The 66,857-nt window shown below is 46.8% G+C and overlaps 2 protein-coding genes across 2 annotated transcripts; one reads left to right on the plus strand and one right to left on the minus strand.

Annotated features, from left to right (window-relative positions):
* The first annotated feature begins 10,957 nt into the window (after nucleotides 1-10,957).
* On the plus strand, nucleotides 10,958-37,657 carry LOC149361886 (luciferin 4-monooxygenase-like). The gene is made up of 5 exons (XM_089568175.1): nucleotides 10,958-11,194; nucleotides 13,339-13,420; nucleotides 15,692-15,982; nucleotides 23,782-23,858; nucleotides 37,505-37,657. The coding sequence occupies exons 1-5, from the start codon at nucleotides 10,958-10,960 to the stop codon at nucleotides 37,655-37,657; spliced, it is 840 nt and encodes a 279-aa protein (XP_089424301.1).
* On the minus strand, nucleotides 37,418-54,404 carry LOC149361887 (uncharacterized). The gene is made up of 2 exons (XM_089569616.1): nucleotides 53,969-54,404; nucleotides 37,418-39,030 (listed from the first exon to the last, which is right to left on the minus strand). The coding sequence occupies exons 1-2, from the start codon at nucleotides 54,290-54,292 to the stop codon at nucleotides 38,854-38,856; spliced, it is 501 nt and encodes a 166-aa protein (XP_089425742.1). The 5' UTR covers nucleotides 54,293-54,404; the 3' UTR covers nucleotides 37,418-38,853.
* Between the last annotated feature and the right edge of the window lie 12,453 nt (nucleotides 54,405-66,857).

The raw sequence follows: 66,857 nt of genomic DNA on the forward strand, positions 1-66,857 counted from the left end.
CAACCAGTAAGGTTTGTAATGTACTGCTGATGACGCTTGATTTGAAAGCCGCGGTCTACCTACTAAAATAAATTGCTGCTTGCAGGTTGGAAAATTTCGTGAAACCGGATGATGTGATTTTCATGCTCACCCCGTCGTGCATGCTCTATTGGTTCACAAAAATCTCACTGGCAATCCACTGTGGAGCCACCGCTGTGATCGAAGACCACTACCAAGACTACACAGCAGCGATCGCTTGCCTCCAAACGCACAAGGTACGCCCTTCGAAGTACTCACTGCAATGCCGATTGTGCAACATTCGTTGTAAATACGCAGGAAACTTCGTCACTGGTTTGAAAACTGTCTAGGGCTGGCTGTCCGGCTATTAAGGTTTAGAATCAGAATCATGTTTATCTAACATCATGTCGATGTTGGGTGCGTCGACAAAAAGCCAGTGAAAGGCTTGACGAGGCCGACGCACCCCACAGAGACATTGCAGTGGTACACAAATTTCAGAGCACTTTCGAAGAACAAACGAGCATACAAACAAACAAAATAAATAACAGATTTGGCATTAGCTATGCATCAATTCGGACTCCTTGTTTAATTGATGCGGGAGGGTGTAGCTCAGCATTTGATAGCCGTAATTGGTTCTCATCCTAGGCACATACCATTTGGGTGTCGCTCGTGTAGAGTACTTTGGCTCTTTGCATTGTAGACCTGACAGCTTTACCATAGGGCAATTATTTTTAACACTGGATTTATAACGCCGTAGAAGTAAAGTTTCATACAGCTGTGGTAGGCGGGTGATTCGAAGTTAATCGAAAATCGGTTCAGTGTGTCCTAGCCGAGGAGCATTCATAACATTTCGTACAGCTTTCTTTTGAAGGCGATACAAACGGTTAATATTTGTATAAGACGTGGTACCCCACACTAAAAAGCAATAATTTAAAACAGAAGAAAACAGCGCGCTATACAACATCTCCTTAATACTCTTCGGCATGAAATACCTCAATCGGCACAAAATACCGACAACCTTTGACAACTTGTTCATCACCATGTCCACATGATCGTTCCAGCTCGGATTCTCATTAAAAATAACACCTAAACTTTTAACCGCTGGGACCATTTCGATAAGTGACTTACCGATCCTTAAACTGAGTGGTGGCACATTAGTCAGCTTGTTACGAGGCCTGAAAACCACAGCTTTCGTTTTTGCAGTGTTTATGTTTAATAAATTATTTTGAGACCATTCTTGGAGTTTTTCGAGATCTGGCAACTGTGCAGCTCTAAAGAATAAAGTTTTGTCGTTAGCGTAAATGACAGATGTTGGAAGATTACTAATACAAACGACGTCGTTAACATAAATAAGAAATAGTAATGGCCCCAAAATACTACATTGCGGAACTCCTGAAACTATGGGCTTAATATCAGATAAATCATTGTCTATTTTTACTTGTTGGGATCGAGAACTTAAATAAGACTGAATTATGTCAAGAAACTGTCCGCGGAAACCGTAGTGCTCGAGCTTAGTCAACATTATTTTGTGGTTTATGCGGTCAAACGCTTTTGAAAAATCGATGAATATACCAAGAGTAAGAAGTTTCTGCTCGAAGGACTCTAAAATTAGCTCTTTTTGTGTTAGCAGCGCGGTTTCTGTCGAACAGGTCTTCCTAAAACCATGCTGACTGGGCGTTATTATGTTATTTTTGTCACAAAAACTAGATATCTGTTTGAACAAAATCTTTTCAAAACACTTCGAAAAAACAGGTAGAATAGATATCGGACGATAATTTGACAAACTGTTCTTGTCTCCACCTTTGTGAATAACTGTGACTTTGGCAAACTGCATTCTATTAGGGAACACTGCGTGTTCGATACAGCTGTTGAAAATAAATTCTAACACTGGGCTAATTACATCAGTGACGTATTTTAATAGTGAAATTTTGAGGTCATCAATATCAGACGACTTGCTGTTTCGTAAAGCTAGGAGACAGTTTTTGATTTCATTAGCATCAGTTGGAGACAAAAAAGCACTGGAAACAACCCGCGAGTCAAGACACTTAATATTCGAAAAATTGTAACTTGTATCTGCCTGAGACACAAAATAATTATTGAAATCGTCCGCTAGTCGTTTCCCACTCAGTGTTTCATTGTTGACTAATATTTCAAGGGCACTAGTGGCAGTTTTACCTCTGTTTAAGATTCTATTAACAGATTTTCCATGTACTCTTTTTTTGCCTGGCGAAGGAAAGATGTAACTGTGTTCCGGTATGTTTTAAATTGTTTAAGGTCATCTAGAGGCATTCGGCGGTTATCCATGGTTTGCGGGCTTTGCGGGGTTTCTTGGAAGTTACGAGAGGAAAGCTTTGTTCATATATTGATTTAATTATGGCAATAAAAACATTGTAAGCATCTTCTGGGTCCTTTTCGTTTTGCACAGCACTCCAGTCAAAATTTGATAGAGCTGCCCTAAGTGATTCAGTGTGTCATCATTAATGCACCGGTGTGAAATGCTTGGGAATACACCATTTTTAGGGGAAGGGGCTCTTTCAACAATCAGGTATATTGGTAGATGGTCACTTATGTGGCCATTAATTGGTCCAGAAGTCAGATCATGGTGGGGAGTTAGTAAAAAAGACATCAATTGCTGTCTCTGCTTGTAATCGTGTAGGGACATTTATAACGTTAATAAATCCATTGCATTGCAATATCGACTCAACTTCTAATTTATTAGCTGAAGGTGAAAGAAATTCTATGTTTATGTCACCCCCTAAAACAAGGTTTAGGTTGTTCTCTGTGGTCCATTGTAGGGATTCATCAAGGAAGCTGGCAAAATTCGAAAAGTTACTTTTGGGTGGTCGGTAAAACACAGAAAATACATGTCTACCACTTTGTAAGGAGAGTATTTCATAGTCATCATGAGTTAGAGTAAACTCGGCAAGAAGGCTGCAATTAAATTTCTTTTCTATCGCTATCATCACGCCCCCACCTCATTTATCAATACGATTTTGAACGTACGTGTTATAGTTTGGCAACTGTAAGGCTTCACCGCTGTTTTGGTACCAAGTTTCAGTAACCATTATTATGTCAAAATGGAAGTTAAGTGCAGAAAGAAAACATTCGAACTCGTCACCTTTGTTGCGCAGGGACTGCGCGTTCACGTGAAAAAAGGACATGCTGCTCTTTTTCCGAGCAGGCGCAGTGTTTAGAGTAGATGGCAGGAAGAACTGAGACTTTGTTTGGCTTTAAAAGCGGAGGAGGCAGGTCCATTATGGGTGCGAAGGGGTGCACTTCCTAGCAAGGGCCTAACCCCTAGAGCATTGCCCCAAGTGTGCTTTCCTTTGAAATGACTATCGCTGGCATGCCATCAGATTTCCGCACCAGCACTTTCCCATTTGTGTGCCAGACATATTTGAAGTCGTGTTGCTTCGCCCATTCTTTCGTTTTCATCAGCAGTTCGCGTTTCTTTTTGGTCAGGTTCTCAAGCACGTGGACATTGCTGTCATCATTTGCTATCTTTTTCCTGTTTGCCCACCACAGGTCCCGAGTTTTTTGTCTTGTGAACTGGCAAATAATACCAGGAATCTTTCTGGTTTCGAGGGCAGTCGATGTATGGCATCCACGTCATCAGAGGACAGTTGCAGCAGCTGAACCTCAGCAGCGATTGCATTAATTTTTTCCAGTAAGTCTTCTTTCTCGGAAAACGGTATTCCATGAAACAGTAGGTTTGCTCGCCTATTCCGCCATTCGAGTTCGTCAAGCTGATTTACCAGGGATTCAGTGCATTCACTTCCTTCTAGTTTTACAACCCTCTTTCTGATTTCTGTTATTTCTTGCTCATTTTTTTGTACACGTTCGACTAAACCAGTCAACTGATCAGACATAAATTGCACAGCTGTTTCCATATAATCAACAGTACGTTTCAGGCCTTACTTGCCCCATTGAGCTAAAAACAGCCTCTCTCTCTCTCTCCCTCTCTCCCTCTCTCTGTCTCTGTCTCTGTCTCTGTCTGTCTGTCTGTCCGTCCGTCCGTCCGTCTGTCTGTCTGTCTGTCTGTCTGTCTGTCTGTCTGTCTGTCGGTCGGTCGGTCGGTCGGTCGGTCGGTCGGTCGGTCCGTCCGTCCGTCCGTCCGTCCGTCCGTCCGTCCGTCCGTCCGTCCGTCTGTCTGTCTGTCTGTCTGTCTGTCTGTCTGCGTGCGTGCGTGCGTGTGTGCGTGCGCGCGTGCGTGTGTGAGAGAGAGAGTGCGTGCGTGCGTGCGTGCGCGGGGGGCGGGTGTTCACACTCGACGGTACCCATAAAAGATGGCGTCCTCATGCAACCTGGCAGGTAGCGGGTTTATTGCTCGCGACAGGTTGCTCTGGAAAACCAGGATCCCACAGGTCCCACCGGCGGTAGCACCTGCATCCCAGGGCAGTGGTGAACCGCTTAACCGCTCTGCACCACTGCGCCAGCAGTGGTATGAGGGCTTCCAGGGAACTATGAATGTTAAGTAGAGAAAGAGGAATTTTGCATATGTGGTCATTAGCGCTATCGCAGCATACCCCTCAAGCGGAGCGCGGGCCACGGTACGGGGGCGACTGGCTTCACGAAGTAAGCGCGCTGATCAGAAGGGGTGCGGCGCAGTTGCGTCGGCGGCTACGTAGAGTCATGCACAGGTAGAATTACCAACTGCATTGCATCGGCTTACATCACGCTGCGCGGGGCGACTGCGTTCAAAAAGTGCGCCGGCGCTTACGCCTTATCGAACGTAAGCAAGTTTAACTCTATCTGCCGAATTTTGAATACTTTTGCACAACTACGAAATTACCTACAGGGAAAAACACTTTCCACTCTATTGAAACCATCGGAGCGCAAACAACCCATTAACCCTTATAAGCTATTTACCATATCGGTTCAAAACATGAGATATTCTGTGCGGGTGTCACATTCAGGCCTCCAGAAAGATGAATATTTTTTTTTATTAGGAGCAAATTTTAGCATGGAGGCCCGCAGAGGGCGGAGCCCTTAGTCCAGAGGCCCATTTGCCCTAGCTCTTTTGGTGGCGCACACGATCAGGTCACGCTAGTCGTCCAGGGCTGCGCTAGGACGGCTTTCCACGTGAACGGGCAGTGATGGGGTGTTAAACGCATTGAGGGAAGATTCGGGCAGTCCCGTGTGGAATGGTAGAGGGTTCGATTTGCGCCACAAAGAGGGGAAATCGCGGGGTAGCGAGTGGGATAAAATGTGTGCCTAAGCGCAAAATGTGGCAAAGTGTTAGTCTGGAGCCAGGAGGCCGCTTCCACTCGCCGAAGTTTTTTGCGAGATGGTATTACCTGCTGGAGAGAAGGTATAGTTGCAGTATGTGCGAATAGGAGAGTGGGATGTACTCCGCATCAACTGGGTACGAATGGCCTTACACAGGCACACGGAGGATGAGTTCTCTGGCTGTTACATAAAAGCGCTTATTGCCTGGGAGGGATGCATTCCTAGATATCCAGTCGATGCGGGTTCTCGGCATTTGGTGTCTGCGTGTAGGATGCTCTGCACGGCAGAGGAGATGCGTGTGCGCGTAGTGTCGGCAAGCAGTTTGCGAGTCATTGATGATAGGTACTGGCTTATATACGGTGGAATTGTTCGTGTCCCTCATGAAACACCACCTAGCCAGGAAAATTACCTTGTCTTGTTCGTATTTCCAGGGCTATGTCACATTCTTCCGCATCTGTGCTATTTCCACTGAGTACTGTGGCTGTGCTGACTGCGTCACCCTTCCACTCAGACTCCACCACAATCACGCCATAGGGTGTGCTGCGGCTTGCGTGCATAGAGCTTATTCATTTTTGCCATAAATATGGTGCAGGGCTTTTGCCTTGCCTTGCGTCTACACCAGTACTAGTCGGCCCGCAGATGTGCGTTTGAGACTTTGAAGCTAGTTTATTCTATTGGCTTCATTATTCTCGCCAATTTTACTGCGGATGTCGAATTGTAGCAGTCGGCTGGTTTCGGAGTAGACGGGTATGACGGTGTCTATTTTCAAGGCTGCAGGAATGAGAATATCCAGTTTTTTGGATTCAGTTTCGTCAGCCAATTATATGGGCGAGGTATGTAAGATGGCTTGTAATAAGGGCGTGGATACTTTCAAGGATATTTATTTCTGTAAGACCATGGCGCCGGTTAGTTATTCTTCTCATGAAGTGAATTATCTGGTTGGTCTGTCGTCTTAGAAGCGCAATGGTGTACGTCGCTGTCGCCTTCGCCTTCACATAGAGCCCGAGTAACCAGAGTCTGTTGACGTTATTAATAGGTTCCCTCTTGATATTGACCTCTACGTCTGGTGAAGGGTCGCTCCTATTCCTGCATTTTTTCAAGATAAGTAATTCAGATTTTCGGAAGACGCATGTTAGGCCTCCACTCTTGCCATACTTCTGCACAGTGTCCGCAGCTGTCTGCAGTAATGACAACTACATAATGTGATGTCAAATTCCCGGAATAGCATCTAAGAAAGGGGGCGAGGGTAGCTTTGCGGTGTTTAACAGCGTAGGGGAATGAAGGGACCCTTAGTGTTTTCAATTCCGTTCGAGGAAAATTGGATTGGATCTAACGTCTGCTATGCCGATGCTCGCTATTTTATTCTGAAGGAAGGCTCTAATATAAATGTAAGTTCTTTGACTGCATTTGGTGGTCACTTCGCTATGTAAAATAAGGTCACGATTTAGATTGTCAAAGGCCCCTTTGCGATCTCATCATCATCAGCAGCAGCCTGACTACGCCCACTGCAGGGCAAAGGCCTCTCCCATGTCTCTCCAATGAGCCCTGTCCTTTGCCAGTTGCGGCCACCGTATCCCTGCAAGCTTCTTAATCTCATCCGTCTACCTAACTTTCTGCCGTCCCCTGCTAAGTTAGTCTTCTCTTTAAATCCATTCCGTGACCCAAGAGGACCACCGGTTATCTGGCCTTCGCATTACATGCCCTGCCCAAGCCCAATTCTTCCCCTTGATTTCGACTAGGATGTCATTAACTTTAACCGCGTTTGTTCCCCCACCCACTCCGCCCACTTCCGATCTCTTGAAGTTCCACCAGTCATTTTTGTTCCATAGCTCGCGGCGTTGTCCTTAACTTAAGCTGAACCCTCTATGTTATACAGGGGCTGGTTATATGTTATACAGGGGCTGGTTATATGCTGCGCATTTCTCTATTACCTGATTGATAGCATGAATATGGTCTATTCTCGAGTATCCTTTACGAAAGCCTGCCTGATCATTTGGTTGATGAAGCCTAAGGTAGTCCGGACCCTATTAGCGATTACCTGGTAAATACCTTGTAGGCAACAGACAATAAGCTGATCTGCCTGTAATTTCTCAAGTCTTTCATGTCTCCCTTCTTACGAATTAAGACAATTTTAGCGTTTTTTCAAGCTCTAGGTACACTCGAGGCCACAAGGCGCTGCGTATACAAGGTGGCTAGTTTTTCGAGCACAATCTCTCCTCCATCCTTCAACAAATCTGCTGTTATCTGATCCTCGCCGGCTCCTTTTGCTCTTTGCGTTGCTCCTAATGCTTTCTTTACCCCTCCTTCGTTAATGGCGGGATGTCCCATTGCTGTGCTCTACTGCCTCTTTCAGTAACATTCTGATTACAATCGCTACTGTATAGATTTGTGTAAAACTCTTCCGCTACTTTAACTATCTTATCCATATTCCTAATGGACGTATGCCTAGTTTTCTCTTCACGGTTTTTACGCTACCTCCGCTCTTTAGAGCATGCTCGATTTTCTCCATGTTAAACTTCCTGATGTCGCCTACCTTGCGCTTATTTATTAACTTCGACAGCTCTACTAGTTCCATTGTGTCTATGGAATTCTAATGCTTTGGCGTTTCTTAGATCTTTAGTCTAATGAGATAGCTTCCGGTATCCTGTCGAACCATCCTACCGCCTACTTCTGCGGCGCACTCTAAAGCGAGAGTTTCCTTTCCCTGCTCCATGCTAAATTTGTCACTAAGTTCTTTGAATTGTAGAAGGACGTCCTGTATGGCCAGATCATGCCGGAATCCAAATATTGTGTGCAGGTACGCTCCCTGCTTTTCTAAGTTGGGTTGCAATCTGGCCAGGATGACATGCTCAAACAGTTTTGTTGCACATGATGTGAGTCATATGGGTCTCAACTGGGTTAACGCTGGTTGTTTGCCAAGAATAGGTATGAGAGTAATGTCCGCATGTCTCCATACATTGGGATTGTTCTCTGTAATTCGGGTCTCAAGAAAGCCATTTCTTCAGTTTTCTACTGGAAAACGCTACGTCTAATTTTATACACGCGTCAAGAAAGTTTCTTACAAACTCAAAATTGTTGAGAACTGTAATATTAAAATCCAGGCGTTCTGAAACAAACACCCTTGAGATCGTGCAGAGAATTTTTTTTCGAAGATGCACGGGACGCATCAAATCCAGCAGAAAAAAAATGCATGTTAATAGTGGTGCCACAATCGGTCGGTAAGAAAATGGCAGAAGACTTGGTAAGCTGAGCTCAACGTTTCCTGAAATATATTCTGCTACATTCCCGAGCTGTAGGAAAAAACGACTGTTCGGCAGATGGAGGATCCTAAATTCGCCTGAAACGAAGGAATAAGGTCTAGCTAAAACATATTTAAAGAAAAAGCGGCGAATTCGCAATGTCCGAAATTGCATGCAAATTGTCACAAAGGGTTAACCCGCAAGCACTGCCCAGAAACTGCCCGAAGCCAACCGCGAATAGGCCGACATAGCTATATGTCTACTCTATTCCGCTACTTGTTGCGCTGCCGCGCACTTTCACCACCGAACGGTTGTTGCTGCCAGTACAAGCAGCACCTTTGTTGCCCGACTATTACTACTGTGCACACTAGGACAAATGGATTTCAAACAGCGCAAACACAGCTCGTGCCTACAACTAACGTAGAGGACAAGGCTCCCCTTTTAAGATTAGGATTCACAATTAAGGAGAATATATGCTCAACATATTGAGCAACCCGGCAGGAACTACACCAATGCCTGCTTATTTAGGCATTTCTACTGGTTTCACAGTGCCTTATTGCCTGCAGTTAGCACGGAGAATTGCACACCGCACCGAGGCAGACTCATTTTCATCCAATGATCAATTTCACACGCAAGACAGAAGTCATAAGGATTGGCTATGGGGCCATGGTGATAGTATGTTGAAACGTTACTTGAATACTTGAAGCCATTTAGGCCCACAAAAGAAGCGATGGAAAAAGGGGCACATACTACTGGAAAAGCGCTTGTCTCGTATGTGGCTACGTGTTTCGCATAACAATTTTATTACAGAAGGTTACACAGACACCAGACATGGCGACACGAATGAGCATGCGTTTTGACTCTCCTTGACCAGACGCTTTTTTGAGTTCACATTCTCTAGGCTCAGCTATACATCAGACGCGTCTGACATCAATGACAAACTGCGCCCTTATTCCTGTGGTAGCAGAACTGAGATAGATATTGGTCTGTACTGAAATGTGGCTTAAAGAGACATTATTAATTGCATTGAGGGGCTGCTGGCAACTGTAGTCGAATGCACGTAGAGAAAAAATCGTGTTTTCCCCGTCACAGGTTCCAGCCAATGGCGTCGGCCGATTTTCATGAACTTGGTAGAATGACAACGCAGAAAAGAGTGTGACAATACTGAGAGACGACCATCTTCGGCAATGCAAAGAGGGGACTAAAGGACTAAATCTACCACTCCCTGCATTGTCAAGCTACCAGGGTCATGAAAATCAGCGGACGCTATTGGCATCAAGAGGGTCCTTTGATGGGAGAAAACACCTTTTTTCTTGACTTTTATTGGACTCTAGCGGACGCGAATCACCTTTAATTTATTTAGCAAGACGAGGCGCCATCAGCGAATTCGAAATAGTTTTTCCGCAAACACACTGTGAAGTGTGAGCTAGACTTCTGCACCTAGGGAAAATAAACTGATCCGTCTTAGCGAAAATAATTTCGCGAAACAATTTCTTGAGACGCCGCTAGTTCTTGCAAGAAGTGTCATGTGCTGTCGGAGGCAAAAGTGCCCATTACCTGCGATTGACATCAAAAACATATAACCTTGTTGTCAGTCGGTGGTCGCAGATCACACTTATGGAGATGAAACTAGGCTTTGGACTTTATAATATGTGCCTGCGAAATCAGCCCAACAATAGCGCGTTTCGCATTTATAAGCCAATGCCATCAGTTGCGCGCCCTGGGCAATTTTGTCCTCAACAGCACAACATTCCTTCTCTTGGCCCCTTGGAGAGGTGCTTCAGCTGCAAAATTAACTGTGACGTTTTTCTACTTCGTATTACTTCTCCAAAAGTGGGGTTGTTTAAAAGTTATTATGTGTAGAGCGGCAAACAGGGCGAGTTGATGAATGTTCCTCTAGAAAATGGTGTGGCTGCGCTAGAAAACGCGGACAACGGAAGCAGAAGTGATTCACAAGACGCGTGCAGTCTTCTTCACTTCTACTTTTGTCCATGTTTTCACCGCAGTAACCCCTTTGCAATACGGGCGTTAATTTTAAATTTCCTTAAATATATTGTTACGTGGCAGGAGGCGTTCACAGCCCGCAGAACACTGGTGCACTCACACTGAACAGAACACAAGCACAGGGCGCACCGGACGTCAAGACACAGGCCACTGCACAGGATTCAGAGCCCGAGCACGCGCCAAGCGCCCTCTCACTTCGTCTGCCTCATCGTCTCTGAGTCGACCCGTAGCAATATATATTAACATCTGCAAAGAGAACTTATAATCTCTCAGGTGTATTCAGACAATGACGGTGGGTTCGAGTACTAACGACCATCGCGGCCTTGATTGATGCGAGGAACTACGTGATCTTAAATTAAGGCGGCTCTGCGCCTGGCGTCTTCGTCATCAAGGATTCATTGGAAATATCTGGACGATACTAGCTATTGTGCCGTAACTCTTTTCAGGTGACCCGCCTATTCACAGTGCAGTCGTCTTTGGGTGCATTAATGCATCAGCTCGCGGTGGCGAAGTCCACATTGCCCTCGGTGCAAAGCATTACATCCGTGGGTGCAACTCCAAAGCAAGGCCTGGCAGAAGAACTCCCTACAGCCTGCCCCAACCTGGTAGAGTTCAGGAACGCGTACGGCTTGAGCGAAGCTGGTAACGCGATAGCCGTTCCACCTGATGGCTTCATTCATCCGCCCAACGCCATGGGCTTTCCAGTGCCTGGCACAAGAATAAAGGTAAGGTACACTTATGGCTTTCTTACGTTGCTTATCGTGAATACTCGACATAGGCGCATTGCAGCAACCACGGTCGCCCGTGCGATTGTTGCTGCAACATAAGCCCAGAAGCGCACCAAAACAAAATTTTCAGAATAGGCGTATTACAGAAACCATGGTCGCCCAAGCGATTGTCGCAGCAAAATATACCAAACACCCGCACGAAAAGAAAAATTTAACAAGAGGAGCATTTTAAGAACCACAGTGGGCCAAGTGATTGTTGCAGCAACAAATACCCTACATCCGCACCAGTACAAAAATTAAGCAATAGGCGCATTGCAGGAACCAGGGTGGTCTAAGCGATTCTTGCGGCAGCATAGCCCCACACCCGCACCGAAACCAAAAAATAAACAATATGCGCATTGCACGAACCACTGTTGCCCAAGCGATTGCCGCAGCAGAATACATCCAACACCCGCACGAAAAGAAAAATTTGACAATAGGAGCATTTCAAGAAGCACGGTGGGCCAAGTGATTGTTGCTGCATCGAATACCCCACATCCGTACGAGTATAAAAATTTAATTGGCGCATCGTAGAAACCAGGGTCGCCCAAGCGATTCTTGCAACTACAGATACCCCTGATAGCTCAAATGCTTCGACAGCATCGTGTTAATGGCGAAGGCTCCTCGAAGACTGCCGATGTATAGTCTATCCCAACATACTCGTATGCATATCGATCAAGACTGCAGACATGATCTTGAGAAACAAAAATTGCTATCCCTGATCAAACATAGCATGCGCTGCTGACGTGAAGAACATAAAAAAAACCCATTGGGTAGCAAAGTGAAACTCAGGGAATGCAAGCCATATAATTACGTACTGTAACAGTGGTTTATTTGGTGACACTGAGGACCACGGAAGCAGTGGAGAAACAGTGCTAGTCCGCCATCGGTCAACCTGAGCAGGGTCTCGCCCGGAGCGATGGCAATGCGGCTCGGCCCGTCTTCTTCTCTATAGTACTATAAAATACATGCAAAGGTGTAGAGACAGGCTCTCATAGCAAATGTTTGTGTCCAGTTATGTTTAGCGAGCTTACTCATTTTTTAGACCACGCAAGATTCCTTAAGCATAGACAAATGCTCATTCATTGGCCGTGGCGGTAGAGGCTTGCGCACTAGGCTGACTAATATGGGTTCCAAATTTGATTCCAGTCGTTGCAACCAATTTTGAGTGGCAGTTAAATGCAAAATAAAATGTGTACATTTGATGTTGGTGCTCAGTATAGACCATAACTGGCCCAAGTCCATTTTTCTACCGCTATGACACCTTTCAAAGAAACAGTTCACCTTTAGGATGGTAAGCTCCACTTGAAATGTCAAGTGCTTATTATACGCACTGGTTCCACATTCCATGCAAAAACCAAATAGTCTTAATTCTACCATGCTGGCTCAGAGTACTGTCACTGTTCAGGCATCATTTAGCACAATAATCACGGTACTCTATCCAAACTACGCAACAAAAGCTTCATCTCTGTCTCGCCAAATTATGCAGGTTATGATGACAGGCATACTGCCTCCTGCACGAAAAATTTGAATCATTTAGAGATGGCACCAGAAAGGAAGTGCTGCGTCCAAACAGAGCAGGCTTCATAAATAAGCTGTCGCAAATGCCTACCCTGGAAGCTTTCCGTGGCCAGCTGCAGCATAGTCTGGCACGGTTAGCGCTGTCGAACTAGTTTAACCTTGAGAACAATGATATTTGATTCCCAAGCTACAAAATGCGGTCACGAAGCTCCAGAAAACCTTTGTGTCCAGTTTTAAATTTAGACATACCGCATGACATTCCTAGGAAACGTTTTGATGTCGTTTTTATGCAGTTGCAGTTGCAAATATAGTTCATATTTTTTGCAGACTGTAAGCACACTGCTGACTCGCGCAGCCGTTCCCTGCTTTGAAACTGATTCATTCCGTGCTTGTTTCCTTCTGGTCGAGTAACAAGTAGTGACGATGTGCACAGTTCACAGAGCACATTGGTGTTCAACGTGGTGTCTAACGCTGCTCGTAGTGCAGAATGCTGTAATCCACCTCCAAAGTGCGTGCTTGTACAGCTGGCCCTACCAACAGCGCCTACTCGCTTGTGAGTGTGCTTCCTTTCTTCCTTCCAGGTACGCAGCATTGATACTGGTGATGTGCTGGGACCGATGGAGCTCGGAGAAATTCTGGTGCACTCGGAAATGTTCATGCTCGGTTATGCACACAAGCCGGCTAAAACTGCGGCGATTTCACCGATGACGGCTGGATGCGCACTGGCGAGTTTAAATTTCTATATTTTGTTTCCAGTTTCTTATAGTTACAGTGCACCGCCACTACCCTAACGTAGGTCAATATTTTCAAACTTTTTCCTACTCGACGTACGTTGTTCAAAGGAAGCTGAGGACGAGATTTCGGAATCGAGTACCACGTCAGCCTTGTTTTCAGGGGAAAAGAACGCCACTGTGCTCTCTGACCTCAGCTCTTGTTAAGGAATCACAGGTGGTTTAAAATAATCTCCAGCGCCCCCTTAACGGCGACTTCCGCCCTCATCCTCTTTGCACCCCCTCCATTTCTTCCGTGGTAAAAATTAATCTGAAGCCTTCCCCTACGGCGCCTATCACAGCCGATGTACTATCAGCGTCAAATGAAAGGCGAACAAAAGACCTGAAACGCGAGCACAAAAAATCAAGCATATTAGAGGCTGGAGATGAAATACAGGCGTGGGCTATTAACATTTCAGAAGAGCGGTCTTTTCGGCTTCGATGGGAAAATCAGCTGCTCATGTATTTTGCCTCCCTAGTATAATATCTGTGAGTTGTGCTGTTCGCGTTTCAATTGGCGTGTTCGGGTTTCAATTGACGCTGATAGTACAGGTTTGGGACGTTAAACCCTAGATATCATGTAATATCATACCACACCATACCGTACCATACCATACCAATTCTTCCATATTGACGTGTTTCAGGGTACCGCCATGAACGACCGGCTTATTGAGCCCTTGCTATAACTATCCGCTATCTCATTTTCGTCTGCTTTTTTCCTTGTGCTCATCACCCAGAAATAAATCAGGCCGGAACGAGAAACACCAGATGACATTTAGCAGCGCATGACAGCAGTTTTGGAGCGCAGGTTATATGGCCTTGCAACAAAGCGAGCTGGTGCATGCAGCCGACAACCACCTAATTTGCTGAAAGCAATGAGTAAGGATTTTAAGCAATGCTGTTAGCTTAGACATTATGGGGACGCACTCGCCACTCCGTGGTTCGCTTTCCCGCAATGTACCCCAGCTGTGCCCCCACAGCGCACTCTTCTCAGTTGTGTTTAAATAACAGGGGAGGGCGCTCGCGTCGCAGCGACACCAGCGCCACGGATGGCGTTTTGCTGCGCGCGCGCGGGGACAAAATCGGCTCTGTTCCCCCTGGGACCGGGATAGCGTGTGGACGTTCACGCGCAAAGCTCCGCTCTCGCCGCGGGTGACCTCGTGTGGAAACATGTTCCCCTCAGCTCGTCCCGTCCGGCCTCGGAGATATTCCCTCTGCCCTACCGTGGGCGAACATTCGCTCGTAACCGTGCTGGTGAGTCGGACATCCTCGATTCCTCAATGTATTTTGTTGCTAGCTGGCGTTATTGTTGTTGCAGCAATAAATGCCTTGCTTGTGTCAGCCAGTGTGTCGTTCCTTTGTTCCTGTAGAGCAAGGCCCGCCGTGGTCGCCGTGCGCTCGGTAGCGCTCGCGACCACGGGGTGGGGTCCGGGCGGTTTTGAACTATGTCAGCCGCGGTTAAAAGGGGAGAACGTGTTTATCTCCCCCAATGTCAACCCCATAACATCTGCATTGCAAACTCTTATAGACTCCACAATTCTCCTAGCACGAGCATATTCAGAGATGCACGCCACCAAATTTTGAGGTATGTATCTGTTTACGCGTGCTAAATTTGTCCAAAGTGTGGTAGCTATTGCTTGCACCCTTCTTTTTCTTTCAATTTACGAAAGCGAATGGAAAAGGATATCAGAATAATCAATGGCTCTATGTTGCTGGAACACAGAACCTCATTCGCATGAGCTGCGACGTTCCGGGAGGAGTTCGCCGGTCAGCGCCTTGCATTAGCAGCTATGCAGATTCAGTTGGAGATTGAGGCGAACATGGCGGAACAGGCTCATGCGAAGAATATTCTACCAAATGGAGCCGTCAAGGAATGCGTCCGGCTTTTTTTCCGATATTGACAAACACCTTAACTGGAGTAACTTTGAGGTTCACTTTTAACCCCGGGTATTACGCAAATAATGACAACAGTTATCATCTCAATGTGTGTCCGCCTAGCCGCATAACCTACGCACGAGAACGCTTTTGCGTGTTGATTGTCATTTAGTTCTGAAAAATCCGGAAAGTAATCTTGAACACACTGTATACCAGTTTCCCACGCGCAATGTCCCACATAACTATAGAACAGATTTGTAGTCGCGTCCAACCATAGGCTTTTCCGCAGGAGACTATGGTTTCTACGATGAAAACGGCTGTCTGTTCTGGCGGGACCGGCTGGTTATGTTGATCCGCTCCTCGGGCAGCATGGTATCCCTCAGCGAGATCGAGCAACTCCTGCTTGGCCATCCGGACGTCATGGAAGCGGCGGTGTTCGGTGTTCCCGGCCCTCGCCAAGGCGCCGTTGATTCCCAGGGGTCGGGAACCGAGAATGTGGTTCCGGCTGCTGCAGTCGGCGCTGCAAAAGGACGCTCCCCGGACGAGCACTTTGATTTGGAGCTGAAGCAATACGTTGCCGGTGAGGCTGTGCTCTCAGCGTTTAACGACCGATATTCGTTTATGACACTTCTCGGCCTTAAGCGGATTGGGCACGCAAGAGCACTAGTTTCCTTCTAACATTGCACGCTCTCTTTCTTTCCAAACGCAAAAACGCAGTGTACGTGAAAAGTGGCGATACACTGGCGGTGTTCCAAATAGGCTTGAAGACGAAAGTTTCGGGTCATTAAGCAAAATAACTGCCGTGCGCTACAGTGACAACTGCGCGTTTCATCATCTAGAACTGCATATGATGTACAGTAGAGATTGAAAACTCTGCCTTTGAAAAGACGTTACAGTAGTTTCCATTCCTCTTTGGATAACCTGGGTGACTGGTTATTCTGAAAGAGCTTCCTGTCAGGGCATGCCCACGGTAGGCATGACGTGACCACTGTGCTCCAATCTAGAGCACCGTCACAAGCCATTAGCAACGTGTGCGATATATTGGAACAACGTACAAATAAGTGGCGCAGGTCACGCTCAGGATTCCCATCCCTTCCGAAAATTTGGCTCTAGCCCCGCGGCGGTGGCTCAGTGGTTACGACGCTCGGCTGCTTACCCGAAAGACGCGGCGAAAGATATGGCGTCCTGCCAAGCGTAAATGAAGGTCCTGCTCTTCATATCTGGACTGGAAAGGTGCAGACGCATACCAAAGCATTCTAGTTAGCCTACCGGCGGCGTCAGATACCTTGCTAGGCCGCAACTCGGTGACAACAGGGCGCAAAGGGTGACGGCCAAATGATGCATTCTTAAAACCTTTTACAACGCACGAGTAACGGTCTAACTCGGGGCCACGAGCAATCTGAGGAGTCAAAACGGCGCATTGGACGAGGATGACGTCCACGTAAGCGGTTTCCCTAAGTTGTCTGACACGTAAGCTTGAAGAGACTTACCTGCGCTTTGTTTACTGTTCGGCTAGTGTGCTACAGTGTGTTGGACAGATATGCTAGGAGAGGGTCGTGTTTTATCGAGGTCCTTTGTATTTCGACGGCAGTTACCTCTGAAGTGAAGAGTTCGCACGCAGAGGACAATCGGGAGTATAGGTCGAAGGCATGGGTTTTATGTTCTGCGCACAACCCGCTTGACCAGAATTGAGACAATTATTCTCCCGTTTTAGAGCAGGCGTGTTTTCATTGATGAGTGATCCCTTTCTAGTGAATCATTTGGGACGCTCAATGCGTAAGACGCGAACGTTTAATAGCATATGCCGAAGCAGCTAAACTAGGCTACAGGCAAACCGTATGCAATGGCTGTTCTGCCGCCAGAAGCTACAGTGGCATCAGGTTAATGTGTTGGAGTGTTTGGTAGTTCGTGTTATATTTCTTCTGTATAAATTTAATTCCGACCGTCAGGAAAATTATCCACTCCGAGGCCCAGGATATTGTTTTGTTACTCTGTAAGTGTAAGTACTACCAAAAACGATTTATATTTCTCAATAACTCGATTTTCTCGTTCAAAATTGCATAGAACGGCCTGAACGGAACCCATTTATATTCAATTCCGCTTCTAATTTTTCATGAAGAAAGGCACGTGCTCCCCACATACACCACCCGCTTCTTCGCAAAGCGAAGTTTTCTTGGGAGCGTTACAGGCTATAATATACGAGAGGACGTAAATTTCAACACCGTGCTCACGATCTGGGCCACTCTCGTAGATCTTTGCATTATCGGTAGCGCACGTGGTGACCGTCATAAAAGCCCGATTTTGCGCTGTTCTGGGATGGCCTTTCATGTTCTATCTTTGGTTCGGAGACAGAGCGTTATGTATGCTGCTTCCTTCTCTCCACCCGGGCTACAGACGCCCAATTTTTTCCTCAGATGTGTAGAGGATTTCCCAAACTTCATGGCCTCAACTTGTCGGTGACACAGCCATAAGTGATACCCGCCGTATTGATTCAAAGATGCACTAAGGAATATTCTGAATTAGTGTCTTTATCGCGCGAACACCGTCTGCAAGCTAGGAATATTCTTAGAAACTTGGAATCATTACTCTGTGTGGTATATTTTGCTATTAAATCGAACTAAGGGTACCGGCTCACGCCTTCTTTACTTTGAGCTCACAGGGCGGAGAGTTCGCCATTGCAACCAACAGGGTTGCCATGGCGAAAAACATGCGCTGAGGGCCTTTCGCCCAAACGCGTGGCGGCCTGCCACTCTGCCGAAGAAGGAGGAATACGAGTGATACGGGGTGTTCGGGGTAGCGGCTTGACGAAACCTGAATCAAGCCGACGCCCGTTCCACCAGGGCAGGAGTGCCGTCGAGTGGAGAAGTTGCGTGGTGGACGAAAGAAGGGTGGATTTATTTAGACTTGTGCAACGACAACAGCAAATGTGAGAGTGTCTCGGCCACAGTCGTTGCGGAGTTATATACTTCTCTCTTTCCCTAGGGTCCCTATGCAGAGGACGTCCTTGCCGAGGATAGAGTGGCCTATAATGTTCACTTATGCGCAGTCTCACATCCCCGCTCTTGTGGACACGCCCTCGTCACGTGTTGAGCCTAATGGAGAGAAGGATGCCGTCGAAGTAGCATAGGCTGCGGTAGGTCAGTACGTGTTGTTCCATGGCCAGCCCGTGGTCGACACTACTAACTACTGCGCTTCATAAACCCCGACGCGAGAAGGACCCACGTCGGAGGGGTATTACCGGAAACAAGGCAATAATCAAAGCAATCTGGTAGGCCGAAACCCAGCGAAAAGATTGCAAAACAAACTCTTTATTGCGGTGACTTTTCTCTACAAAGAATCCAACCCGTCAGCGGGGATAAAAGCAGCTGCACTCGGCAGCGTCGAAGGTGTCACGGCCGTTTTCAACCCCGCTCAGTTAAATATGCAAGTCAGCTCTCCAGACAAAGCGTCTACAACCCTTATGATACCCTCTAATACAGCAGAAATAGTTCCGCGCACCTATGATAATTCGAGAAAAATCTGGTCTCCCCTATCATGAAATGCAAAATTAAAAGACGTGTCCAACGACCTTGAAACAAGAAAAAAAAAACAAAGGATCGATGCATTATTTTCTTCTCAAGGAAACATCGGCTCGGTGCTTCGAACGTGAAAACATAAAGAGAGGAAATTCATAGAATATCGTCTATTGCAATTCGTAATAAGGTTTTAGAACTCCGCCAGTGATGGTCCAGACACGCAGAGCTGGCGCCCGGAAAGTCCAGCTCTGCTATTGGAAACAGAAAGGGCGGCCTTTGGTTTTTGCGCGCTTAAACGACGAATATCCTCCAATGCCGAAGATATAAGGCCACACTGTATGCACTACGACGAAGACGAAGATTAGCCTGACCGCGACGCGGTCGAAATTCGAGGTGACACTGTCCCTCCAAACTAGAAACATGTTCCTCAGCCCCAGTACCAACACTCGAAGACGCAGTGACACGACACTAAGACTGACGTGCAGATCGATAGCAAGGAACACAAAAATAAGGGACCTGATAGTGGCTATCGATGGCCATTGTCACAGATCTAGTTTACACAGACGGGGACAATATCAAAAGTGGACGCTTCGGTGCGTGCTCAAGGTGACAACCACGTGGGGCGGCCCACAAATCTCCTCCGCAGGAGGCAATCTAATGCCCCTCCCCTGTAAAGTGCGCAAAATAAAGTACACTTACGAAGAGTGTCATTTTCTAAAAGTGCACTCTAGCACAGCTAAACGGCGTAACATAAGTGCACTCGCCAAAGTGCGCACCCATGTCGGAGTTCGTTCACAGAACACGCTTTGAGGGCTGAGTGCATAGCCTCGCCAGCAGTGGCTTCAAAGGCACAAATGTATAGTGCATAAAAAGTACAATACAGATTTATTATACGTGTTATAACACTGTTTTTAGATAAAAATCGTTCCTTACATCTACAACCGAAGCAAGAAAACAAAGGAAGGAGATCAGATGCAACATCGCTGCCCGCCGTCATCTTATTTATTGTCGCAATTATGGATAGCCTTGGCTGGTCTTAGCGTTTCTTCTATTTCTATTTTTTTTTCATGGTTAAAAGCTGTTGAACCTCCTCTTGTAGGTACGAATTTCGCACAAAAGACACACACAGGAAAAACACGAGGGAGACTGAAAGAGCGCAAACTATCAACAGTATGCACCAACTCGCCCAACAAGAAGTTCTTCTTAACGAACCTCTTCTTGTTTGTGCTATCGCGTTACGCAATCAATTATTATGAGTTCTTTTTCTTATCCATCCACCTCTTCAGAAATTCCACTCATTTTCTGCCGCCATTTGTTTTTTTTTTTACTAGAGTGCACTTCGCTTTCCCGTTTAGCTTAGGTTTAGGTTTATTGGTGTTGAACGTCCCGAAAGGGAAGCTGAAGTGTTTTTTTCTGAATTCGAGGTTATTCAAAAATTCGAGTCTATCAAGCTCCTAGATAAAGCATGCAAAGTATTTTTGCACTATCATTTAAAATGGTGACATAATCGTCGATTAAAACCTCGACGATGTTTATGCTTCTCCTTACTACGTTGGAGGAGTGCGAGGAAACTCAGCAGTGACGTTATTGTTGCCAAAATTTCAGATGTCTGCTGCTTACGCCTGCATGCTGCTGTGCGTCGTCAGATGGCGCCAAACAATGCATTGTGAGCTTCACCTTCGATGGCGCCGGTTTTCTTTCATGGAATAACCGTTTCTTCGCTGGAAACCTAGTGCCGTCATACGTGACGTCATTATCGGGGCCTCTGGCCGTCGCTGTGCACTTCAGAGAAGCTGAACGCCCACGACGAATTTATTCGGCGATTACGCCACCATTTCAAATGCTAGAGTAAAACGATTTCGCGGGCTTTACCTGCACATTTTGCACATTCCGCAACCTTAAACTCATCGAACTCTAAAACAGTTTCAGTTGCCCTGAAGCTACTCGGGCTATGAGGGACGCCGCAGTGAAGGTCTTCGGAAATTCCGACCACCTCGAATTCTTTAACGTGCACTGACATCGCACGTTACACGGGCCTCTAGAATTTCGTCTGCATCGAAATTCGGCCGCCGCGGCCGGGATCGAACCCGCGTCTTTCGGGCCAGTAGCCGAGCGCCGTAACCACTGAGCCGCAATGGCGGGGGCCTTTCCCGTTTAGCACCGCGTAGCCTAAAGTGTCTTTCGAGATGCCGAAGCGCACTCCCGGTAAGTGCGCTTAACTAGCGTGCTTGACAGGGGTATAATTATGTCATCTCAATCGTTTCCCGAGAGCGTACCTGTCAACGTGAAAGCGCTCCTGACTTTCTTAAAAGACTCGGGGTTGCATTCCCGCCTATAATCTTTAAGTTTTCAGTGCGCGCCCTCTGTCCCTGTGACATGGTGGTCGCTGGACACTTAGAAAACTCATTTCCTTGCCGCTCTTTTTCCTTTTTTCCCCTTTGTTCCCCTCCCCAAGTGTAGGGTAGCCAACTGGGCATCGCCTGGTTAACCTCCCTGCCTTTCCGTCCTTTTCTCTCTCTCTCTCTACTCTCCCAGCTTCGGTGTTAAGGAGTAGTTCTCCCGCGACGCATTTTTGGATATCAAATTCTTGGCCAAGCGTCAAGGTGTCATCGACCCTCAATCCAAGCTCATCACACTTCCGCCGGACGAAACCGCACCTTCGAAGACTACACTGGAGCATCATGTGGTCCACAGTCTCATCTATGAATAAGTAAGCGTGCTTGACCGGTCAAACGTCATTGGTCTCATGTTATCTGGGGTACAGAGAAAACCGAGGGTATCATGGAGGGAAAAACGGAGTTGACCTTAGACCGAAGACCTGATATTACAAGAGAGTCCGCCCGTTTCGAAGTGGACAAACGGGAGTGTCTCTATCCAACTTCACCGAAGGATACCGACGTCTCAGCACAGAAACGAGAACTGTTTTCGTGGACGGAATTACGGACATTCGTGGTGTCACCACCCTCTGCGACCGATGCCAAGAAGACATGCCTAACCATGACCACACGTCTCCCTTCGACATGAACCGAGCACTGGCCTCGAACAGACGCGATTCTTGAAGAGGCCGACAAACGCCGATTGCTAAATGTGGAGTACGCCTGATCTCTCCCTCAAAGCCTTTACGCTCTGCGACCGATGCGCAGAAGACGTGCCTAACCACGACCACACGCCTCCCTTCGACACAAACCGAGCACTGGCCTGGAACAGACACGATTCGATACATAACCTTCTTCTAAATTACAGCCAGCACTTTTCATCGTCTTCAAGGGACCGACAAACGCCGATTGCCAAATGTGGAGTACGCCTGATCTCTCCCTCAGAGCCTCTACCGTGTGTAGCCGCAAGAACGCCCTGCCATAGGAACCAAGTGGAAGAAGTGCTTCGCAGTGAAGTCATCCAGCCGTCGAAGAGCTCTTCGGCATCATTTGTTACCGTTGTGAAAAAAAAAAATCACCCGACGGTTAAGCGTCAATTGCCAGCGACTGGACAGCGCGATGGAGATGGACACTTTCTAATTACCATAGATCGAAAATACCTACTCTGCCATGGCAAATACATCAGTCGATGGATCACAGGAGCGGGTGCTGGCACATTGAAGCCGACGGTAGAAACAGAGAAAAAACAGCTTTAATCCCCCTGGTCTCCTGTAGGAGCCCAAATTCCACGGCATTCGTGTTTTGTTTCACACCCCAAATATTTTAACGCGTAATAGAGTGGTATTGACAGGCCTGAGTTGAGAAGCCTGTCTCGTGTATCTAGGCGACGTTGTTGTTTCTCCGAAAGTTTCGAAGTACACCCGCAGAGGCTGAGGACAGTACTGGGCGCCGTCAAGTTTTCTGGACTTACCCCACGGTGCAAGAATAACATTCTTACACCGTGACTTACCCTGGAGATTGAGAAAGGTCGCTTCTCCTACAAGCAGTTGCCTTTCGTGGCCACATCGATAGAAACGACGGCGTAAGCCCCAAACCACGCAAGACTACCGCTATTGCCCGCTTCCCGCAACCTGAAAACAAGAAAGCCTTTCGCAGATTTCTGGGACTGGGTGCGTATGAAAAAACACTTTGTCAAGGACCTTAGACACACCGCCTAATCTCGGACCCAGGCAGAAAATGTTACAAAGGTGCAGGACAATATAATGCAGGCAGTCACATGTGCACAAATGCATAGATGAACGCAAGTGCCAGGTGCCTCCCCCTCTTCCATTGCGGGTTTCGTTTAATGACTTAAGTAAAGTATAATCAACACGTTTACTTTTTACGTTCATTTTTCATCAAGGTCGGTAAAGATATACACAATAAAACCCCAATGGACGCGGTAAAACATTTACCAGGAGGGCCACAACGCCAGCCTTTTGCTGAAACAAAAGGGAGGTGCCCATAGCCAAGCTGCAGAGGAGCGCATATCAGAAGATATCATAATTACATGAGAATTTCGTTGTCGAGAATTCAGTAAGAGTTTGAGGGTGGCTTTGTTGAAATGCACGGTTGGGGTTCACATTCCACATAGGAGAGCTAGTTATCAAATGCAGCTGGACGCGAATAAACTAGAGCTGTAGATCTTCATGTGGCAATTTTCATTCAGTTTGTATTTCTAGCCTTTCCGCACGTAAAACATGGCCACTAAATGCGTTCGCCTCTGATAGATTTCGGCAGTGCATCTGTAAATAGAGTTTCCTTTGTGAAGGACCTTTTACTGCTCGCGCTTTACGCAGCACTTCTATTAAACTGCTAGATCTTAAATAGCTTTTTTTTTGCAAACGTTACCGCTCAGGACTCGCATGTCGCAGCAAGGGCGAAGAAAGATTTGTGTGCTAATTTTACTGTGCTTCTCAAATTAGATTCATCAATGTTCTCTTCCGCAGATCGACTGGAGCCTTCGGGTGAGCTTCGTGGCGGGATCTTCTTCATCGACAGCATGCCCAAAACATACGGAGGGAAAGTGAACAGACGCGAACTGCGAGCAAAGCGGGAGTCACTTGGCCTTGTTGTGTAATATTTTTTCTAATGCATTTTATGCGGGCCTCATGTAACCTAGATCACGTCGAGTGGCGTTTCCTAACATCCCGGGAGTATAGACCCATCCTTGACCTCGACCTCGCCTCGATGGAAAAGCCGGTGATCCATCCCTCGCTAAAACTTAAAAGTAGCCTGGCCCGGCGAGCATGGATGGGCACGCCCAGGACTGAGGACTGCATTCGCTGACGGCAGACTTTGACTTTTAAATAAATTTACATCATTTACTGATTCACTTCGGCACGATGAGTAGTGTGGTTTAATTTTTTTTTCATATCACTATCGGGTTTCATCAACACAGATGACCTCGACTTTCAAAACAGAGCTTTTTCTGGTTACGATGACATTTAATCCATCCTACTTTCTAAAGGAAGAAACGACGCACTATTGACTGTTCTCTCAAAGCAAAAGATTCCGCTTTGGAAACTATAGGTGGCCACTTCAAATATGTCTCTGTGGACCAGTTTTGGTGCAAGGAAATTCGCCAGAATGACAACGTCAGTGACAGCGATGCTTGCGTCACAAAGATAGAAGGCATCGTTTTGCGGTCCGCACAATAAAAATGAAAATTAATGGCCACTATATAATGTCAGCGACACTCAAGCTCATGCTGCTGTGACATGGCAAGCGTTTTGCATCCGCTGAATAACAGGTTAAATAAAGTAGCTGTCCAGGGAAAACGCGACCCACTGGAGGCGCATAAGCGTGAACTGGCATGTAAAGGGCGCCAGGAACTACGGCTTCTCTTACGCTAAGCTATAGTTTCAACGAACATTTCTTTCGCCATTTCTTCAGCCTCGCCGAGACTCAACCACGTGAGCTCATTTGCTATGAAATACGTTCATTCTTTTGGATCTTCCTTTAGAGACACTTGAAAGCTGGCTGGAAAATATCTAGGCCAATTGCTTCCTGTAATATGCGGTGACAATGCACGCTTCGAAAGATTGTTGAAATATAGGTCCTATAGAACACTTTTGCTTGGACGAAAAAGAAAAATTTCGCTGGCCAGGCCACTACACAAATAACCTTTTCCGAGGACTTCAACTGTGAGTTGTGCATAAATGAATCTACCCGCACTTAATTATTTAATTTGTCAAACTTAGAGGCACTAGGGGCATTCTCTCAGGCATGTTAGAATTTAAAAGCTCGTGGCAATAACCAAAGTGTTATACACAAATCAATGCAGAAATATAAGAACACACGAAAAGTATACCTGAGAATAAAACAGAAATGCACATGGGCACAATGAATGACATAAACACACACAGACAAAAAAGAAAATATAACGATGACAAAAAAATATCGGCATTTGATCGCAGCAATGCAGGCTAAAAATGTCGTCATGGAATGAAACATGCCAACATACACACGCAATAGCATTAGAATTATGATTCGAAAATGATACTACTATTGCACGACGCTGGTACTATTGCGCGAAGTACCGGTGAATTAAAGCCCTTGCATGCCTCAAGATGCGCCAAAAGGTAATGTCATTATGAAAACTTTAGGCTCACGCAGAGAAGTGTTAAGAGACCGGTGAGAAGTCCTATCGTTCAACACATACTTCCGTAACCAGCACAGGAGCCGAACTGATGCTGAAGAAGGCTATCATTTTTTTTTTAAATTCAGTTGCCGCATAGCGCTAAAAAGACACGGACACAAGAGAGACACAGGGCGGGCCTTTTTAGCGCTATGTGGCAAGTGAACCATCACCAACTCGCCCAAGCTTCCACTCTGGCAAATTTTAAATTCAGATATGCTTTATTGGCATTTACAATTTCTGGAAGGAAGCCCGGCCGCATTGCTTTCCATTGATAACTTTATGCACTGGTTATTCTGGTCAGGTGCCCTTATAGATGAAGCATATTCCAGTTGGGTGCGCACCTAGGTTACCAAGCTCTCGTGTCACGGCTTTCCTCTTGAAGTTGTTCGTCCCCGCGGTAGGGAGAGTACTCCGTCTTAGGAACCCAGACCTGTCAGGCTCTTGATCTCGTGTTGTGAGCGTCGATGAGCAGAAGCCCTGTGGGCGGGAGCACTATGGGGGAGTAAGTCCTGCCGACCGTAGCTGTGTAAACGCAGCTGGCGTGTTCATGCACTCTGACAGCACTGCTGACTGCGTTGCACCACAACCCGTGGCCCTGAAACGGACTCCAGAGATTGGCTTGCAGCCATGCAGTGATGCAGCCCTCCACTCCATGCCGGCGAAGGAAGCAAGGTTTACATGGTTCAGCGGCTGAATTAAATTTGCAGCCCAGAATGCAGCACGGCTGCTCCATTGCGGACAATAAAACTTGCAGTGACCCATACGGAGTGCTCAAAAAGACATCGCGGTTGAGCGAACACACTGATTTCGATCTATAACACGAGTACTGCACTAGCATTTCGATACGCACCTGTTTCTTACCATCATGTAGTCACAAAGCGTCGTTAGGTCTGTTTTTTTTATTGTTTCATGTTCATTTACTCCTGAATGCGGACTTATGTTGTTTGCCACGCGAAACGCGACGAGATCGCTCTTGAATGACACTAATCACGATCACGGCTTTTACAACGTTAGCGATTGTTGGGGTGGTTTAAGCACGTTATAAAGAAGCCTATTACGTTCATTGCAGGACAGAAGCTTCTCTCATATCCGTCCAATTACCCCTGTGCAATTACAGCTGTGCCGGCTTATCCCGCCAACTTCCTAACCTAATCTTATCCGCTCACATTACCCTGTGACGCCCCTGTAACGCCCCTGTAACCGTAAGCGACCATCGATTATTGATTAGCTACGATATCATTAGCTCGTGTTTGTTCCCCGACCCATTCTCCTCTCGTCCTGTCTCATGACGGTAGACCCGTCAGCTTCCTTTCCATACTTCGTTGCGCTGTCCTCAGTCTCAGTCAAACACTTTTTGTTTGCCTTCACGTTTCTGCCCTACAAGTTAGCACCGGTAAGGTACACCTGTAATTTACCTTCCGCTTGCGTCTGCTTACAAAACACACACACACACACGCGCGCGCGCACGCACGCACGCACACACACACACACACGCACGTACACGCACACACACACACACACACACAAACACAAACACACACACACACGCACGCACGCACGCACGCGCGCGCGCAAACACGCATTTATGGACGTTTTATGGCGAAACGCATTTTATGGACGAAACAAGACGAACGTCTTTGTGAAAAATTTAGAGACGCGCTCATACTAAACCATATTGTATATCCAAGTTTAAAACTCGGAAAACTAAAAAAAATGTGTACTTAAATTTATAACCAATGCATTCCTTTTCACTTCACGCTACTCCTAGGTGATAACGCAATTGTTGAGACCTCTTATGTTTAAAGCTTTCTAAGAGAAGCAGGTTTTCTGAAGAAACTCTGAATTCTGACCCAGTGCTTACTTCGACTTTTTGGTACACCTCAGCCACTTTCTCATTCCAGAGAAAGCTGATGTCTTCATTTGATTTGTTACGAGCCTCGGGATCGTTGCGCAGCCAAGGATGGTTACTCAGGTTACCCGACCTTCTTTTAAACTTTTAATATTAGTCACTGCTAAAAGTTTTTTCCTTTGTCATTACTAGGTATTACGAAATAACTTTTTAGGGCCCCTTCACCGCCGTTCTTCCTTCATCATTTTCAATAATTCTGTAGAAAATAATTTGTCTATACCCTGAGTTTTGCGCATGATAGCCTGAGATATTTATGCGTCACTAAACCCAACAAAACATACCAATTAAGTGTAACGAAAAAAAAAGGTCGTAGTGGGAGAGGTGCAGTCGAAATAATTTGCACAGATGGTGAAGGATGGTGGTCTGTAGTTTGCGCACGTCAGTGTCGTAAAAAAAAGACAAAGCGCAAGCAAGACAGCCCATCACGAAGAGAGACGATACATTTGCAACTTGGAATTGTTTATTAACTCCGGATGAGAGTAATTCTATAGCAAAATGAGGGCCATGGTGGAGAGTAGGGACCGTACATGCTAGCGACAAGACTGCAAAACATATCAGAAAGGGCTGCCAAACACGTTTATTACCACAATGTCTAAAAATGCACTTCCTTTTTTTATAAATGGCAATAGAGGCGATGCTTATAAACTTACCCCCGCTTCTTTTGGTGTGGAATGCTTTTACCAGCTCACGACCTGCCGGTTTTGCTCCTGTTTAACATATTTGTTTAAGGCGCCATTGCAATGCACGCCTGTTTACAGGAGCTTTTCCGAGGCCTGTATTGGGAACAGTTGAGGACAAGAGTTAATAGAGAATGCCTAAGTAAACTACGATTCGCTGGTGAGGTTGCCTTGCTAAGTCACTCAGGAGATGAACTGAACAGCATGAACAATGACTTAGACAGGCAGAGCAGAAAGGTGGGTCTAAAAATAAACTTACAGAAAACCAAAGTAATGTTCAAGAGCCTTGGAAGGGAACAAGTTTATTTTGATAGCGAGGCGCTTGAAGTGGCAAGGCAATACGTCTACATAGAGCAGGTGGTGACCGCTGATCCGGATCATGAGAGGGAAATAACAGGAAAAATGGGGTGGAGCGCATATGGCAGATTCTCTCAGATCATGAATGGTACTTTACCAATATCCCCTAAGAGAAAAGTACACAAGAGCTCTATCTTACCGGATAGAGCAGAGAGGTAGAGCAGAGAGGATAGAGCAGAGAGGATAGAGCAGAGAGAGCAGGAGGAAAGGCAGAGAGGTTGACCGGTAGATTAAACCAGTTTCTTATCACGCACTGGGGGAAAGAAATGAGGGGTTATAAATGTGAGGGAGAAAGGGAAGAGATAAAAAAAAGCAGAATGGGCAAAGATTTCGGCACTGTCGCAGCCTGTCGTGCAAGCCGGCCGCTATTAAGGACTGCAATAGGGCCTGGCAGGCTCTCACCATCGATGAACGCCGAGGCCCCGTGTCCATGAATGCGCGCATGAATCGATGCGTTCCAGCGCACGGCGTAGAGTATGTCTTTGAGAACTATACGCTTGGCATTCACAAAGAATACAAGATATCGTCTCATCGCGGTCACAGAATGTGGAGGTCAACGAAAAGGCTGCAGCTTAGGTTAAGGACAACGCAGCGAGTATGGAAAGAAAAATGATAGGTGTAACGTTCAGAAACCGGAAGCGGGCAGATTGGGTGATGGAACAAATGCGGGTTAATGACATCCTGGTCGAAATCAAGAGGAAGAAATGGGCTTGGGCAGTGCATGTAATGCGAAGCCAAGATAACCGCTGGTCTTTGTGGGTAACAGAGTGTACTCCAAGAGAAGGCAAGTGTAGCAGGCAGCGGTAAAAAGTTAAGTGGGCCGATGACATTACGAAGTCTGGGAGGATACGGTGGCTGCAGCTGAAAAGAGACAGAGTTGATGGGTTAGACCTGGGAGAGGCCTTTGGCCTGCAGTGGGCGTAGTCAGGCTGATGATGCATGATCAGTGCCACTTAAAATATTCAGTTGAGAGCCCCTGCCATTTTTTAACGCGCTATTTTGGTCTGTTAGAGAATCATTAACACACCGGTCAATTTGGCTTATATGTGATTTCCCGCACGTCAGTGGGATATGATAAACGACGCCACCGCACTTTACATGCAACGCATTCGGGATTCCTGAGATGCTTTCTGGCTGTCCGCTTGTCAAGGCCATCGTCAGGTGCCGCACAGCTCTGACGTCCTAGCAAGCGGTCGCGTTGAATGGCCGTACAAGACAAGAAGAGAGACCGATCACGATGATAATAGAACATTTTAGTATAACGTTAGCGTGATAACGGAGGTAAGGGAAATTACGGTAGCGTGCCGTAACAACTTATCCCCCTTACAAGTTTTAGTATAGCATTGCGAAAACGTTAAAGTTAATCTACGTTGCATGGAGGCGGATAGCGCTTGTAACATGGCTGCCAGGGCTTCTAATTCCCCCCAAAAATACAATTCGGAGTATTTTACAGCCGACTGATATAGTACCTCTCATTTCCTCCAGCAAAATTCCGAAGAAAATGCCACAATGATTCAAGATCTGCAAAATAAGAAACGTAATCTTCTTGTTAGGAAAATGCTTAGTACAAACCGTTCAAAGAAGAATATTTTAATGTCATTACAAGGAATTCTCCAAATATCTATGCAAATTTAATTATATTTATCGTATTAAATTACTGAAATACACAAAACGCCATGGCAGAGCTCAAAACCTATTTCTGTTGGGTGGCAAGCAGTTGCAGACGGTTCCAGCGCAGCAGGAGGTCCCATTATACTTGAGTTTCGCAGATTCGAGATCTCATTTCAAAAACTGTGCTGAATTGCAGCATAAAGTGCATTGCCGAAGCAACGCAAGGCGAGTTATAACGAAAGGACAACACCAATAGTTAGCGGTAAGTATGCGCCTACCGGTAACGCAAGGACTGCTTATTCGGCTGAAGCGGGCGGGCTCTCGCTTGGAAGAACGCCGTCATATTTTCGTGCTATGCACGCAACAGCCACAACAGCCTGAACGGTAACTCCAGAAAACTTCGTGCATACGCTGACGCTATTTCTCCGTTAGCGTTGTGAGTATGCGCACACTGGGCCCACTAATCCGCTAAACACGCAATCACGCAAAGCCCGCAATACTCAAACACTAATCATTCCGGAACTTCTTTATCCGCCGCCTACTGTTTCACACACACGCTACTAGCGGCCTTGAAGCAGCGTAATTTGTGATCCGTGCGACGGCGACGACACTTCCAAAACCCACAGTTTATGTAAGGCCAATAAGTTCGGCACCTTATCCCTAGAAAGTGCGTATCATGTAAGGATATACCTTATTCGCATTATTTTCATCATTGTGGCCATGAGCAATTGTCCGAGTTGTCGTTAGAGTAAGGGACTAGGTTCGGGCCTGGGTGAATTCGAATTCAACTAGAAGCGCTTAGTATTTCTTAATGTAGAGGATTACTTTGGTTCCGTAAACCGCCACCGGTTTCGACGTGATGTTCGTTGTCATTTTGAGGAGCATATTCCACTCAGCCTGCCGCTAATGGGTGCTAACGGAGCAAGAAGCCTCCGATTTGGATGCTCTGAATTGCAAAAGAGACACGGAATGCCGGCAGCACACCGAATGACTGCATTTCCTTCCGAAACCTTCAGGGCGTCCCAAACACCGCTACTTCTCTCCTGGAATGCCAGTAATCCACTACATATGCGGCGTGTGTTTTGCATGTCCTGTTCAAGCATTCTCATACCCACTTCTCCAGAACACGATACATTCGGTTTAATCCCCATGCTTAACAGTCTGTACGCATTTTCTGAGCTGCCTCGCCATCTCTGTGCCAATTTAGGTGAAAGTAGCAAAAACGAGCCATATATAATTTTCCAGGACGAAGTATGGCGCCCACAGCGCTACTGTCGATCGCAGATACTATTCCCTCCTCCTAAAGACTAGCCTAAATATTTTTTTAAAAATGCACTTAAATCTCCTTACGTTCCGTTGCTTCCTCTGTTACTCAGTAATGATTTTTTTTTATTTGTATACTTTTTGCATTTTTATATTATAATACTTTTTATTGTTTGATTTTTATATAGTTCAGTAATTTGGTCATTTGAACTTTAAATTGGATCATTATTAGTAATTATATATCATAATTACACTACTACACTTCATGAGCACACGCTCTGTCCACAGCCAGTGGTGACACATCCTTTACACGCCACTCATGACGCTACAATTGCTTTCGCATTTAAATGGCAGCACTGGCACACAGCAATATGCGAGGCCAGCGACCAGTTTCCAGTTTCTTGCTGAGTGTATTTGCTATTGCTCTGCAGTGTTTCACTGCATGTGAAATATGCTCTATCTTAATACAACCACAACGATAACGATTGGTCATACGGAGAGAACAACAATATGCGCGCAAACATTTTCTCTTTTGTTTTCGACTATGGCCTTAACTTCCGCGCTTTGTTTATCGCCGTGGCATATCGGCTTATCACTTTGCTAGACAATAAGGGGCCAGAGTGGTCTCGAAGAATTATAATCACGCGTTGCTGTTTCCGTGTTGTTCGAGATGACATTCGATCTCCCATATGCCTCTATCGCGACTCTTCAATGCTAACTTGAGAACAAACATGGCAGAAAGCGGCGATTCCATTCGAAGGCCGCCCAGCACACTCGCTTTTGTAGCCGCCTTCAAGCTACTCGGTTCTATGTCGGCGTAAGGCAGCCCAATAAAGGGTTTCTTTCCGAAACTGCTCCCTGCCTTCAAGACGGTTGTCACCACCGCGTGGCAGTATCATGTGTATACTCTGATTTTGGTATACTCTTACTTGAGTGAACGCCGGAAAATAAGAGCAGGCAAATGCCTGCACAACAGAAATTTTCACGAGGTCGTTGTGTCTGGCTATATCGCCCCGTGGACACAGTGCGCTTGAGCACACGCTGTTTCGATGAATAATTGCCGCAGTATGGCATATAAAAGTACGTGAAATTGGTTTACACCTATACGGAGTTCCCCAACACTGTCACCTTCTAAAGAACGTCCACCGAGGACGTATTTCTGGATTTACAGCTCGGTGCCGTAGCCATCGGTGCCTTGTCTAATAAAGTTACCACACAGCAAGACACTGAGTATAATGGACTCGTGCTCCAGGAAGAAAGGGAATGTTACAGCAGTGAAAGCATGGAAACAACGAGTGCACCTTCGGCCTTAGATTATCTGTACTGGCCTTGTGCGCAACTCAAGTCAACAGTCAAAAAATCATTTTGTTTTGAATATTTTGCAGGCCCCTTCCCTTCTTTAATATAAGCTCAGGATCTCCTGCGTAGAGTAAAGAGCTGACAGGATGTGCTATGTATAGAACCGGTTCAGGAAAGAAGAGGTCTTTGCAAATATCATACAAAGGACGAAAATGCTTAATTATGCTTTAGGAATTAGTCTCCATTTTTTATAATAAAACAGTTTCAAGTAATAGTTAAGAGCTTGAAGGCTGAAAATCGGCGTGCTGTACTGAGTACAGTAAGTACAAGGGTGAAAGCGTAACGTTTTCGTGCACGCGAACATGCCAGACAACTTTCTGAGTATTAACGACCTCGTAGAGAACGCCTTCAATAAGGTTTTGAATAATGGAAATTGCTTTTTGAGGAAATGAAATGACGCAGTAACTATTTCACATATCTCGGTGGACACCCGAACCGCGCCGTAAGGGCAGCGGTAAAAGGAGGGAGTGAAAGAAGAAAGGACCTAAGAGGTGCCGTAGTGGAGGGCTCCGGAATAATCCCGACCACCTGGTTATTTTTAACGTGTCATGACATCGCACAGCAAACGGGCGCCTTTGGTGTTTCGCCTCCATCAAAGCGCGGCCGCTGTCTGGTTCGAACGCGGTATACTCCGGCTCAGTAATCAGGCGTAATAACCACTGAGCGACCGCGGTTTTTTTTCTTTATTGTATGAATAAATACATCAGTAAAATATCGTAGTTGTCATGCCCCTTGGCAGACAACCGTGTCTAATGTACTTTCATTACCACAAGTTTGTCCATCAGACTCAATACACCATCCGCATAGTCATGCTGCTTCAAGACTTCTCTTAATTTATACATATGTTCCACAAAATAATCACATACCAATCGTGCATGCAAGTCACAATGTCTAAGAGCCATTCTACTCCTCCAAATGTTGTGAAGGCCCCGTAACATAATCTGGTCATACTGTGCAAAATCATTTTCAGTGGTCAGGTACCGAATTCCACACGGTGTCAATGGAAAGTCTTTTTTTAGGGTTCTTTGCCAAACATCTCAGTATAACACCACATCTAAACAATTCAGGAACACGTGTGCTACCGTCTCTGGTTTTCTACACAAGCGACAGTTTGAGCCCCAAGGAAAAAAAGGCGCTTTTCCTCTAGCTTTTTTTTTTTACTGGTAGGGTCCCTGTATGTAATTTGAAAAAGAATGTTTCGACGCCGGGTGCAACAGCCATCGTCTTAACTCTCCTGAGAACGTCTTTCCCAGGGCCTTCACAGTATAAGGTTCTGTACACTGGGGCTGGGAAGAACTGTTCAACAAGATCCTTGTATAGTCGCTTGGGCGTAACACTCGCTAAATGCTCTAGGGAGAACCGCACGTGCAAAAACTGAACGACCAGACCACCTCTCGGGGGAAGCGAGTTACTGTGTACTTCCGAGCATTGCGTGAAAAGACAGTGAATTCAGGAAGTACACTAGATAATGTGATTTGTATGAATGTTCGCAGGAAGGCATCATTTTGGTCACGCAAAAAACAAAACCTTATAAACAACCTGCCGCACATATAGATGCATTAGAGACAGTCCCCCGAACTTTACTCTCCAAAAGAGATTATCTCTGCGAATGTTTTCGCAATTGGACACCCAAATGAAGACCGCGAAGACCCGATGGAACCTTTGGATATTGGTTCGTGAACAATATAATATTTGAAATAAATACATGATTCTTGCCACGAGAAACGTGTTACATACAGTTGCACGCCCGAAAACGAAAAGATTACGGCCCATCCATACATTCGTCCTGTCCCGCATTTCTTCCGCTTTTTCCTTCCAGTATTCTCCCCATACTTGTCCAGCGGGACTACTGAATCGACTCCGGAGGTTGAAGCCCATCGGTCCCTGCAGAAATATTCTGGTTCTAAGTCCCATTGCCCATGCCATACTCCGAGACATTTATCTAAATTAACAGCGGTACCAGTTTGCCTGCAAAACCTTTCGGTTGCTTGTAACGCTTCTGGAATACTTTTGCAGTCTTCACAAAAGATCGCCACGTCATCAGCGTATGCCAGTATTCTCAGCTCACACGCTCCCAACCTTAAAACTCGGATGTGCCTAATCGCACTTATCATCCTATAAAAAGGCTGGAAATAAACTGCAAAAAGCAGAGGGGACAGTTTACATCCTTTCCAAACAGATGCCCTTACATCAATTCTTTCAGATAACATTTTGTTCATCATAAGGCGTGTCGAGCAACATGCATAAGCAATTTTTGCCCCTTTAAAAGCAACCGAACTAATACCAACATGTTCCAAGAAACAATAGAGTATTTCATGACACACCCTATCAAACGCTTTTTCAAAGTCAATTTGAACCATAGCCACTTTCTTATTTAGAGCATCGCAGCACTCGAGCATGCGGCGGGGTTGGCAGGAAACGAGGCAGCAGACGCAGCCGCCCGCGCGCTCTCTCACCGGGCTGTTTTCTCCTCCCCACCCGATCAGGCACCCGATTTCAATCCGGTCTATACGTTCAAAGATATCACAACCTACTATCAAGATAGCCATCACCTTTACCCTAGCCCATGTAAAGGTCTCAAGAAGGCGGATGAGCGGCTGCTTCTCCGCCTCTTCACCAATACATTGCTGTGCCCGGCAGCCCTAAAACATTTCGATCATTCCTTTAGCGGCAACTGCCCGCAGTGTAGTGCGGTGTCTTCGGACACTTATCACATGGTGTGGGCCTGCCCCTCCAGTCCGGCCATTCCCCCCATCCACAACCCAACCCGGTAGGACTGGGAGGCGACCCTGCTCGGCTGCCACGACTTACAGGCCCAACAAGCCTTAGTCGGGCGCGCCCGGGCGGCGGCTACCGCCACTGGGATCCCAAACTAGGGACCTCCACCTAGTGTTGGTAAGGATCGGTCCCTTACGGGCTGATCCAAACACCTCCTGTCCGTTCTGAGTAAATGTTTTCAACACCACCACCGTTCAACACGAATACTTCTAAATACGCTTCTTGATTTTATTCCACACGTTTGGTGAGTTCCTACAATATCGTTTATGACTTACTGCAATCGCTTAGCTAACGCTTTCACCAGAATTTTATACTCAACGTTTGTTAACGTGATCGTTCTAGAGATTGCTACTTTTAGTAGCTTGGCTGCGTCATCTGTCTTCGGAATTAAGACCGTATTAGCATTGTTAAACGAAGGTGGCAGCCTACCGACCTCAAAACTCTTTGAAAAGCTTATAAAGCACAGTAGCAAGGTCATATTTAAAGCTTTTATAAAAGGCCGCACTCAAACCGTCAGGTCCCGGCGACTTTCCGCCATTCATTTCTTCCTTTCCTGTCTCTATTCCTTTAATACTTATTTCATTCTCTAGTTCTTCAGTAATCTCATTTCCTAATATTGGCATAAGTTTCAAAAAGTTTTCGCGAAACCCTTCTTCACTTGGTGATTTCCTTCGAAAAAGCTCACAGTAATGTACCACGAATGAACTCGAAATTCCAGTTTGATCATTGGGGATTTGTCCTTTGTATTCGATAACTGAGATCTAGGTCGACTGCACATATCGCTTTTCATCTGCCAGAGCTAGTTTTGTTGGCATTTTGCCAATAAGCCATTTTTCCGCGCGTGCTCTTATCGCTGCCCCTCTGTACTTCTGAGCATCTAAAGCTTCTAGCCTAACTTTCAAGCCTTTTTTATATCACGCATGAAATGCCCGGCGTTTGTTCCTCTTCGAGCCCTAAATTAGCCAAAAGCTCTCGCAGTTATGGTTGAACGCTCAACAGCAAGGATTTGTATCTCCTGCTTAAAGCGTTCCCAAGACTGAATACATCCTGTTTCACTATTATTAATCATTTCCATGCGTAAAATGCATATGATTCTGACTATTCACCAGGCCTATTACGTCCTCCAAGCTGAACTATTTGCGGACACCTTTCAAGAAGTCTTTTACATCCTTAACATTTGAACGATCTTTAGGGTCAAAAACACAATCTCCCAATAATAATAACTGGACCGCATTCAAGGAACGAGGCTAACTGTTTAAAACATCCGCGCCGTTCCTTTTGTATTGTAGAGGCATATAGGACAACAACCCTCACCGCAAATGTTTCGTATGCGAAGTCAGACACCATAAGCCGCCCCCTTGCACAAGTTATTTGTTCCTCTACTATGCCTATGTTTTTCCTCAGGAAAAGACAGCATCCCGCCGACAAACCAGCCGCGTGGCTAACACAAACATTGAATTGTGACCGAAAACCAAGCACCATGTTATCTGTTTGCTGCTCATCCTCAGCTTTTGTTTCTTGACAGCCGCGATGTCTAGATCTAACTCGCCGAACAGTCGGTTCAACTGCACTTGCTTACGCTTCCAGGCAAGTCCTCGTACGTTCACAGTGACAACATTTAGCGGTTTCTTCAAAGAAGCCATAGTGCGCACACAAAAAACGAACAACATGACTAAAGCTCACTGCTTCTGTCTCGCGACGAGGACCACGACAAGGCTAACTTGCCTTTCTTGGCTCCCTCCCCTCTCCAATGCCTTTCTAGCAGACGAAGTCCTCGTTCCGTAGCCGGTACTTTTTCGTAGTCACGAGGTCGTTCAAGGCCGATTGACACGACGGTCCGTTCGCCCGCCCATCACGTGTTCATACGTCAGCACCTTGAGAGGCGTGCGGACCAGGCCGCGGGCCGACAGCGCGCCTCTCAATATGGTAACGCATGAACACGTAGTGCACGGGCCGCGGGCGAACGGACCGTCCTGTCAATCGGCCTTTAATTGAAGCGACTGTCGCATCCATCGACGCCTCGGAGTCGTGGTCACCTGAAGTGCTCCCCCTCGTTGCCTCCTCTGGCGGTGCAGCAGCATCCACCTTCATGCCAGTCGTTTGTGCAGCGGAGCCACGTTGTGGCTTCTCGTCGTCAGCAGGCAGCTCTGACTGCTGGAAAGCAGGGACGTCGCAGAGTCCTCAAGGGGGCGGGGCTCAGGCGTTCTCCATTTCCTCCTGGTCCATGAGCAGCTCGCTCTCGTCGTCTTGCGGCAGAGCAGTACCCGTGGACACACGCAGATACGCGCGGACGCATCCTTCCCGTTCGTGTCCGAAGGAGCGACTCAAGCTGCATCTTGGCGTGCGGCAGTCGCGTCGAATATGTCCCGTCCTCTTGCACCGTAGGCATATCGGTGGACGTCCAGGCACCACCAATAACACTTGCCCTCCGTAAAACTTGAACATGTGGGGTAAATCATCCATAGAAAGACCCACCCTTCAGAACCATACGCACCAGACGGGTTGTCGATTCGATGTCTTCGAAACCCGGACTGTTCCGCTGCTCGCAAGTGACAACTGTCACATCTCTGAATTCTTCAAAAGCCTTTTACACCGATTCATTCGACACGTAGAAGGACACCACGTGCACCTTGAAGGCCAACTCACGTATGTTGGGTTGAATGACCGCACAAAAGCGTGTTTTCACTTCAAGTGCTCCTTCTGTCAGCAGTCGTTCCTTCGCTTCCGCAGTTTTCAGCTTCAACATCCACACATGCGACATTTGAAAGGCACCAATGCCAGCCACGAAGGGTAGAACACCGGCAGTTTCCAAAGGCTCACGAAAATCCTGTATGCGATAAGGCCACCCGGCAATATCGCAGTGAAGGAAAACCGATGTCTTCATTGCGTCTCCCGAAGGCAGCGTAGGCCAAATTAAGCGATAGCCCCCTGGTGGGCATCCCTCACCGAAACCTCGACCAGACATGACCAATAACGAAGCGCGCTCAGAGCATCCCATCACACGACCGTCTGCCACGTAAGCCAGAAGTAGAATGCGACTCAGCCACCGCCGTTGTATTATATCTTTTCAGGATAATAAAGTAGGGAATTTCACTGCAATCTCTAAATTAAACGCGATGCATGACGCCTTGCCATTAACATGCAGATGGAAGTGTTAATCGTCTGTGCATAGATGGAGTCGATGAAGGCGAATTTCTTAGCGTCGAAAAGTAATACACAAGGCGTAAATACACTGGGCTACATATAGGCTCTTTCACACATTTCGTGCGGACTTGGGGTATCACAGTTAGGCTGCCACGACTACGCACAGATATTTTTTACTAGTAGACGCAAAGAATGAATGCGATCTAACACAGCATCCTCTTCCAGCCTCTCCAGACAGCGAGTGTCTCACTCTCAGAGCATAAATCGTTGCGAGACAATGTTACAAGTTCTCCGCGTCGTCAGTGCTCGGCGTTGGTAATCCCAGGCGGCGCAGCACCTCCATGGCCCAAGTGCGGCAGTTGTTCGCGCCCTGGTCATACAGGCCGCCGACGTCAGACATCTCGTTCAGAAGGTTCTGGGTGCGTTCGTGCGGGATTTCATGACTTCCCAGATGCCTCTGAAAAAAGCAAAAGCCTTACTTTCAATGACTATTCTTGAATGGAAACATTCAGGAACACATAATTTTCATTTTTGCTTACAAAAATACACCGAACTTAAACACAACAGGCACTGCGTCGAGTTGGTGTGAACTGACCCGGAGAAAAAAAAAATGCCAGAACCGAGACACGAGCATATCTTGGCATAGACGCTATCAACAGAATGCTCTTTTTCGGACACAATATTTGTATACAACTGAGGCCATGCCTACAGCTTTCACAGAGATTAGGGAACTAGCGTCATCTATTGGCAGCGAATGCGGTACACCTCGTAACTGAATGGGAACATTTTATACTTGCAATTTCCTGAAAACTAGTGAGCCCAAGAGATTTTGATCGAACATACGTAATGACTATTTCGGCCGTCTCTTCCTTCACTCTGCCGGGCGTGATGTATGAAACGCTTCTTCAGGTGGCATCAACTTTTTCCGGCTGCCATAGAAAATCAATGGGATGCATCGACCACGCGAATTCCCGCGCCACTTGATGCCCGGCGTGCAACCCAGAATCGTTTGTCCACTTTTCCTGGGCATGGAGAACATTGTGTTGTGCACACTTGCTGGAATTAGATGCGCACTATCTGGAAAAATTACAACCGAAAAGTGAGTGCGCAAAATCGATACTTGCACGTAAATTTTTACGAAGGCCGTTAAGCATGCGGCACTAGAATTTTATACACAACAGCCTTATTGATTGAATTATGCATAGTTCTCAAGTAATGCTCTTCTGTTGACAGGACTCCCGAGCTCTGTCAGGGAGAATGCGAAGGCGCAAAATCTAAGATCGTAGTATTGCCCGATCCTTGAAAGCATCGACGACCAAGGCACAACGCAAGCAGTAGCGCCCGCCCATTAGGAGGGCTGCAACAAGAATTGGCAGCGACATCTAGTTCTAATAAGTGTTTTCGGCGCTCGTTATAGAACAACAACAGACAAATCAACGCCGTGTTTGTCTTGTTATATGTGTCCAGCTGTCGATCGTTCCGGAAAGAGGCTCGCTATTAATGCCGTCCCTGGAAGTGACGTCAGTTCCTCCAGCCAAGGGCAGATTTTGTCATCAACTACGCATTCTGGTAAAATGGGGCTTCTAATGCTACCATATAATTATTGAACAAGGCTCACATTCATATGCTCAGGACATGACGATCACGATAACGAACTAGGCTGTTCCCTACCATCTGACCAGAGTTACAGGCCCTCTTATAGGAGTAGACAGAGCGCAAGTAAGACAACCGAAACGAAACATTGCAGAATATATGAAACGATCAGCGCAAAACATGAGAAATAATCCAACATCGACAAATCCGGTACAGACTAAAAATTATATTCCATAGAGTAGAAGCAGGTGCCACAATACACCGGTTAGACAGCAAGCAAAGGAGAAACCGCACATAGCATCGCAAAAGATTGGAGGAGGCCCTTAAGCTCCGCCTGAAGGGTACGACGCGAGAGCGTAATGAGTTAATTTCCATATATGCGGAAGTCATTTTCTACTTTACATTCATAGATGCATGGGAGTACCCATATCCCTCCTGGCGCAGTTGTGCAGCGGTTAAGCGTTGCACCACTGCCCAACGATGGCAGGTTCACCCAGCGGCGGGTATTGTGCGACCCAGGTTGCTCTTCCCGAGCGGCCAGTCATTAATTTAACTGCCACCTGCCACGGTTGGTAGGTTGTGCTGACGCCGCAAATTCACGTCACATATTTAGCACACCTGCCTTCTAGGTTGCTCTCGACACCACCTGTCAGACTTATGCTCGTGATTTTTCGCTCACAATGCCGACGCCAACGCCGGATTTTCTGGGTAACGGGGCCTTTAACTCTATTGAGCTACAACATGTTCGCAACCCTTGTGCAAGCTGCGTTTTATAAGAAGAAACAGTGTATATTCATATGGCCATGGCAGCTGTGCGACAGTTCAGTAACCTTCTTGTCTACGCCATGCAGGTCTTCCTCCCTGTGTTCACGCACGTGCTGTTATCTTTTCTGGCTACTACCTTCGTTGGCACGCGGTCATGTTACGGCACCGGAACGGCAGCGACGGAGTTGATGCCTATCCCTCAACAGCGGCCGCCGTCGCACGAATCTTGGACCATCCGCTCGCCGTAGGAAATCAAACCGCCGGAGACATGTTTTGCGCCAGCTATAAAAGACTGCGAACAGACCACGGCGTCCAGTTGGCTTTGCACCTGTGCCGCACCTTGGACGAGTAACCCCGAGGAACGAGAAATGGACGAGTAACGAGGCCCAGCAGGTCCGAACCACGAAGCTAGACTAGAGGATGCCGAACAGAAATCGCGCTTTAACAACCTCATTATCTATGGCCTCCTTGACACCAGCACATCGGAGACTAACACAGTGTCAAGAAATGGTCACTCGCCTTACTACATACAATGCCCAACAACAAAGTTGAAGTTGCCTCAGCGCATTGTGCGCCGACATATTTTAATATTTGGTTTAAATTAGCTGAGGCACACATTATACAGGAGATGCGCCTTCAGAAAACAAAACTCTTAGCCAGGGGAACCCAAGGCTCAATACTTAGCCCTTTACTTTTTATTATTGGCAATATGAACGTACCTGATTGCCTCAGAAATTCCCAATATATCATGTATGCACAACATAGTGCACTTTCTTCTCAAGAAAAATCTGTAACCAGTATAATTTCAAAGCCAAACAAGGCCATTGAGCCACCTGTGCCGAATTTACATGACAAATAATTAAGGTCATACCATTCACTTACAGGTATTGCATTGTGTAGCAGTCCTTGGGCTGAAATTGGATACTCACCTAATATTTCCTTGGCACACCGCATTCTTCAAGTAAAAAACAGGCTTCGGCACACTAGCACTCAGTGAAGCGAGTTCATTTTTTTAAGGTGCCCTGCTATCGTATTTTCCTTTTATTCATAGCAGTATCAATTATTACATCGTTACGCGCGGAAGCACGTGCTATTGTCACTATCACCTGCTGAGCAGACGCAAAACCAAGCGATCAGAATCATTACCTGGAGTTGTCTTCGTTTTAATGATAGCGACTTAAACTGTGGCTATTCCATTCTTTCAATTTGCACTTGTTGAACCGTAAGCTGAGTATATAGTCTTATAGTGAAGTTATTAGGGAATTCCCTTTTGAACGCATCCTAGGGTTGCTGGTAACACAAATTTATTAACTCCGGAAGACCAAACTAATAAAGGAAAATTGACGTCTCTATTTTAGGCTACACAATTTGAAATGACACCCTTTCTTACTCAAATCACTTTCATTCTTACACACACATAAACGTGACTTCAGGTGTTGTTTCTGTAATATTCGTCTTTTATAGGCCGATTTATATTTAGACTGTGCAGTTGTATTATAAAATAGGTACGTTTTCCCCTCTTAACAGGGGCTGACCATTCAAACAGCCGAAACTACAACGTGACCACGAGCGCTAGCAGCCGCCCGCTGGGCATTGCTCTCAGGGAGACAAAGGAACGACAACACACTAACAAAAAATGGCATTTATTCCTTCAACAATCATAAGGCCACCTAGCAATAAAATACGCTAACGAATCTAGGTCGTCCGAATTACGAGCAAAGTTGCACGCGAATGTTCGCCCACACTAGGGCAGAGGTAAAGCTGTGAGGCCGGACGGTTTGGTTTGGTTTATTGGGGTTTAACGTCCCAAAGCAACTTAGGCTATGAGGGACGCCGTAGTGAAGGGCTCCGGAAATTTCGACAACATGGGGTTATTTGACGTGCACTGACATCGCACAGCACACGGGCCTCTAGAATTTTGCCTTCATCGAAATTCAGCCGCCGCGACTGGCATCGAACCCGCGTCTTTCGGGTCAGCAGCCGAGCGCCGTAGCCAATGAGCCACCGCGGCGGGGTATGAGGCCGGACGGGACGATCTCAAGGGAAAATGTACCCACGAGGCCCTGCCTCGCTAGCGTAGTTCTCGAGCCGAAGAGAGCGAGCGGTCTCCCCCGATCGCGCAGCAATCATGCCGTGCGTAACGCTACGACGCAGGCGCCCTCCATTGCTAGTTAAGGTAAGTAGGGAGGACGCATCGCTGGGAAGCAAACCGAAGGGGACAGAGCAAGGAGAGTCCCCACATCCTCCCAACCTTAAGGAGATCCAAGCGCCTGCACGTATATCCTACGAAGGCTCCTCCTGGTCTTCATGAACTTGAGGCAGGTCTTGCAGCGGAGGTCGAGCCGATGGCGTCCACGCAGTCTTCCGCTTTGTCCCAAAGGCAGCGTGAAGGTCTCCGCTTTGACGACTCGCGTGAGCTGTGTATGCAGGCCCGCGAAGAGATTGCAGGTCTAAAACTGCAGGATTCAGCAGTAGCCGCCAGGGTAACAGCAGGGTAACTGGTCTTGTCACGGCTTCCACGGATGTATGTGCCAAACAGGATACAGGCAGCAGGCGGCTCCGAGACTATGTGCACAGGACAGCAAGCCTGGCTGGCACCGCTTGATCTGCATGAGTGCGGAAATGCTCTCCGCATACCTTTAATGTAGTTCACAGGAGGGGAAACTGCGTCCGCAAAGCCATCGTGGCGCAATGCTTCACTCGCGAGCGAAACATGTCGGGCGGCTGTTGAAATACAAAGTTCTAGTGAAAATTGAGTTGATCGAGACCGCTCAGCTCGTGCGAGGCTACAAAACAGGTTGCCGGCAATGTGAACCTCCTCTCCACGCAGCGGTCCGGTAGTCGTGTCCACGTGATGCACGTGATGCAGGCAGCTTTAGCAGCCTTATGCGTACCTACCACTCACAACGACTGCCAACAAAACAGACATACCCGGAAAGGGTTACGAGCGCGCAGCCGCGCGGAGACGTCAGCAGTGTGGGGTGGTCCCACCTCGCTCACCGCACGAAGCAGCTTTTGAGCGGTCGGCGCCCACCATATCGGACGGTGGCGGAGCGCCCAGTGCCGAGTTGCAATGCTGTCACGATACTGTGGGCGGCTTGATGGGTCTTTGACGCCTAAATTAAAACCAATCAGGCCAACCTGACCACCACTCCGCTTTCTGTTTGGAGGGGATGGAGTGACAAACTTTTACACCTTGAGAGCAAAAGAAGTTCATGTTGCTGACGGGCGATAGGAGCCACGCCTGGTTAGCCCTTGACTCGGAGGCATGAGGCGTGGGCGCATTCAGTAAAACACTTTTAGTTTGGTAAAGAACAACAACATTTATGTCACTCCCTAGGCGCGACGCAAATAAGAAACACAGAATGAGGACGCAAACAAACTATTAGCATGAAGAGGAAACCATCACGGCGATAACTATACAACGATGTTATGCGGGAAAGATATACTACACAATAGATTAAGGCGAGAAACAGCGAGCGACAAGACAAAGAAAAGAGTTCCAGACAGTGGGGAGGAACGGTGGCATGGCTTCGGAGTGGCAAGGTCTGGTCGGAGGGAACGCCGGGCTGCGGATGCTCGTTATGGGGCTGATGGGGTGTCGCGGATACAGGCGAACTTGGGCTCCCGTCCACGCGTCTAGGGGGACGCGTGGACGGGAAATTCGCGCTCGGTCTAGCACTTGTCAAGTCCGGACAAATAGCGTTCCTTGAACTGAACAGAGAGTAGTCCAATGTTCCAAGAGCAGACCCCACGTTGGGCGCCAGATTGGGGGTTTAAAAGAGGGATAGATGTGTTGTCCCGCTTAACCGCGGATTGCAGTCAGAAACCGCCGACCACATCCCGTGAGAGCTACCGAGCGCATGCCGACCACGGGGGAGGGGGGGGGGGGGGGGCTTGCTCCCTGGGACAGAAAGGAGCGACACTATTGCTAGAAAAATAACGCGACTAGCAACAAAATACGCTAAGGAATCCAGGTTGTCTGACTCACCGGCAAGCTTAAGAGCGGATGCTCGCCCATTCAACGGCAGGGGAGGAGCTAGGAGGCCGGACAGAGCGAGCTCGCCGGAAAGTGTTCCCGCGAGACGTCGCCTCGCTGGAGTTAAGCGTAGCGCCTGCACGCGACCAGTTCCGTAGCCGATGAGAGCGGGTGGTCTCCCACGCGCGCGTGCAGCAATCACGTCGTCCGTGGCGCTTATGTCGCTGCGACGCAGGCACTCACGCCACTCACCCTTATTAGGTAACTAGAAAGGACGCACCGCGCGGGGGGAGGCAAACTGTAGAGGGCAGAGCAGGGCGAGTCCTCACAAAAGACGTCCGCTATTAAGCGTCTTCACACTGAGAAAAAAAGAGCCCTGGAGGAAGCGTCTAGTGGTAGCCTTGAAGCCTAACCACAGAAAGTGAAGAGAGAGAGTCAGATCCCTCCCCCCCTTGATCAGGCCACGTGATAGCTTGCGGTAAAATTTAGCCCCTCTCACCCTCTGCGCGTTCTGAACAAGGAGGTAGTTAAGGCAGATATTCTTAATCGCGAGAGGCCATGCACAAAACATAACGGACTGTTTGCGTGGTTAGGCGAAATGCGAATAAAACGCTCATGCATTTAAGTTGTAGGCTGGGTGTTCAAGGTCAAGCAGATTTCAGAAAGATTGGTGAAATGGGTGAGTGTGGGCTTTAGTGCTACCATACTAAAACTGGAACGAGGCACTTAAGATCCGCTTAAAGGGTATGACCACTAGAGTTAATCGGCTAATGCCCATATATGCGAAATTAGTCATCCTATGCATTGCTTTCATAAATCGCTGGAGTCCCCATACCCCTTTGGCGCAGTGGTGCAGCGGTGCAGCGACTCGCCACTGCACTGCGATGGCAGGTGCTGCCACCGGTTAGATTTGTGAGACGCATGTAGACATTAGTGAGTAACCCGCGACGCCACACAGGCAGACAGGCAAAATCAGTGAGTGGGGCTCTTAGTGCTCACGCACTAACAAATTTAACCTGGGTGTTTAACTGATCACAGTAATTCCGCGGTAACTATTGCTGAGCCTCTGCGTTTTTGAATACACCAAAGGGACAGACCAGGCTACAGAAAACACTTCAAAGAACTGTAAAATGCGAATGTACAGTAACCTCCAGACTATAGACCTCACCCACTTCACGACCTCAGCCAGTGAAGTCGTGAACATGGCGACGTGGCGAATATGGCCGCTGGTCACGGCCGACCAAGAGGAGGGGGACAATTAGATCCTTTTGTAGACAGTTCTGGATTGATGTCAATTCATAATTTGGCTCCATTTCTAAGAGGTATTCATGCACGTATCTATGCGGATACTGTAGAGTATTGAAATTGATGAGTGTGAGCACGGTAGCGCGTGGCAGAAGGCGTCGAGTGCTACTTGTGGCGATTCATTGCAAAACATGTATTTCGTCACAAAAGGCAATAAGCGGCAGCTGCTTTTCGCAGCGTGGGGAAATGGTGGGTTGGTTGGTTTATATGGTTTAACGTCCCAAAGCGACTGAGGCTATGAGAGACGCCGTAGTGGAGGGCTCCGGAAATTTCGACCACCTGGCGTTCTTTAACGTGCACTGACATCGCACAGTACACGGGCCTCTAGGATTTCTCCTCCAAAGAAATTCTAGCCTCCGCGGCCGGGATCGAACCTGCGTCTTTTGGGTCAGCAGCCGAGCACCATAACCACTGAGAGCAAAGTTTGTGGAATGCCTAGCGATGACAACTTAAAAATGGTATTATCACCTTGCTTGCTTCTGGCTAACGGGATAATCACCTTCATTTCCACTCTGTTTATCAAAGCGGTCGCCGCGCACCGCCAGAAGCAGGATTCGAGGCTATTATTGGGCACGCGGTCCTAACCATGACCGATCATGGGTAATCGGCCAATGCTCCATGGGAGATAGTAAGGAAGATTTGCTGACTCTGGTTAATGCTTTTGGAGACGGAGACAGCTCTAGGCTTCACTTTTAGCACAATTAGGTAAGGTCTGATGACTGTCAACGATTCCACTAAGCAAGTGTTCACAGTAAAAGGCAATGAGATGCGATGCAAAGCTGTGAGATACCCAAAATGGCAGAATATAAATATCTCTGTGGGTTGGTACACAAATGATATACAGGGTGTTTCACGAACTTGAACCAAAGGTTTAGAAAAATTTGCACACCGTAGCTGGATGCAATAAAAGACATAATGCTTCCCGTCGTGTGGCGCTCTACAGACTATTTTTTTTTCATTTCGCTTAATTAGGCAATTAGCTGAGATCAATTAGGCAAAAAAATTTACTTTTCACTTTAGGGTCACGCGCGTTTCACTAAGTTCTAGAGGGGTTTACAAAACAATCAATCCAGTTTTATGGTAGCAGCGTATCTTTCACGTGGTGCTTTTTTCCAGCATTGAAAGAAAGCCTGCGAAGTGCGAATAAACCACGTGATTGCGCTGTTCCACTACCGTATTGTGGCGCTGCCCAGCGCATTCTGAATGAACGAAGACTGCGCGCTCACCATTTCGAAGTGAGCGGCAGAAGCAGCTGTCAACATAGCCTTGAAAGTAGAAAGCGTGCGGCGCGATTTGCAATAACTGATAGGCAGGCCTTCGACAGCTGATTCAGACCGGGCTTTTCATTTCATTTCATTTATTTGTCCCTTAAAGGCCCGGAGGCATTGCATAAGGGCGGCGTACATATAGGTGGAGGGTAGTGGCAGAGAACAAAAAAAAAGGAGAGGGTGAAAATACACGGGGTACAAAAAGAATACAATAATATACAAACTAAAAGCAAGACATAAACACAGAAAAAGAAAACAGTGAACAGTTGGCACTTCAGTGTCGCAGTATGAATGATGTTTATAAGAAGTGATTAGCCAGTTTCTCGCGGAAAAGGTGGCGATCGGAGCATGTTATTATGTTGCCGGGAAGGCCATTCCAGAGCACTATGGCATCGGAAAAAAATGAACAGCTAATTTCGGAGGTGCGGGTTTTAATGAGTGCGATTGGGTTACTGTGGTTTAGGCGGGATAACGTACGGGGGGGGGGGGGGGGGGGGGGGGGATGGCTGCAGCAACAAATGTCTTGGTGAGCGATAAAAAAAAGAGTGAAAGAGGCACAGACGGGAAATTACGCGGCGAGTTGCTAGCGTTTGAAGGCCGAAGGATCGTTTTAGTAATGTTACGCTGGCATTTCTTGAGTACTGCGATGTAATGAAACAGGCGGCGGGATTTTAAATGGCTTCAAGGTCTCAGATGAGATACGATTATGATGGATGCCAGACAGGTGACGCGTACTCCAATTTAGAACGTACGAATGTTTACTTCAGCTGCTGCAGATTTTAGAGTGCGCCGGAGAAAACCAAGTGTGCGCGATGCTTTGGAACAGATTGTCTGAATGTGTGTTGTCCATGACAGTGATGATGTGATGTGTACTCCTAGATATTTATATGATGTTCTGGTAACGGCGACCGATTTTATGTTGTGCTATCAATAACTGCCTTTTTGCGGGAGAATGATATGTACTGGCATTTATTTAGATTAAGAGGCATGTGCCATTTCTTACAACACGTTGAGATAGTGGTTAGATCCTGTTTAAGAGCGGCAATGGTGCTAACGCCATGGATGGGGCTGTAAATAACGCAGTCATCTGCGAATAAATGTAGCGTGGATTTTATGTTGATCGGCAGGTCATTGATGTACATGAGGAATAAAAGAGGTGATAGGCCTGCACCTTGAGGTACGCCGGATGTTACGTCGGTAAAAGCTGAGCGACATTTATTAACACAGGTGAACTGCTCACGTCCTTTAAGGAAGTGTTCTAGCCAGGAGAGCAAAGTTCGTGGAATGCCGAGCGATGAGAACTTAAAAAAAAAAGATGATTATGGGAGAGACAACCAAATGATTTTGAAAAGTCGAGAAAGATAGCGTCGATCTGGACAAGGTTATCTACGTATTGCAGAATGTCGAGGGTGAATTCAACGAGCTGGGTCTCACATGACAGCTGCTTCCGGAAGCCGTGTTTAATTCGGATAGAAAAAAGTTCACTGCTTCTCAGCGGCTCATTAGATTAGAAAAAATAATGTGCTCAAGTAGTTTGGACGGTATACTAATGAGGGAAATAGGACGATAGTTGTTAGGGCGCGTGCGGTCATCTCCTTTAAATATGGGTGTAATTTTAGCTTTTTTCCTATCGTCAGGGACAGCCCCGGTATCTAAGGTTTGCGTAAAAATTAGGTGCAGTACGTGGCTAGACAATGAAATGGTATTTTTTAGTAGCTTACTGTTAACTTGATTGCAACCGGCAGATGCAGATATTTTCAGTGAGGCAATAAGCTTTGATACACCATCAAAGTTAATTTCGATTTTAGGCATTTCTGAGAGTGAGATTTCCGGAATTCCATTAGCAGTAACGTTAGCAGCGGAAAAAACTGACGTAAAGTAATTGTTGAGCGCGGTCGCACAGTGATCGCTTTTGATTAGCTCTCCATCAGCATCTAGTAGTTGTACATGGCGATCTTGTCGTTTATTATATAGCATGCGCCAAAATTTGTTTGGGTTACACTGAAGGTTTTATAATAAATCTTGAGAGTAAAACTTACCTTTAGCACCTCTCAGTTTTGTGGCATAATGTTGGGCGCACAAGCGATATTTTTCCCATGCTAAGTGACTATTTTGAAGTTTTGCTGTTCGATACAGGCGCTTCTTTTTGCCAAGGAGAGACTTGAGGAGTTTGTTAAACCATTGATTATTGGTATCTGATTTTGTAAGTAGCGTTAAAACGTGCTTACTTCCCAAATGTAGCTGGGTGTCTTTGTACAAATTGCAGTTTGAGTTAGGTGTGCGATTTAGATAAGTGCAACGAAAGTTGTCGAAAAATTTTGCGAAATTATTCTTCATAGCGTCAAAATCAGCCCTTTTGTAGTGGTTTATCAGTTTGCTGGTTGGTTATTTCTTTTTTAAAGGCAGCGTCATGGAGATGTGAACACCGTTGTGGTAGCTTAATCCAGGAAGGACAGTAATAGATTTTACGTCGTCCGGGTGACTTGTGAGCAAAAGATCTCGGGTGTTGTCTGCTCTCGTTGGTCTTGTTATCACTTGCTGAAGGTTAAACTCCAGGGTTCGTTCTAGAAAAAGTTCCTGTTCGTTTGCAGCTGTCTAACTTAGTGTCGAGAGCAATGACCAGTTAATTTGTGGGTAATTGAAATCAACAAACAGAAATATGGGTGCTTTGCGATACTCATTCCTAATAATCGTTAATTCATGGCGCCGATAAAGCAAAAAAGAACGAAAGCAGTGAAGTCGCGTGCTTCTAGCTGGCCTATGTTTTTTGTTTATCATTGTGCAAGACGTCCAACTGAGCGGCGGCCGCTCATATGGGCACGGTCACCGCGCATGTTTCTTTCGTTTAAAACATGTTTGGGAGCGCTGGAAAATGGTAGCGCGTGACCTCAGTCCCGTGTTCTAACGCGATAGCGTTAGGGGCCCCGTGTGGCAGAAAAGCCGGTGTCGTCGTCGGCGGCGTTGGCCGTGAGCGAAAAATCCCAGAAGCATTAATAAATAAAAGCCTTTCGGGTCGTAACTTCGATAAGCCTACAAAACTTTAACCTCGACTATCTGACTGCGAGCCTCGACTATCTGACTGCAAAGTGCTATTGAAAAGCCGAGATAGGACAGAACTTGAGCTTGTGCAAGCCTTCGATGTCAAGAAGCGAGGTGACAGTTGCATTAGCGACACGCCAGTTGTTCTTCACCACAGCTCTTTCTTGATGCATATCTGTGACAGGTGATTGTCTGCGATCAAGAGCATGGATAAGGGCAAAGGCTATATAAACGTTCTTCTTTGAATAAATCCTGTTGAAAGTGCAGCGCTCGTCCTGTTCCCTTACTCGTCCGTGTTGCCGTTTTGCGCTCTTATGTCTTTCACGAAGACTTTAACGATCTAGTGCATTCTCAACCAGGACGTCCTGTCGTATACAATACTTGTCATGCAGGATTTCGTCGGTACGGAAATGCGGCTACCGCGTTCGCCGGGAGAGCATAATGCGTGCGCGTAGGAGGGCGGGTGGGAAGCGATGCAAGAGCACACAGCCGTACAAACATGACACACTGCTGCTTCAACCAGTTGCTTTCGCACACTCGCGCCCCTGCGGCATGATATAAAGCACGCGTGAGTGCCCTGGCCATGTTTTGATTTCTTCTTCCACTGCTCATCTGCGTCCTTGCGACCGAAGGCTGGCACTCCACGCTCGCGTGTGATTCCTCACAACCCGCATATCTCTTACTCTGGGGTTAAGGTTTAAAAAGGCAACAAATGACATGACGGTCACCACGCGTCAACGCGATATGCAGAACAGCTGTTAATGCGAGATGTTTTGGTTGAAAATATGAGCGCTCTTATCTCTGTAGTTCTATGCTCTCTTTTCAGTATCCGAAACAGAGTCGTTCACGCATCAGCGTATACAGCTTGTTCGGTTGAAAAGCCGTCGGCGTCGTAGATTTAGTTGCCGGCACCGCGCGTCGGAAAAAAGTCTATCTGCCAACCGTTTGCCGCAGAATGTTCCAGATGGTGTACTATCATTCAGCCTTTCGATCATAAACTTACTTAAGTTAGACAGCTTACGGTAGCAATTCGAACCGCCGACCTATAACCGGGGCTGCGGGGTGTCCACCGAGATGTGTGACAGTTACTGCAACTTCGTTTCCTTCGTGACGGCACCCATTTCTCTCCCTCTGTTCTTTCACTCCCATCTACCTCCCTAGCCTTACCGCGGGGTTCGGGCGTCCACCGAGATCTGAGCCATTTCCTCTCCTCAAAAAATACGCTGCGTTCAAAGCTGTTTCGAGCGGGCAAGGCGTCGCGCTGAACGGGCGATGGCGCTCCGTGGACTCCCTGGCAGCGCTGCAGCACGCTGTCGCGTTCCAGTCCTAAAAGCGAAGCTTAAGCTTCTTCCAATTTTTTTATGCCAAGCATATTACTAGAGCTACACTACAGCCCGTCGAGCGCGGCGGTGGAGCTACCATTGACCTTTAGCGTGACCACGTGACACCACGTGACAATATGACGTCACAGCAGAGGAGAGATGGGCTGCCGGCTCGCGCGGTCGGCCGCGGCGGTGGAGGCTCCACATCAGAGGCGCTGCAGCTGACCACGTGACGCTACAGCAGCGGTATAAAGCTGAGCTTGCCTCGCTCTCCGGACACTTACGAGGCGGCCAGGTGTTGGGATGCCGCCTAGAAGCAGGGCTGATTTGAACGAGAAGCGAAAGCTTCAGCGTGCCACAGAGACCGATGAAGAGCGGGATGAACGTCAACGAAGGAAAGCCATGTATTACCAAGCCTAGCCATCAATATGCTTCGCATCTGACTAGGCTTAACCTTAGCTAAGCCTCAGCCATTTTTTTTTTCATATTTCGTGGGCTTTCTTAAAACGCGGGAAAAAAGGGACATGTAGGTGGTACGTAGCTACAAATAGCTGGTTCAATTCTCTCTTAACCCGCTCCACAGCTCAACGAAACGTACGTGAACCTAAAGTGAATATTTGAAATTTTGCATAACCTCACCTATTAGCTAATTAATCGGAATTTAAAAACACTAAGGAGCGCCACATGACGCAAAACAATATGTATTTAGTTTCACTCCACTCCTATACACCACTTTTTTCAATCCTTCGTTCAAGTTACGTGAAACAGCCTGTATATACATGGAAAACCACGAACACACTGTTAGGGTGAAAGGGAGGAGAGATGCCGCGATAATGAAGCATAGCGCATTATGGGGTACAAGTATGAAGCACGGAGAGGCATTTGGATAGGAATAATGATGACAGAACTCACTTTTAGGAATCAGGTTTTTTGCTTAAGGGCACAAGTACAGTAGGGACAAGAAATAAGTCAAACCTTTAGGAAGATTTGAACTCGGTGCTAACGAGACATCGGCTGGGCATCGTTCGAAGCAAGGGAGGCATACAGTAAAAAATTCTAAGAAGCACGCCTGAGGAATTTGGACGATAACGGACGGGCAGCTAATGTATTTAAATATATATACAGAAGGAGCGTTGACTCACAGTGACGGGAAAGGACTAGGAAGCTAAGCAGTAAGTATGCAGGACACAAGGACAAAAGAGCTTTAAACGACAGGTAAAAAATGCGGAAAGCAAAAACTGGATTAATTCTGTCGAAAAGAAGTAGAATGCCAACTGTATCGAAATTGAAAAATGCAGATCAGGAAGTCATCTCACTATGATAACTCAAAAGGCAGTTCCTTACTCTTTTAAGCTTGGTCGGGGTATCTAAGAACGCAAAGCTACAAGAAATTTAACCAAGAACATTGCAGATATGAAGGGCGTTAACTCTATAGATACAACTGAACATATACTTCAATGCGGCAGTATCCATCCGGATGTCGATACAGGCACAGTAACTCTCCCTGAGGCCCAAGGAATTATAGACAATTATCGCGCCGTCTTGAGATACTCTTAACTATGCTTCAATTTTCTCATTCTGGCTACTTACTACCTAGAGCACATATTTTAGTGATGTACTGCACAGAGTATTACGACAAAATGCCTGTTAAAGAAGGCTTACTACATGCAGAGGCCGCTTATTTTTAAACGCCCGCGACAGATTCGCCGTTCGCACGAGTCCGCGCTTTGCATCTCGCGCCCTCGCATAGGCGCCGCAAACAAACGCGGAAGCCGCGCATACTATCGCCCAGACAGAGCCACTAAACTACCCTCGCCCGTCCGAGAGCAAGAGAGCCATGACGAGAGCCTTTTATCCTCCTCCTCTATACCCTTGCACCTAGCCCGCTTGAGAGACGGGCAAGCCACTGCCCGGCCTCGCAGCCGTGCGCGGTGGGCTTTTTGTTTTGACAGATTACTTCACCCGCAGTAGACACCTTTTAAGGCTGGTTTCGCCGGTTATTAAAAGCAAAGAAATGTATAAGTACAAAAACGCACCGGCTTGGTTACTCGTCACAACAAAAGGCTTTGTGAAAAGGGAGCAGTTATACTACCCGCCAACTTCGAGTATATGAGTGTTACTTACCTTCACGGTTTTATCCTGAAGGAATTTGTCTCTCTTTGAATAGGTCATGAAGGCCGACAAGTGACCGTTCGCATCTCTGCTCGCTTGAAACACAGTCACGTCGTCTCCGCGGCGAGCGAAAGCCACCGTCCAATGTCGGTACTTTTCATCGGCGCACAGGGTGTGACGAGACGAGGCCGACGCAAACGCTGAGCCGAAGAACCAGGCAACTGATGACAAGAGCCAAAACCCACCACGCGGAATGGGTGTGCTGCACAGGTACACGTCGCATGACGTTGAGAAAGCCATCTCGTCAACATCATTGAAGGCCAGTTTTTGCTTCATTGTGAAGCGTTCGGAATCAAAGACGCTGACCTCTGTGATCACGTGTGACGACTACCCTTCTCAAATTGTACAGCGAATGAACTGTCCCAATTACCGCCGTCAGCACGGTTAGCACGAGCACATGCAAGTACTCTGCAGCGTGGCTTGAACTGACGCCAACGCCGCGAAGCGTTAGCCGCAGGAGCCGAGATCGGTATGTTTCCAGCTGCTGACGATAGCTGGGGCGAAGTTCGCCTGCGTCTGTCTGACGGGGAGAGTGCACCAGTTCACTCTCCTTAAAGGCTCGTTTTCGCAGCACGCGGTCTCCGCGCGCACAGGAAACTCGATGCAGTTGCTTATTTTGGCAACCAGACGTGGCATGCGGTAGCTCACGCGCCATTCGAGCTTCGCCGCAAAGCTGGCGCTTGAAAGAAATACAGATTCGGAAGAGCAGGGAAAACGCGGGCTCGTATTTTGGTGCGAAAGAACTCATGCGACCGTCAGTGCCGAGCAAAAACCTTGCTGTCGTATCTTGCACCTTGCATGTGCATCGCACGTTGCCTTGGCAAGTGTAACGCCAGGCGGAAAGAATTTCGCCGGGGCCAGCCTCAAAATTTTACCTTGGCTGATTTTGACCAAATGGATGTCAAACCATAATTCAGCGTGGCCGACAAAATGGCGTCTTCCAAATTTGGCCCGTGCCACTGCCAAACTTTCGCCCAAGCCCAAAATTTGACCTTGGTTGATATGGGCCATTATTTGGTGTCCAACCTTAATGGGGTGTCCCACACAGGATGGTGATCTCCGAATTTAGCCGGCGCCACTCCCGAAATTTCACTGGCCAGTTTGATCGAAAATCGATGTCCAAACATAATTGGGCGTGCCCAACAGGATGGCGACCCCCAAATTTGGCCCGAGCCACACCCGAAATTTTACTTTCGCTGATTTTGACCAAATTGATGTCAAACGTAATTGAGCATCCCCCTACAAAATGGGCACTTTCAAATTCGGCCGCCCGGGTCACTGCCACAATCTGGCCCACCCTCAATATTTGACCTTGGCCGATTTGGGCCATAATCGATGTCCAATCATAATGGGGCCTCCCCAACACCATGGCGATCTACAAATCTCGCTGAGGACACTCCCGAAATTTGATTTTTTTAAATTTGAACTAAAATTGCTGTTCAACCATAATTCACCCTTCGGGACATGATGGCAAGCTCGAAATTTGACTCGGTTATTTCTAAATATTTAATCCGGGCCACACCCGAAAATGTAGTTCTCAGCTTTGAGTTTTGTGCCATCTCATGCTTGGTCCCGCTTGTGGCGCCACAAGTTGATTAACACGCCTTCGCACGTCACACAGTGGTGCATGTGGAGTTAAGCCCCGGAAAATTTTTTGCTTGCTCAGCACACGCGCGCCTTTTTTGCTCCTACACGCAAGAATGTATACGACCACCCAAGCAGCTCTGACAAAGCAGAAAGGCGGACGCTAACCAGCGAGAACACCACTACACGCGCTATCACTGAATGAAGCGACCAGCAAGAACCGGAACAACTCTAACAGGCAGATTTATTCGTTACCCCACCTTACAAACACAACAAACTCGCGCTCGCTCTGCTTTTTCTAATCTTTATTTCTTTCAAGCGGCAGCTTTGAGGCGAAACTCGAAAGGCGCAAGAGCTGCCGCAGGACATGTCGGGCTGCCGAGATAAGCCAGTAATATACGTTGTGGGGCTAGCTGGTTCACACTCAGCTTTCTTTTATGCGCACAGAAAGACGACACAATAAGACAAGGTAGACAGGACGGAGCGCAAACTTTCAACTCTTTTATTCCGGAAAAAGTACGACATATATACCAAAAAAGAATGGATAGTCATCAGTGCCACATGCAAGCCAAAACCCGGGAAAACCACATAGGAAGGGCACAGGGGACTCACCTCTTATGTAATTTATCTAAAAAGGCAAAATCTTTATCATATATCTATCGCTTTGATGTGCCTTGAGTCATCTCTAAGAAAGTCCTGTTGTCACATGGCGCAGGAAAGCTTTCACGATCAGATTGCGAAGCTAAAACAGGCAGTCTCTCCCCAGATTGTAGTGAGTTAAGTTGCTGAAGCTCTTCTAAAGAAGATCAAACAAGAAAGGAATAGGAACCAGACAATGGTTGCAGTTTCAAAAAAGAAAGTGAAACCTGTGGTCATCCCATATCAGCATAAAGTGGCTCATAACCTCAAGCGCGTGGCTAACAAGTTTAAGGTACCCGTGGTTTTCTCGGCCCCAAGGAAACTCTCTTCACTGTGTCGTCTAGTTTCGCAAGATGGTAGCCGCAACTCAGATTGCAAAATCAAACATGTTAATAAGTTTGTGAAGTGTGAAAAAGGGATAGTGTACAAAATTCCGTTGAAATGTGGTAAGGTGTACATTGGGCAGTCGGGCCGATGGGCTAATGAGCGGCTAAGGGAACACAATTTGTCTTTGAAGAACGGTACCGCTTCGCACCTGCCGGCGCACATCAGTGAGTGTGGGAAAGATAACGGCAAAAAACAAAAAGCACGGAAACTGTGATGCAACGCTCCAAGGCACCAGCATCTTGTGCAGGAGCACTGAGACGCTTGCGCGAGAATTGGATGAGGCCTACCGTATATGGAAAAGCGGTAGTTCATGTGTCAGTGCACCATATGTGACAATATATGATAAAGATTTTGCCTTTTTAGATAAATTACATAAGAGGTGAGTCACCTGGGCCCTTCCTATGTGCTTTTCCTGGGTTTTGGCTTGCACGTGGCACTAATGACTATCCATTCTTTTTTGGTATATATGTCATGTACTTTTTTCGGAATAAAACAGTTGAAAGTTTGCGCTCCGTCCTGTCTACCTTGTCTTATTGTGTCGTCTTTCTGTGCGCATAAAAGAAATCTGCCGAGATAAGCACACGGGCACGTCAAGAGCGCCTATTCTCACCGTCGCCCAGACAAAGTGATTTGAACGGTGTCTCAGGACCGGGGTCTTCACCGCATGAAGACGAAGGGGGCAGACTACGGAGGTAAGTCTTCAGGGGAGGTAGCAAACTTGAGCGTTTATTTACATTATTTACAGTGTAAACAGAGAGACCAAAGGTCAGGGAAGAAGCTCTCGACAAACAACAGTCTGCGGCTTAAATACAGTTCATATTCCCCAGGCCCCCAGCTAGGGAATCCGAACTGTGGTCAAGTGTCCAATGGGCCTTTAGCCTCTACATAAGCTCCGCCCTCCCCACGTGACCGCGCACACACCACAGAAACACGCACTGGCAAGGAAGAATCCCGGCGCCTTGCAGTCGCGGACAGCGTGGTTTCTCGCGGGCCGACCAGGCCCAAAGGTCGTCGGCTTCTGTGCGGCGATCCTGCCGTTTTGAAGCACGAGATCTGACGGCGCGCACCGGTGAAGTCTTCAGGATGGAGGGACAAATCGGCCGTGTCGCTGCTCAGGGGCAAGCGGGCGATGGGTCGGCGCCGCCGCCGCTCGCAGTCTCCCCCGCTGGTCCACGGGAGAGCACAAGTCGGCAGGAACGCCGCATTTTACATCGCAGACGAGGAGGATTAATGCCTTTGTCCATGGCGACGCCGTCACCAGAAGCTAGCCCCCGGCCAGCGTTTCCTTGCGTTTTCTCCGAAAAACAGCGCCTTTCATCAGCGTAGCCCGATGGCGCGAGCCCGGCTCGCCTGTCCCCGCTGGCTGGGCCCCCGATCCCAACAACAGTCAAAACACAAGGCTAATAAAGTCCAACAGAACGTCGCTTCAGCTACCGTAAACCATCGCAAACGCACCCAGCATTGGCTCGGCTTCGCAGCGCTGGCGTCAGCCCAAGCCACGTTCTCGAGCCTTCTGGTTAAGCGTGCTTACGGCGGTACAACGCAATTTACGCGCTGAGCATCGAATGGCGTAAGAGATATGGAAAGGTTTCAACGTAGTTGAACCGAACAGACGTGCGAAAGCATGCGAAAGCATGATTGGATCGTGGGATAGCTTTGCTGGGTCATCCGTACGTCTGGTGACGATGTACTCAGGTTAAGCTCTGACCAAGGTTAACATGATCTGACTTCTTCGCGCCGCAGATGGAAGCTGATGAAGGCGACGTTGTGCAATGCACAGCACGAGAGTGTTTTGCAGTTCAAGAGGAAGCGTTGTCGGTTGCGGCTATACCGTAGTGCTCGGTGCACTGGCCAGCAATGGTGATGTGTTCGCACCGCCACGGGTTCCAATCCCAGTCGCTGCAGGGTTTGTTTTATTTATTATTATTTTTTGGTTGACACACAAGAAACTTAACGTATCTTCGCTGCTGCTAGGCGGGGGCTCAAGACTAAGATCGGCTGACGAGGTTCGTAGTCGGGGTCGGGGTTGGCGCTTTCGCACTAAAAACGCAGTTCTTCCGGAGTGCTATGCAGGAAGGCCCGAGTTATGCGCTCACCAGAGTTTTATCCGAGTTTGCGAGACGGCAGTAAGCGAACGAAGATTGCGCGGAACGTGCATAGGCGGCAAGTAATAAAATGTTGAGGAAAAGCCACATAAGCTAATACGAGCGCACCTTGTGCCCTCCGGTTCCATCATTTAAACTCAGCAGACTGCTCAATGCAAAGCCCCAGCGAAGCTTAAAGTTATGGACGCAATATCAGCTTCTCCGCTATGTGCACACTTGCCGGAAGCCTCTTCGTGGTGCCCTTTTCAGGCGCGTCAAGGGCGTGTCTCCTTCGTTGTGAAACATTAAACATCCTCGCTTCTGCTAAGAGTGGACAGTAACCGCGTCCCCCTTTAAATAGAGGGCGTTGCTCGCTACTTGACAATTGGGTTTCAATGGCTCTACCGGCTCACCCACCAAAAAGCCCGCGACGTCTCCGACCGTTTCAAGGAGTCGCCGTATTACCCCAGAATCGAGCATGGAAGTCGGCAAACAACAGCAGAGGAGACGGTGCTGATTGGTCTCATGTACTTGAAAACTCAGAGGACCGTTAACAAAATCGTAGAAGATTCAACGTTGCCAAGTCATCTGTAGAGACGTGCCTAAGCCGTCTCCTGGAATTCCTATTCATCATCTCGGCGGAGATCATTCTACGGTCCACGCTAGCCGAGAGCGACCGAAGTATGGGACTCCGGGCTCTGTCTACCACGATGAGCGGCAGGCAAGTACTACCCAATGTCATCGGATGCATCGACGGGTGCATTAGAGAAATATCCAACCCTGAAATGTCCGAGCAGTCATATTACAACCGCAAGAAGTGCCATTCTGTAGCCCTGCAGGGGATCTGCAATGAAACAAGTTCATTGACTTTTTTGCTGTTTAACGTCCTCCGCGCATTACGCGTGAGTGTCCCAAAACAGCGTCTGTTACAAAGCGGCATCAGAAAAGCGCGAACGTAATTTCACACATATATGTAATTGCCTTATTTTGTAACACTGAAGCACAAAACATGCATGCTTATGGACGAAAGAATTGCAACACATTTGGCAGTTGCTCGCAATTTTTATTGATTGAAAAAAATCCTACTGCATCCATGTCAAACTTGTTAAAAGGAACATGTTTAGATTGAAGACAGTTAGAGCCAGATACACCAACCAGTTTAAACTGGAATCGACTTCCAATTCTTCCCGTTAGGACTTCCAGTTGGGAATTTTCTTAGGAAGGGCGGCACAAATAAGCGTCTATGCACGCCAACCTTCAGATTCCCAGCGTTGACCTTATTACATTACACTACTTAAGGTAGGAAAACATCGGCATGAAGTGCAATATCAGAGAGTGGATAAGTGCAATCAGCGCTAGAACTCGTAGCTGCCTAAACGAGGAGGACTCTTCAGTGGTATCTCAAGAAACCACCTTTCCAGTGCAAATGAACGCCTCTTGCTCTCGGCGCGGCTTTGGGGAACCGCTTTATCTTCGCGGAGGACTACCAGCACAGATAAGCTACTCAGTGTAGCCGTGCCTCTTTTATAGAATTCCAGGTTTCGCCATCGAAAGCGCACCTCAAAAACATCAGCAAAGACCAGTCTACAAACCTATCATCTTTCCAGTCCAAAGACAAAGACTAAGGGATTATGTCTCGTCACCAAAGGTAAACGCCAGCTTGAAATTATTTCCAGGAGCAAAGCAGCGCATTCATAAGCGTCACTGTTGCTACCAGCGATACTATTTCAAGGGACAATGAAGGGAAATACTAATACGTAGTGACTGGTTTGTTGTTGCAACATACTGAGGACGGCAGCGCAGAAACGAAGGCGGACAGAAGCAAGACGGAGGCAAACACAGGCGCTGACTAACAACCTTTTTGTTAGTCAGCGCCTGCCTTTACGTCCCTCCACCTTTTGTGCGTGTTTGATTCTGCGCTGCCGTCTCCAGGGAATACTGCGTAAGGCTAGACTGATATGGTACGATCACCAAGTAGCAAATATGTAACTTTTATCGGAAAGAACAGTTTCATAAACCGGACAATTACGTATGAGCGACTTTCACGTGGCGCCGCCACTTCAAGGTTCTTGCAGGGCGGACGAGCGAAAGCTATTCCGCCGTATCGATGATTAGTTACCGTCGAAATACGACGGAAGCAACACGGCGAGCATAGCTGACAGTTCGAAGGGTAGTGTTAAAGAAACAGCCGTAAACAGGCTTCAGAGAGAGAGGTTAGGTTCTCCTCTCATTTTGTGCACTCAGGCTGTGCGTGGCCGTTGTACGCCGCGAGTTCAGAACCCTAACAAAGTAGAAGTTTGGGCTTGATGGTATCGCGTATTAGAAGACAAAGCGAAGCACAATGGAATAGAGAAAAGAAGAACGCACGATGAGAGCTCGTCCTGTGCGCTCGTTGTTGTTGTTAGCCTTTGAAAAGGTGGCACATATACACACTGGGGGATCGGCCAAGAATCCCTTTCTCTGTCCCATTGTGCTGCGCTTTTGTCTTCTTCTAAGGGTTCAGAACCACAAGCTCTCAATGGCATTCACGCTGCGTCTACTTCCGATGAAGCGCAATACTTGTGACTTCAGCCGTAGAATCGGTTACTTCCTGAATAAAAATCAACTTCTATGCGACTGGCATTCGAACCCGCGGCGCTACGAAAACATCAGCTTTGCTGGCCACTGCACGAGGGTACTAGGCTATCGCAGCAGCCGATCACGCCTGGTGTTAAACTGAAACACACACTCGCGCTGTGCATTGCACATCGTCGTCTTTATCAAGTAATACCACTATCGAACGACTATCATCGCCAGACGTGCCGTCTGCACAGGAAAGCAAAACAATGAACCTACAGAGCCCTAGATACCTACAGAGCTGCACTCTAATTCCGCATTAGGAAGTAGCGTAATCTTCTCTATATATTTTTTTCATGCATAGAAAGTGCTCAAAATTTCGTGCTCTTTGAACGAACATTGATTCGCACTTCTCAGTCGAATGTCGAAGGCTTGGTCAGCAGTATTTTGTCGTGCGCTGACGGTCGCGAAAAAATTGTTACTGCGGGTCAGTCCAACTCTGCCAGTAAAATTTTAATTCGAACTCGTCTATTCAAAGGCTTTCAACTTAAATCCGAACCCTCGAAGAAAAATGTTACGATTCAGAAAACCAGTTTCGGCTGAATAACCTGCTGGTCTTCGGACTGATTGATACAGAAGGTGAAACATGGGAGCAGTCTGAAACGACCATAGCTTCTTTCTTCTCGGATAAACTTAGTGTACCAATTGATCTTGCCGACATATTTCTGAAAGAGGCCGCGCAGGCCCCTTTGAGCAAGCGAAAGAACTGTTCATAATAGTGCAATTTTTTTTTAGCTTCAGAGCTAATGCGCAATTCTTTTTCTGCTGGACCTAAACTGAGGAATGCAGCATTTACACTTCATCAAGCTTTTTCAGCGCTCGTGCGTACAGCCCCAAAAGAAACTTCATGCGCACGCCAAAAAAAGTGGCTTAAAACTCAGAGTACGATGTTATCAGTTATTCATGGTCAATAAGCACTTTGTGTACGATGCTGATACCGATTTCGTGGTATAGCATGAGGCACAGAAGTCACTGTGCGTTTCAAGGCTTGCCTTCCCCTAGTCAGCCAAATCTGCCTCCGACAGGCTCACTGTATGCCGAACAATGGCTGTCGCTTTAGCAAACGTTCGTATCTATCTTCCGAAGAAAGGGGCAGCGGAAGCGTTTCATGATGATAACGGCACTGATATCGTTCTTGTGTGCCGTTTTTCCCTCACTGTCGTCGTCTGCAAGAGCGGCTTACCACGAGATGTCTGAAAACCAGACAGCCAAGAAACTTACCCTTCGTAAATATCGCTGTATTCACAGGAGCGTGATTCTTAAATGATATCCTAAACGATGAACTACTCGATAGCAACACACCGTTTAACGTCTACAGACTTGAGAGGGCTTCCCGCGGGGGTGTGAGTGTTCTAGCTTTTATTAAACACAACAAACTCGTCTCTCCTCGTTATCAATTTCCGCCATGAGTGGCTTTCGTGTCAAGCTTTCTGCAACCATATGCATAATAACTGCCTGTTATCTTGCTCCTGGCGGTGACAGCCTTTTTTATAATAAATTATTCTCCGTTCTGCGCGATCTTAATACTTGTTTTCCTCGAGCCAACGACATTCTGTACGGAGCTTTAATTTCACAGGCATCGCCTCGGTTACCTTACCCGCATCTTCTCGTCAATCCAAACATTTGTTTGACGTTGTTCTTGCACTCAACCTCAGCCGAAGAGTTAAAATTTCTGGACGTGGCAGCAATGTACTCCATTCAGTCTTTATGTACAACCCAAAGCTAATCCAGTCACTACCTTTCATTGATGGTTTAGTCAAAAAAAAAAAAAACTCGCGAAACCAAGCTTGCTTTTTTTCACTCTGATTTGCCTAAAATGGTTACAACCACCCACCGTAAATTCTGGTAAGTGATCAACCCACAGCACACGCGTAACATTTCTCTTGCCGACGCATCAGGTGAACCCATCTCAGATACAGACTGCGCCAATCTATTTAATGAGGCTTTTTCATCTTTGTTAACGAAAGAATCCAGTATGTAACTGTCTTCAGAACCAGCATATATTATGGAAAATATGCCTCCGCTAATATTTTCTCCAATAAGAATCACATCATTAATAGAAAAAATGGCTGAGGCTTAACTTGGTTAACCCTGGTCAGATGCGAAGCATATTGATGGCTAGGCTTGTTAATACATGGCTTTCCTTGGTTGAATACTTGATCATTTTAATACAACCACTAGAAGCCTTCGTCGTGGGGAAAGACAACGGCATGGCTACAGCGGAACGCCGACTAACCCCGAGACGCGCGTTGGGTGGGCGCCTGGTGGAGCGAGCGTTTCACCTACACCGAGTGTGAACGCGCGTTCGAAATGCGCGGGAATGCCGCTCGAGGACATTCCGGTGTCTAGGCGATGGCATCGTTCTCCCTCTCCCAGCGCGTGACGGCGATCTGTCGTGACGTCATGTGTCACGTGGTATGTCACGTGGTGTGTTGTCACTGTACCACGTGGTCTGCACGGCGTGCAACCACAGCGACGGCGCGAGGTGGACCCTCATCTTCCTCTGTCGTGACATCATGTGTCACGTGGTGTGCACGGCGCGTAACCACGGCGAAGGGCTGTAGTGTACCTCTAGTAATATGCTTCGCATAAAAATGAAACTATCATCCTCCGCCGACATCGACAACATCAACACTAAAATGCTAAAAAACACAAAAGATACATGTGCGTCTTTCTTGTCGTTGTAATTCACGCAGTCACTCCTCACTGGCCAACTGCCTAAGGATTCGAAACACGGGAAGGTCGTTCCTGTCTACAAATCAGGTGACGAAAATTCTCCCTTAAATTACCGCCCCATTACCATAACCAGCGGACCCTGCAAAACCGTGGAGCACGTCATTTATACCCATATCATGGCCTTCCTTGAATCTAACAACTTTTTTCACCCGGCACAGCATGGATTTTGCAGGCGCTTCTCCTTCGAGACCCAACTGGCAACTTTCTTACATGACTTGCGCATAAACCTTGATTCTGATCAACAGACCGGCGTCATATTTTTAGATTTCGCTAAAGCCTTCGATAAAGTACCCCACAAACGCTTACTGACAAAACTTTTCAGATTAAATTGGCACCCCTACATAATGGATTGGATTGAAGCCTTCCTATCTAATCGCTCCCAATTTGTTTCTGTTAACAATAACAACTTTATTTCTCTTCCGGTAACCTCAAGTAATCCTCGGCCCGCTACTTTTCCTAATATACGTAAATGGTTTGCCATCACGTCACCTCTAATATATGCATTCTTGCTGAAGACTGTGTAATTTGTCGTGCAGTTACTAAACCCCCTAACCAAGCATCTCTTCAGAGTGATCTTAATGCTGTTCAGAACTGGTGTGACCAATGGCTAATGGAACTTAATTCTCATAAGTTTCTCATTCTTCTCATTATTCTCATAGGAACTTAATTCTCACGCTCCTCAACATGTAAAGTTACTAGCCTATAAATCGTTCGTCAGGATAGAGTTGGAACTCGCACCACCAGTTCGGAATCTTCATTAAGATTATCTCATTAATTCTCTTGAGGCCGTCCAAAATCGCGAGGCCAGGTTTATTCAGGCACACTATACTTTTAACATTAGCGTTTCTGCCTTGAAAACGGCATCCTGTTTACCGTCCTTATCACTCCGCCGTCGCACTTCAGGCTTATCTTTATTTCATAAAATCTTCAGTAGCCCCATGCTCACCGCTCCTCATATTCTTCCTTCCCCAGCACGCATATCACTCCGCGCCAGTCATCATTTTCATGTCGCCCGTCCACTCTCGTGCACTGTCACCTTCGCCAATTCGTCTTCCCCGCACAGCTGCAGACTGGAACGGCCTTCCAAGCGAAATTGCCACCATCACCGGCTCATCCAAGTTCACAGACAATGTAACAAATTATGCACAATTGCAAGAATGTTTTCTTTATTAGTTATCATCCCTTATGTAATACCCCAGGCATGGGGCCTTTAAAGAAATAAAATGAAATTAAATGACTACACCAGAAAAAATATCACAACCACATTGCAGATCCAATACATACAAAACATGCATGCAAAGTTCAAGTACACCTGTAAACTAAACAGAATAAATGATAATAGCAGAAGCGTTGTATGGTTTATGCAGGACATAAAAAAAGTAAACGTGTAAAGGAATAAAAAACTGGAAATGCATTTCATAACTACAACTTATCGCTCATATACAAAATTTTCAAAATCTATATTAGACAAGAAAATATTTCATTTCTGCTTCACCTTGATTTTGAGTTATGATCGGTTGTCTGATATTAACTCAAAAATTGAGTGGGTATTTATTCAGTAGACTGAATATTTGTTTGACTTACCTTTAATCGCCATCCTTAGTAAGTGGTCTGAGTTTTAATACTGCGTCTTTCCTAAATTCATACGAGGTTATTTTTTGAGGTGCTCAACCTTAAATATTGACATGTGTAATATTTACCGACGCGTGATTTGGAGGGATAGGTGATATTTTAATAACCTTCTACTGTCCAGTACACTGTAAGGCTTAAAGTACTGCAAGCAATTGTCTGTTTTTGGAGTGTTTCTACTAGCACATCTTGAACGCTTCTGTACAGAGTGTATAGTGTTTTGTTTGCGTTGTAATTGAGCGTGCAAGGAAGCAGTATGTTAACCGCCAGTGTTAGAGGGTGTAGAGTATTTTTTGCTTTAGCGATGTTAATAAGTAATAACGTAATATATTTAACATACCAACAGCGCGTGAAGTTCAGTTCGGAAGGCATCTTGTGCTGATTCCAAAATGACTTTTTCATAATGACCTGAAAAAAATATATGTTAGTATCATCTACATATAAAAAACAATTTATAATGCCATTTATATGTGGAAAAAATAATATCGGTCCTAGAGCAGATTCCTGTGGTTGTCCGTAACCAATATTATCTTGGATAGAAACTGTGTCATGTATTACAGTACATTGTCATCTGCAAGTTAAATGGCTTTGTATGCGTGTATATGCTATATTTTGGATTCCATAAAACGGAAGTTCTCTTGGTAATATTTCATGCTGAATAGAATACAAGGCTTTTTTTGAAGTCAAGAAATACACCCAAAGAAAGCTCCCGTTTTTTTTATTTTGTCAAGACTTTTTCACTGATTTTAATTAGAGCGCTTTCCGATGTCTTACTCTTCCTAAACCTTAACACCTCCTTTACAATTGAGGAGTGCAAAGACAAAAAAATGGTGATTTTTGTGTTTAATATGTTCACATTGATTTTAGAAAATACCCATAGAACCTAAATTGGCCTATTTTTCTTAAAGTCATCAATAAAGGCCCTTTTAGGAATAGTTGAAACGCGTACGACCTTCATTTGGTCTAGAAATATCCCTCTTTGTAGTATGCAGTTACATACATGTGTTAAAACCGATGTGACCACAGCAGTCAGGCCTGTAAGTGGTACCGCTGTAACATCGCCAATGCCTGATGCGCAGTTTTCCTTCAATGAAATGATTATAACCAATACTTCTTGTCTGCAAATTCGGCCGAGGTATTATATTTGAGAGCATTTTACCATCATT

Source organism: Amblyomma mixtum, chromosome 2 (genome assembly GCF_055824585.1).
Source record: "Amblyomma mixtum isolate Tamu chromosome 2, ASM5582458v1, whole genome shotgun sequence".
Lineage (NCBI taxonomy): Eukaryota > Metazoa > Arthropoda > Arachnida > Ixodida > Ixodidae > Amblyomma > Amblyomma mixtum.

Coding starts and splice junctions, on each gene's coding strand:
- LOC149361886 (XM_089568175.1), top strand. CDS start 10,958: ATGCATCAGCTCGCGGTGGCGAAGTCCACATTGCCCTCGGTGCAAAGC. Junction 15,983..23,781: donor GCTGAAGCAATACGTTGCCG/GTGAGGCTGTGC, acceptor TCTCTTCCGCAG/ATCGACTGGAGCCTTCGGGT. Junction 23,859..37,504: donor CCAAAACATACGGAGGGAAA/GTGAACAGACGC, acceptor CTGGCGGTGCAG/CAGCATCCACCTTCATGCCA.
- LOC149361887 (XM_089569616.1), bottom strand. CDS start 54,292: ATGAAGCAAAAACTGGCCTTCAATGATGTTGACGAGATGGCTTTCTCA. Junction 39,031..53,968: donor TTCAGGATAAAACCGTGAAG/GTAAGTAACACT, acceptor TGCTTTTTTCAG/AGGCATCTGGGAAGTCATGA.